The sequence below is a fragment of the Bos taurus genome, chromosome 29 (genome assembly GCF_002263795.3).
Source record: "Bos taurus isolate L1 Dominette 01449 registration number 42190680 breed Hereford chromosome 29, ARS-UCD2.0, whole genome shotgun sequence".
NCBI lineage: Eukaryota > Metazoa > Chordata > Mammalia > Artiodactyla > Bovidae > Bos > Bos taurus.
In genome coordinates, this window is record NC_037356.1 from 199,962 (window position 1) to 272,050 (window position 72,089).

General features: G+C 39.3%; 2 long non-coding RNA genes across 2 annotated transcripts; both read right to left on the reverse strand.

Annotated features, from left to right (window-relative positions):
• Nucleotides 1–5,495: 5,495 nt before the first annotated feature.
• On the reverse strand, nt 5,496–16,904 carry LOC101905316 (uncharacterized). Its single transcript, XR_001495387.3, has 4 exons — nt 11,345–16,904; nt 9,872–10,100; nt 6,886–6,931; nt 5,496–5,737 (listed from the first exon to the last, which is right to left on the reverse strand). It is a non-coding gene; the product is annotated as an uncharacterized lncRNA (long non-coding RNA).
• A 412-nt stretch (nt 16,905–17,316) lies between these two features.
• LOC132344235 (uncharacterized) lies at nt 17,317–23,969 on the reverse strand. The gene is made up of 3 exons (XR_009493412.1): nt 23,727–23,969; nt 21,870–22,050; nt 17,317–18,468 (listed from the first exon to the last, which is right to left on the reverse strand). It is a non-coding gene; the product is annotated as an uncharacterized lncRNA (long non-coding RNA).
• Nucleotides 23,970–72,089: the final 48,120 nt, after the last annotated feature.

Sequence of the window (72,089 nt, forward strand, 5' to 3'; positions counted from 1 at the left end):
ACCTTTTTTTCTGAAGTATGTTTCATAACTTCCATTCTTTTCTGTATAATCTTTTTCAGAAGACCAAGTACACACTCACATCCTGTGTGTTTATGTGCTGCTTGACTGGGCTGTCTCTTTGTTTGACTCACATTTTCATATTCCACAATATTACCACATGTCAGGAGAGGCAACCATTTTCCTGTCTGCTTCTCCTTTTGACCCACATTACTAAAATGAAGCAAAAGGAAGGGTAGCAGACAGACCACTGAATGCCTTAAGATGCTGGCCTTTCAGAATTACATCTCATGTTTTCCAAAGCATCAGAGCCCTGGCCAGTCATTTGGCACCTTCTGCAGGACACAAAGAGCCACAGGCTGGGAAAATCAGATCTGATTTAATGAATCTGATTTAATTCAAGGTGGCCACCACATCCCTAGAACCACTCTGAATAGACCGTTTCCTGCTGTCAAAATAACTGTACTAACGAAAGCAATCTACAGATGCGATGCAATTTGTATCAAATTAAATGGTGTTTCTCATAGAACTAGAACAAAACATTTTACAGTCTGTATGGAAATACAAAACACCCTGAAGAGCCAAAACAATCTTGAGAAAGAAGAGCAGGAGCTGATAGGATCAGGCTCCAGGACTTCAGATTATACCACAAGCTATAGTAATCAAAACACTGGTACTGCCACAAAAATCAAAATATATTGCATAGATCAATGGGATAGGATAGGAAGTCCAGAGAGAAACCCACACACCTGTGGTCAATTAATCTAGGGCAAAGGAAGCAGGACTATACAATGGAGAAAAGACAGCCTCCTCAATAAGCAGTGCTGAGAAAACTGGACAGCTACATGTATAAGAATGAAATCAGAACACTCCCTAACACCATCCACAAAAATAAACTCAAAATGGATTAAAGACCAAAATGTAAAGATAGACATTATAAAACTCTTAAATGAGAATATAGGCAGAACACTCTCTGCCACAAATAATAGCAATATCTTTTTTGACCCACCTCTTAAGAGTAACGAAAATAAAAACAAAAATAAGCACATGGGACCTAATTAAACTTACAAGCTTTTGTACAGCATGGGATATCATAAACAAGACAGAAAACAACCCAAAGATTGGGGGACAATATTTGCAAATGATGCAACGACAGGAGATTAATCTCCAAAATATTCAAGCTTTCCAGGAGTCATGTACACATGTGCGAGTTGGACCATAAAGAAGGCTGAGCACTGAAGAACTGATGCTTTCAAACTGTGGTGCTGGAGAAGACTCTTGAGAGTCCCTTGGACAGCAAGGAGAACAAACCTGTCAATCTTAAAAGAAATCAACCCTGAATATTTGTTAGAAAAACTGATGCTGAAGCTCCAATACCTCAGCCATCTGATGCAAAGAATCAACTGATTGTAAAAGACCCTGATGCTGTGAAAGACTGAGGACCGGAATGAAGTGGGTGACAGAGGATGAGATGATTAGACGGCATGTTCTATTCAATGGATGTGAGTTTAAGCAAACTCCGGGAGATGGTGAAGGACAGGGAAGCAAGTCATGTTGCAGTCGATGGGGTCACAAAGAGTTGGACACGACTGAGCAATGAAACAATAACACTCAGAGATTCACAAAGAAATGTGACTGTAAGGGGTGACTACAACCGGGGGTTGATATCAGTCAGTTCAGTTAAGTAGCTCAGTAGTGTCCGACTCTTTGTGACCATATGGACTGTGGCACACCAGGCTTCCCTGTCCATCACCAACTCCCGGAACTTTTTCAAACTCATGTCCATCAAGTCAGTGATGCCATCTAACCATCTCATCTCTGTAATCCCCTTTTTCTCCAGCCTTCAATCTTTCCCAGCATCAGGGTCTTTTCCAGTTAGTCAGTTCTTCAAATCAGATGGCCAAAGTACTGGAGTTTCAACTTCAGCATCAGTCCTTCCAATGAATATTCAGGACTGATTTCCTTTAGGATTGATTTGTTGGATCTCTTTGCAGTCCAAGGAACTCTCAAGAGTCCTCTCCAACACAACAGTTCAAAAGCATCACTACTTCGGTGCTCAGCTTTCTTTTTAGTCCAACTCTCACATTCATACATGACCACTGGAAAGACCATAGCTTTGACCAGACAGACTTTTGTCGGCTAAGTAATGCCTCTGCTTTCTAACATGCTGTCGAGGTTGGTCATATATTTTTCTTCCAAGGAGGAAGCATCTTTTAATTTCAAGGCTGCAGTCACCATCTGCAGGGATTTTGGAGCCCAGAAAAATAAAGTCTCTTACTTTTTCCATCGTTTCTCCATCTATTTGCAATGAAGATGCCATGATCTTAGGTCCATGCCATTTGCATGGACCAGATGCCATGATCTTAGGTTTCTGAATGTTGAGTTTTAAGCCAACTTTTTCACTCTCCTCTTTCACTTTCATTAAGAGGCTCTTTAGTTTTTCTTCACTTTCTGCCATAAGGGCAGTGTCATATGCATGTCTGAGATTATTGATATTTTCTCAGCAATCTTGATTCCAATTTGTGCTTCATCCAGCTCAGCATTTTGCATGATGTATTCTGCATATAAGTTAAATAAGCAGGGTGACAATATACAGCCTGGATGTACTCCTTTCCCGATTTGGAAACAGTATGTTGTTCCATGTCCAGTTATTGCTTCTTGAACAGCCCAGCATTTTGCATGATGTGCTCTGCATACAAGTTAAATAAGCAGGGTGATAATATAAAGCCTTGACATACCCCTTTCCTGATTTGGAACCAGTCTGTTGTTCCATGTCCAGTTATTGCTTCTTGACCTGCATACAGATTTCTTAGAGGCAGGTCAGGTGATCTCTTTAAGGATTTGCCAGAGTTTTTTTGTGATCCACACAGTCAAATGCTTTGGTGTAGTCAATAAAGCAGAAGTAGATGTTTTTCTGGAACTCTCTTGCTTTTTCAATGATCTACTGAATGTTGGCAATTTGATCTCTAGGTCCTATGCTTTTTCTAAATCCAGCTTGAACATTTGGAAGTTCAAGGTTCACATACTATTGAAACCTGGCTTAGAGAATTTTGAGCATTACTTTGGTAGCGTGTGAGATGAGTTCAATTGTGCGGTAATTCAAACATGTTTTGGCATTGCCTTTCTTTGGGATTGGAATGAAAACGGAACTTTTCCAGTCCTGTGGCCACTGCTGAGTTTTCCAAATTTGCTGACATGTTGAGGCAGCATTGTAATAGCATCATCTTTTAGGATTCAAAATAGCTCAACCGGAATTTCATCACCTCCACTAGCTTTGTTCATAGTGATGCTTCCTAAGGCCGTGACTTCACATTCCAGGATGTCTGGCTCTAGAGGAGTGGTCAAACCTTTGTAGTTATCTGGGTCATGAAGATCTTTTTTGAACGGTTCTTCTGTGTATTCTTGCCACCTCTTCTTAATATCTTCTGCTTCTGTTAGGTCCATACCATTTTCTGTCCTTTATTGTGCCCATCTTTGCATGAAATGTTTCCTTGGTATCTCTAATTTTTGTGAAGAGATCTCTAGTATTTCCTATTCTTTTGTTTTCCTCTATTTCTTTGTATTGATCACTGAGGAAGACTTTCTTATCTCTCCTTGCTATTCTCTGGACCTCGATATTGAGGAGGGTATATCTTTCCTTTTTTCCTTTGCCTTTAGCTTCTCTTCTTTTCTCAGCTATTTGTAAGCCCTCCTCAGACAACCATTGTGCCTTTTTTGCATTTCTTTTTCTTGGGGATGGTCTTGATCACTGCCTCCTGTACAATATCATGAACCTCCATCCATAGTTCTTCAGGCACTCTATTGGATCTAATCACTTAAATGTATTTGCCACTTCTACTGTATAATCATAAGGGATTTGATTTAGGTCATACCTGAATGGGTGCAAAGAATGTAATCAATCTGATTTCAGTATTGACCATCTGGTGATGTCCATGTATAGAGTCTTGTTTTGTGTAGGTGGAAGAGGGTGTTTGCTATGACCAGTGCATTCCCTTGGTAAAACTCTGTTAGCCTTTGCTTGCTTCATTTTGGACTCCAAGGCCAAATGTTCCTGTTACTCCAGGTATCTCGTGGCTTCCCACTTTTTCATTCCAGTCCCCTACAATAAAAAGGACATCTTTTTTTGGTGTTAGTTCCAGAAGGTCTTGTAGGTCTTCATAGAATGTTCAACATCAGCTTCTTCAGCATTAATGGAATTACTGGGTGTTGATATACTACTTAATAAATGATAGGGAGTAAGAGAAAAGGGCATCTTCTGAATAATAGGTGACTTGGGCGAGGTACTTATGGGAGAACAAATAACATTTAGGAAGGATAAATGGTACCTTAGGAGGATATATGGGAGTTAGGGGAGTTTTGTGATAATGTCTGTTTGTCCGGTGCTTTCTCAAAAAAAAAAAAAAAAAAGTCTTCCAAGACTTTTCCCAAAAAGCAAAGCAAAAATAGATAGATTGGTAGATGGGTAAAAATAAGGTGAAAAGTCTTAGGCAAATCTTATTTATCCAGAGGAACTTTCTCTAATTTTAACACTGCCTCGAAAAGTAAATCAAAAGTCAATTAAAAGGGAATCAAATACATTCCTTTCTATAGTTGAATGATGCACAGCTTCTTTATCCATTCATCTGTTGACGGACATCTAGGTTACTTCCATGTCCTAGCTACTGTAAGTAGTGCTGCAATCAACACTGGGGTACATGTGTCTTTTTGGAATTTGCTGTATGGTGCAGAGAACCCAAAGTTGGTGCTTTGTGACAACCTAAAGGGGTGGAATGGGGAGGGAGCTTCAAGAGGGAGGGGCCATACACATACCTATGGCCAATTCAAGTCAGTGTTTGGCAGAAACCATCACAATATGGTAAAGTAATTATCCTCTAATAAGAATAAAAATTATAAAAAGTTAATTCATTTAAAAGGCAAAAGCTCAGGCAAATCTTGTCTCTCCATGAGGAAAGGCCTATGAATCTGTGATTAAAGTTACACATAGTAAGTTTTATGCCAATATTACCAATTGTAACACATCAAAACATTGACAGAAGCCATAACAGCAGTATCTAAATCTTTAGGTAGTGATAAAAACTGGAAAATACAAAAATGCTATCAATCAGCACCACTAAATATCAATGGCAATTCTGCTTGTTTGGGTGCTGTTTAAATAGCTGGTATTAGAGCTCAGTCTGAGTTTGTAAAGGGCGTGGCTAAAATGGTAAAGAATCCACCTGCCATGCAGGTGACCTCAGTTTGATCCCAAGATCTGGAAGATCCCTTGGAGAAGGGAATGGCTCCACATTCCAGTATTCTTGCCTGGAGAATTCCATGGACAGAGGAACCTGGTGGGCTACAGTCCATGGGGTCACACAGAGTCAGAATCAATTGACTAACACTATCACTTAGAATATGGAAAATTCAACAGCGCTGATGTTTAAATCTACTAAAAAGTAACTTAGATGCAGAGAAACATCACTTAAAATGCTATATAAATTTTCATCATACACACATAATACAAAAATATTTTCCTTTAATAAAGATTTTCTCATCATGTTTAATGGGAAAGAATGAAATATCATGGAAACGGTCCAGTAGAGAAACTTTGCCTATTTATCTTTCTAAATCATGTATTTTTCCTTCCAAATCTGTATATCTTGTTCTTCTGTTTACAAAAGTAGGTCATCACACACATTTGACCCATCTGTAGATCCTCAAGAAGACACTCTAAAGGCATCAGATGCAAACTGAGCATCAACTGAAAGAAAAGGAAAGAATTATATTTTTTACCTAAAATACTTGGGTTAACTAAGATTAGTAAAACAAACAAACAAACAAAACCTGAGACCTTTCCTAGTGTTCTGAAAAATGAAATACATCTATAGAAGGCACAACATAAAATACTAATCAAGATTACAACTTTATAATCTGCGTATGGTCGCATGTGGGGCTGAGTATCAGAGCTCCTGGTTTTCTCATTCTTCATTCATGTACTCATGCAATTGAGTGAATTGATGAATACTCATGTATTCATGTAAAGGTTCTGTGACAAGCGCTGGAATTACAAGATGAAGATGACCCAGTCCATCCTGAAAAACGATATCCCTATGCTAGAAAAACAAACAAACACAATTTCCATACAGAGTTACAAATACTAAGATTTAAAAGACGGCGCAAGGAACACTCAGGAGGGGAAGCCAGCTTTGTGTCAGTACTGCCAGTTTTTTGGTGGAGGTGATATGTATGTAGCTACCTGAAGGACAGGAAAAAGTACAAGAGATGGAGGGGAGAAACATGTACAAAGACCGGAGGTGAGCAAGCAAATCTGTGGGATCCTACACAGTCTGGCTGGTTAGATGCAGAGCTAAGTGGCAGAGTAAGGTAATGAGATAAGGCCAACTACTTTGGCAGGACCCAAATTGATGTGGGTGTTTGGAGCATGAGGATAAAAGATAAACTTGTGACGTATCTAGTGACAGAGAAATTTTAAAGTCACCCACCAAGTGACAGCTACACAAATGTGACTGCTTGAGTCTGAGTTTCCTAGCCTTAACCACTACCAGACACTTGAGAAGTTGATGAAAGCCACGTTTTCTGAGAATAGTGTCAGGGTGTAGGAAGATAGCTCCACAAGGATAGAGCAAGTAGAAGAAGGATACAACTAGAAATAAACAGAAATACACAGACCTTCAGAGACTGTTTTCAAGCTATGGTACATGATGAATAAATGAAGAAGGATATTTTTCACTATGACTGCTCATGTTTTCACATTTTTCATTAGCTATGTATAAAAAATATTTAACATAGCATGTGTTATCCAAACAATGGTAATAGACGCCATTTATTGTTTACAGTGTATTTCAGAAATCAATGTCTAAATTTAATTCATACATTTTGGCAACATACCTTCTCTTAGTTCTCTAGCTATACTCCTGTCCAACTCCCGCTGCATCTGAAATAAGTCAAATATTTATCTTTAAGATAAACAAGCTATATGTTTATAACTTATGAAATGTGACTTTTAAATAATACTTTTAGAGACTAGACTTAACCTGAAGATTACTTCAGTAGAAAAAAATAATCATATAAAAAAAGAAAATGAATTCCTACTTATTCTGCTTATAGATAACAGAGAACGCACATATGGAATGCTATTTACATTAATTCGATAAAAAGTACAATAAAATACGTCTATCAAGTACACACAATTTCAGAGAATTAGGGAATGACCCATAATCCTCAGAATGACCCACAAGATGACTATCTTCTCCCCTAAAAGCTCCTGGCCTATATATGTACTTCTGAGACTTTATTTTGATTTCTAGGTGAGGATCCTGTTCAAATGGAGGAAGTAGTTTGAGTTGAATGTTAATAAGGAGAACACATCTGTGATTTTCTTTAAACTTTTCCATTTAACAAAAACACAGAAAGGTGAGAAAATTATATACAAGAAAACAATGTGCCAGCAAGATTTAATTCTGAAGATGTTTAGTGAGAAGGATTCTCTCATAAGTGTTAGTTTCCAAACTCCATCCCATAGAAGGGGAAGGTCCCACAGGGGTCACTGAATGGTTGAGGAACAGAGAAGTCACAGCTGCAGGAACTCTGGCCACTCTTTAGCTAAATGGTTCTATACTTGTCTCCATTTTATATAACATGGTTCCACGCATAAGATTTTTTTTTAGAAGAAAGGTTGTTTTATTTGAAGAAAAAAACTTTTGTAAGGTATGAGACTCATTGATTTACTCAAAGTTCCAAATTCTACAAAAGAAGTAACAAAGCCAATGCCATTCTTACTGAGTCCTGTGGCAGCTACTTCTGCAGGTTAAGAAAAAACAGATTTTTAATTATAACATGGACAAAATGAGTACATAAATCCTTCTTATATAATTAAAACCCACTTGTGGCATGACATGACTTTCTAACTAAATTATGTGCTTTAAATGCATAAATAAGAATAAACCAATAGCAAACACCTATTTGTAGCAGTTGATATAGTTAATTTAGAAATGATAAATATATTTTTAAAAACTAAACAGGGAACTTGAAGGAGAAAATCTTTATTTGAATCAAGCAGGCCTAAACTGAAGAGATTTGTCCTTAAAAGGATGTTCATTTCCTCCAGATAAAACCTGATTAACTAAAATCAGTCAGCATTGAATTATCCACATTTGGGGTTATTTAGAGCAAAATTTAAAACATGAAACAGATATCTCTTTACTGTCTAGCATACATCTATCCAAGCAGTCATCATTAGTTAGTTTATACAAAAAGTATGAGTGTAATCTCAATTATAATCTAAGTCTGGTCAAAAATTATAGTTGAATTTCATTTCCTCAGCCTGAAGTTTCAAGGCGAGGACTTATATTCCTACCCTCCATTTGAGAAGAGAGGAGATTTATCTAATGGATGAGTTTGGGACAAGGAACTAAGAAGTGCTTGCTTGGTTCCAAATCTCTTCTTTGAAAAGATGTTATGTGCCCACAGCACCATGAACTTTGGTCTGCAGTAAGCAGCCTGTGTCTAGGATGGGGGTCAAGCATTTGCTTCCTCCCCTTAGGCCTGCATGGGGAAGTATCTGAGTTGGGAAGAAGTTTTTAGAGGCCTGCTGTGACTGCACAGCTAAAGCACGTCCTCCAGTTTCATGGCTCTCAAGTACTAAGACCCAACATAGCCGCAGTGCTGTCGAAGAAACTTTAGGTTGCTCTTCTATGATGGCAAGATGTCAAATGAGAAAACAGGTTGAGACTGCATTTAACAAGGGCTACTTGTCTTTGCATCACCAACATCACAGAAACACTATCAAAATGATAAGCCCATGTGCACAGACTGAAATGGATATTTTAACCACAATGATTACACAATAAAAACTGATTACAATTTCAAGACTCTGCATCATTACTATCTTAGATACCATTCATCCAGATGATGTCAAGATAGAGATAAAGCGAGCTTCATTTATAATTTTTAAATGTTTGCATTAACTACAAATTTAGAAACATTCTATAACTGCTCAGCAAGACAGTTTTTAGAAATTTAAATCAAAATTCTATAAGTAAAATAGCAATTAAAGACATACTCTTGTACAAAAAAATAACAAAAAATGTTAATCTAAAACCAGAAATTAATCTTCTGATTTAGGATCACAAGTTTGTTTAATTCATAAAAAGGATTTATCTAGGATTCTTTCAAATAAAAACACATCTATATATGGTTACTGTTTAGATGCCAGTGATTCACTTATGCTTGCTGCTGTTAAGTCACTTCAGTCGTATCCAACTCTGTGCAACCCCATAGACAGCAGCCCATCAGGGTCCCCCATCCCTGGGATTCTCCAGGCACAAACACTAGAGTGGGTTGCCATTTCCTTCTCCAATGCATGAAAGTGAAAAGTGAAAGTGAAGTCACTCAGTCATGTCCAACTCTTCGCAACCCCATGGACTGCAACCTACCAGGCTCATCTGCCCATGGGATTTTCCTGGTAAGAGTATTCGAGTGGGTTGCCATTGTCACTTATGCTTAGGGGTAGATAAACTGTGGTGGGTACAATAAAGCTTGGAAATGATTATGAACCACTGCTAAAGTGAAATCAATTAGAAAGTAAGTCAAACATCTTAAAGTATACTTTCAGTTACTAGGCAATAAGATTTCATTTCTAAAGTAGAATTTCAATGCAGCTTTTCAAGAAATTTAAAAAGTATCTCTTCAAAACAAGAGATCTAGGACAAAAAAAAATATATCATTAAATGTCTCCTTGATTAGCACAGTTAATGACAGCTTTTACTTAGTTTGCATAAGTCAAATAAACAACTCAGAAGTTCACCAAATTAAAAACAAGGATCATTCATATCAGGAATCTGAAACCCAATGAACAAAAGATAATAAAACTAACCTCAGTCAAGAAAATCTCCATGTTGTTATTTGAAGGGCATGGAATTGAGGTAGAAAACCCTACGTTTGCTCTTGGAGTAAGATTTCCGTTGAGCACTAAAGGATTATTGAAATTTCCAACACAAGGGGGTTCCAGGACTGGCCTCGTGCTAAGAGATCTGAGTAAAGATGTGTTCTGCTCCGTCTTCACCTCAAGTTTGGTGCTGATCACTGCCAGCCTCTCATGAGTCCTGGGGAAGATGGAAAACACCAACTTTACTCATGTTTCCCTAAATTATCTGCATTTTTAAAGTTGCCATATAGTAAATGGAATTCTCAATAAACTGTTTGAGCACTGAAAACACAGAGCAGACCTCCTGTAAACAGTGATAGTTGTAACCTTATTCTAAAGAAGTACACATGTGTCTAGGGCTCCTCAAGTAACAAGTCACAGTTGGGAGAGGAGAGAAAGGGCATCAGAGAGAAAGGGAGGTGGCCTCACAGTGACACCTGCTGCTTTCTGGGATACACCTGCCTCCAGGAAACAGTTCAGGGATGAAGAAACACCCCATCCCACAAAGCCACTTTCAAGCATTTTCTTTCACCACCATTGTACACAAGTTTCACTCACGACCTCGGAGAAATTAAGCTTTTGGCTCTGAGGTATCACTTAGAGCCACAATATCAAGGGAGGATGAGAAAGTCAAAGGGTGAGACTGAAAAGAGCTAAAACGGCCCCAGGATCAATTACAAGTATCCTCTGCTTTTCCAAAGTTCACTTTATGTTACTTCACTTCTACGAAGGGCCTATGTCAGTACCTGTTTTTGATGATAGAGAAAAAAAAATCTGAAGACAATTTCTGGTCTCATTTAAAAAGCCAAAACTCTAAACAGTGATCAGTGTATGGTTTTACAGCAAGAGGCATCGCACTCCCCAAGCAGGGAGACTGGCCCCACTGAGCTCCTTCCCCGGAAGCCACTCCCCACATCTCAGCATCAAGTCCCCACAGCCCAAAACCTTGTCTGGGAGGACCTGTGCTTCACTTGTGCATATTCATTTTATGTATCGACTAGCAGAATGTGTCCTCGGGTACCTGTTTCTTTGCTTTATGCTGCTTTGGCTTTTGAAAGGCTGCCTAGGAGTGCTCTGCTTTCAGATAGTGGGGAAACCTGTACTAGGCACTGCAGGTGGGATCTGCCCTTTCCATTCTCCAGACCTCTCAGTCAGGTCTCTATATTACTTTTAGCCACTTTGTGATTTATCCTACCTTTAACCCATGTGTTAATTTCCCCCTATTTCATAAGTATGCCTTTACATAGTGTGGAAAAACTTGATACAGGACTACTAGTTTGTCTTAAGGCACCCCCTTAGCCATGACCATCTAGTTAGCTTTCACTTCCTACTAATCTCATGTACCCCACTCTATAAAAATTAGGCTTTAGAGACAAATTAATGAACTAAATTTAGTTTTTCTGATTCTTTGTTTTGACTTACTTGTCTAGTTTATCTTCCAATGACTTTCTAACTTCACATTCTACTAGGTTAAGTTGCTTATATTTTTCCAACTCTGCTTGATTAGAATCTTCTTGCAAACTTTTCATTTTGGAGAGTTCAGATTCCAAGTCTTTAATTCTGAGTTCCATCTGTTGAAATTCAGCTTGTGTCTAAGGCAAATTGAAAAAGATAACATTTTAAAAATAATCATTAACCTGGAAAATTATACTTGTTCCCTTTAGTTTTGAGACAGTGATTCAGAGAGTGATTTCAAAGATAAAAAAAAAAAAAAAAAAAGAGCAGAAGTTTAAAAGAATTATCATTAATGTGAAGTGAATTAAATCTGAATTATAAAATTAAAGTGGCATCACTGATATAGTAGTAATTATATAATCTGATAATTCAAAGAATAAGAGGATCAACTTAAAATTTCAAAAATTGAACAAGATGACTTAAGAATAATTCAAGAGGATGGTACCAGTTTTAAACCACAATATTTTCTTTTCTTCCTAATGATCTTCTTTTTTACCCATTGGTCTTATAAGTAAAAGGATTCTGATCTGCCTCTTGAGAAATTTGTATGCAGGTCAGGAAGAAACAGTTAGAACTGGACATGGACCAACAGACTGGTTCCAAATAGGAAAAGGAGTTCGTCAAGGCTGTATATTGTCACCCTGTTTATCTAACTTATATGCAGAGTACATCATGAGAAACACTGGGCTGGAAGAAACACAAGCTGGAATCAAGATTGCCGGAAGAAATATCAATAACCTCAGATATGCAGATGACACCACTCTTATGGCCGAAAGTGAAGAGGAACTAAAAAGCCTCTTGATGAAAGTGAAAGTGGAGAGTGAAAAGTTGGCTTAAAGCTCAACATTCAGAAAATGAAGGTCATGGCATTCGGTCCCATCAATTCATGGGAAATAGATGGGGAAACAGTGGAAACAGTGTCAGACTTTATTTTTCTGGGCTCCAAAATCACTACAGATGGTGACTGCAGCCATGAAATTAAAAGATGCTTACTCCTTGGAAGGAAAGTTATGACCAACCTAGATAGCATATTCAAAAGCAGAGACATTACTTTACCAACAAAGTTTCATCTAGTCAAGGCTATGGTTTTTCCTGTGGTCATGTATGGATGTGAGAGTTGGACTGTGAAGAAGGCTGAGCGCCAAAGAATTGATGCTTTTGAACTGTGGTGTTGGAGAAGACTCTTGAGAGTCCCTTGGACTGCAAGGACATCCAACCAGTCCATTCTGAAGGAGATCAGCCATGGGATTTCTTTGGAAGGAATGATGCTAAAGCTGAAACTCCAGTACTTTGGCCACCTCATGCGAAGAGTTGACTCATTGGAAAAGACTTTGATGTTGGGAGGGATTGGGGGCAAGACGAGAAGGGGATGACAGAGGATGAGATGGCTGGATGGCATCACTGACTCGATGGACGTGAGTCTCAGTGAACTCCGGGAGTTGGTGATGGACAGGGAGGCCTGGCGTGCTGTGATTCATGGGGTCGCAAAGAGTCGGAAATGACTGAGCAACTGATCTGATCTGATCTGAGTGAGAATCATTCTGAAAGATCAATTTAGTGATAACTGTGATGGAAACTGAAATATTTAAAGAGAAAACAAGTGCCTCCCTTCCTTCCAGAAATCTACAAAACTAACTGCTCTTAGGGAGGTAGATGAAACACATAAGCTGTATAGATCCAAAATGTAATGTTCAGTGAAAGTGAATTCAAGCATATGACAGATCAACAAATTAACCTGCAAAAATAGGTTGACTTCTTTTCATTTCTCTATGAGATTCTGTCTCACTCTTTCTTCAATCTCCTCTTGATATTGTTCTACTTGACTATGTTCTATCATATTCATTTCTATATGACTTCTGAGGTTCACTACTTCTTGCTCCAACTTCTTTTTCTTCTCTCTAGTTTTTTACATTTCTTTTGCATTAGTTTCATAGATAATAACTCCTGTTGAAAAACTTGATTTTTTGCATCCAGGTGCAGACATTTTGGAGATGCAGTTTCCAGCTCTGCTGGAAAATCATCAGTCTTCAAGAATAAAAAGATACTGTTTGCTAGTGAAGAAAGTGGACTAAGCACAGCCTAACTCAAACCCAGGATCAAATAAATGCAATGGTATCTGTATTGTATAATGTAGGAGCAGAGATTACTCAGAGAATCAAGAAAGAAGTTCAAACCATCAAGAGTCACAAAATATATTCTTCACTGCCATCTTTGTCACACAAAAATTGCACTTGATTTTACACTCTTTTATTGCTCTACGGAAATGTTTTTCTATCTTTCTTCATAAAATGACCAAAAGTCACCTCTTAGTAGAATGTCTCTTACTCCTCCCCCCATCTTAATTACCCAGGATTTTAAAGAAGTTTGAGGGATACTGTATTGAGTTATCTAGGGCTAAGTCAGTAAGTCCCTCCCAAAAGAAGACTGTGAGAATAAGACTCCAATTAATAACTCTTATAAATATGGATTCTAATCCCATAAGCCTTTTTCAGAAGTACAAAGACTTTTTGCTAATTTGAATTGCATTCCAAAGAGAATTATTTGCAAAGTTAAAGAAATCCCATTTCCTAACAGTTTACAGAGATGATCCGCACATTTTTTTCTGAACAGCAACAACAAAAAATGCCTCATTCTTGTAATCCTTTGTTACTGTCCATTTATGCAAGACAAGTGCTGTGCATATCAATAAATATTCCCTGTTACACCAGTGTATACTTAGCCAAGATTCCCCCTCATGGAAGAAATGTCGACAATGTAAAACTAGGGGCTAAACTCTTCCTCAGAGACTAGGTAACAAGTGCTGATGTGAAAAGGCTCAAAGAGCTGGACAGTCACGAAAGCTCCATGAAGGAGGAGAGACTGGGTGCCAGGTCTGAAATAATGAAGGACTACCCAAGAGGAAAAGAAACTGTAAAGACAGAAAGGACAGTCTGAGCAAGGGCCAAGAAAAGGTGAAAAAGTCAGCTAACTTTGAGGTAAGATCCAACCACAGGGAAATAAAAGCATGTGCACACAGAATCATGGAAATCAATGTTCACAACAGCATTATTAATAGTCCCAAAGCGGAAACAACCCAAAGCTCCATCAAGTGACGATGGATACATGGCTTAGCTTATTGTTGACAACCAACAAAAATGGAAGAACTGATACTTGTTATCACATGGATGAACTGTGAAAACATGACATCAAATGAGCAAAGCTAATCCCAAAGGAGCATGATTCCATTTATATAAAATACTGAGGACAGGCATGTATACAGAGACTGATATTAGACTGGGGGTTGCCTGGGTCTGAGGGAGATGGGAGGCCATGGGTGGTGGCTAAGGGATGCAGGGTTTCTTTTAGGGGGTGATGCAAATGCTCTAAAATTGACTGTAGTCACCGGTTACACCTCTCTAGACTAAGAGATACTGAACTACACATGCTGAGTGGGTGAATTCCATGATATGTCAATTATATCTCAGTAGCTTTAAAAAAAAATCCAATGGCAGGATCCAGATAATCTTCTTAATTCTCTAGTTTGGATGTACGTATTCTACACCATCTGAGTACCTCAATGCTTTTACAATATCCTTAAAATGAAAAGGAAAGAAGGCAATGCCTAAACTTCAACTAAACTTCAATGCCTAAACTTCATAAACATATACATATACAGAAATCTACAGCCATTCATAAAAGGAAAGATGAGAAATGATAATTTTCTGAACATTCCATTAAACTAATATTATCCTCTGATTTTACTCTGGCTAGGCTCATCATGGTAATACAGCTATCACTTATAAAATATTGTTTCAAAGGGAAAAAAAAAAGGCTCTCAACTTATGTGAATAATGAGGCACAATTCTCGACTTTCCTAAGGGTAAATAATATAAGAAAAATGTAATATAATGCAAATGGTAGGATGAAAGTCAGAGTTTAAGGAACGAGTGCATTATAAAGATAAGAAAATTGTAGTAAGTTACTTGTAACAAAAATACAGAAGAAAGCTGACCATGAAAATGAGTGTTCTAAAACACTTTATCCTACATATTAACTGTTAACACATTCAATTTCATACATACCTGACTTGTGAGTAGACGTAGTTGTAGTAGTTCACAATTGTTCTTCAAATCCTGTGCCTCAGCTTCTAACTTACCACCATAACATGACATGACTTTCAGTGAAGCCTCTGACATAGACTGCTTTTTTACACCATCATCCAGTTCTTGTTGAAGTTGTCTCACAACTGCCCCATAAGATGCTCTGTCACTGAGTTTATCAAATCACTTTACTATTATGTTATGTTAATAATAGATAACTCCAACATATGGACTTTGAAAACTATCACCGCAGACAGCAACTCACCTTATTTTTCCTCCTCACTGACTTTGGTTATAGACACAAAAGGGGCCACCCTCCAGCCTTCCTGATATTAAGTTACTCAGACAAAGCATGTGGCCCCACTGTCCATGCCCTGCCCCTCCCAATAAATCTGCAGAGCTTCACTACCTCACGTCCAGAAAGAAATGAGTGTGTAAGTGGGAAAAGTGATGGAAAATTCCACACTGTGGAAACAGTGTGGAAACATTTTCCTTTCCTTTTTTATTAGAAGCTTTGATTAACTCAGAGATTTTCACATATTCCAACCAGTGCTCAGATCTTTCCAATAGATTCTTACCTCAGCAGAAAAATGAGGCCATTCCCTTGTGGCTTATCTATTTTATATCTAGTAGTGTGTCTATCAGAGAAGGCAATGGCACCCCACTCCAGTACTCTTGCCTGGAAAATCCCTTGCCTGGACGGAGGAGCCTGGTAGGCTGCAGTCCAAGAGGTCGCAAAGAGTCGGATATGACTGAGCAACTTCACTTTCACTTTTCAATTTCATGCGTTGGAGAAGGAAATGGCAACCCACTCCAGTGTTCTTGCCTTGAGAATGCCAGGGACTGGGGAGCCTGGTGCGCTGCCATCTATGGGGTCTCACAGAGTCGGACACGACTGAAGTGACTTAGCAGCAGCAGCAGCAGCAGCGTGTCTATGTTAATCCCTAACTCCTAATTTATCCCTCCTCCCCACCTTTGCCTTTGGTTAACCGCTTTCCTCAATATTCTGTAGTCACCTACCTGGGAAAAGGAACTGAAAAATAATGGATATAGTGTACGAATAACTGGATCAACTTGATGTACACCTGAAACTAACACAAAATTGTAAATCAACCATATTCCAATATAAAAGAAAATTGCAATTTAAAAAATGAGGTTGCTCCCATGGCCTTCATGGGGCCTCGATAACCTGGCCTCTATCTGCCTCCAGACCGCAGCTCCTACAACCCTCTCCCTGACTCACTCCATTCCTGCTGCTCATGAATCCTGCCATCCTTCATTTTTAGAGGACAAGCTTGTATTCAAATCATAGTAATTGATACTTAAAATGGGAATTATGAGCAAATTGTTTGTAAAAAATGTTAAGTAAATCATAAATAGCAGTGGGAAGATTAAATCAAGAATAGTTTTGCTAAAGCTCACCACGTGAGTCACAAATTATGATTTAATGATAAGTAGATGCATTTGAAGAGTTGAGAGGCTTTAAGAATAAATGATTCAAGGCTAAAATGTTTCCCATATTAACTCAAATTGACATGAATAAAAATAAAATTGTACAAACAAATATAACAAAAAGCTATGACAAGCTACTGAAGCCAAAGTACGATATATAAAATACAGCCTCTGGGAAACCTGGAATTGACTATCAAGATAATCCAGGTAACTGAAGCTTCATTTTGAAATATTCATTTCAGGTTTGAGCATTTCATTTATCTGCTTTGTTATGATACTGAAATGTGGTAACATAAACATTAAAATTATTACCTTAATAAAGAGTAAATTACTAGTACCTGTCTAGGTTAACAATTTAGAACTAAATCTCTTAACATTTCATAAACGACATGATGTCCCTACTCAAAGTAAAGGATTTCTTTGGTCTAATTTTTATTTGCTGGATACAAGGCATGCTTTTAGGCTGGTTTAGATAGAGACCATAGTTTCACAGCCTGTGTATTTTTTCTATTCAACTAGATTCAACATTTAGCCAGAATCAAGAATCACTCTGAACTTTCTTTCAGGAAGTCTGAGAATTATTTCTCCTTCTGGATGCTCACTTCTCCTTCTGCTTTCTCATTTTTGTACCAATACATTCTCTCTTTTAAATGATTCCATTCCTTGATTAACTCCTTGTTTCTTTTCTCCAGCATCAGACATTGTTTCTCATATTCGGCCTGAAGTTTTCTCACGATCTGCTGAAACTGGTCTCGGATGCTAAAGACCGTCTTCTCTTTACTGTCGGCTCAGTTTCGTGCATTACCCAGTTGCTGCCAGAGCAACATGTTTTCACTCTGGAGTTGAGATAATATCTCCTCTAAGGATTCCTGCTTTCCAAGGTATGTATTCACTTTGCCTTGTTCATTCTGATACATGTGTTCAATTTCCTGCTTTTGAGACTCTGATTGGCTTAGATCTCCCTGGACATGTTCTAACATCAAAGTCTTTTCTCTAAGATTATCTCTCATGTGATACAGCTTGATTTTCAGCTTATTGAAGATACTTTCCACTGAAGATAGTTGCTGGGAAAGCATCTCGTTGTTATCTTTTAGATTAGCCACATCGTACTTCATTTTGTCCCGCAAGCATAACCACTCATCTCTTGCTCTCTGGAAGACAAGTTCCAGATCTCTTTTTGAGGTCTGACCTTGATCATAATCATATAAGGCAGCAGCCAGTCTAGAATGGTAGGATTTCACTTCCGTTTCCAGTCTTTGTTTACTTTCTTTTTCGTTCTCCAGCTTAGATTTTAGCATTGTATTCTCAGCTCTCAGAGCATTAAGCTGGCCTGTATAGTGGGATATAGTCTTTGTTAACATTTCCTCATTCAGTTTTATTGCCTTTTGAAGATAATCATTCTTTACTTTGAGAATTTCAATGACCTTAAAATAGTTTTCTTCCTTTTCCTGGTGCTGATTTTTCAGTGCATCTATCTCCAGTCTTAGCATGGCACTTTCCTCCTGCAGCATGTGCTTTTTTGTGCAACAGGTCTTTTGTTTCTTCACAACTATCATAAACCTAAGTGAAACAAAGGAGATGTTTAGCTAGTACAGTAAAGTGACATTCCATGATTTCTTCTGAAATGAAAGACTAACTTGTATGTTTATACAATGAAAAGACTGCCCCAAGTGTGTCTCCAACAGGAAAAAATAAGGTTCAATACAATCCTCAGACTTTATACAAGCAGAAATTCCCAAAGGTTCAAAAATTTAATGGAAGATAATGAATCCATGAAAGTCAAAAATAAATCCCAAGAGTATTTTCAAGAAGCTCAGAACTGGAAATGCTTCTCTGTAAACTAAAACAAACCCAGAAGTCTTAAAATAAAAGATTCATAGATCTGACTACACTTAAAAATTGCATCTGATGTGGAATATTTATATAATGGAAAACTAGTAAGCCATAAAAAAGAATGAAATAATGCTATTTACAGCAACAGGGATGGACCTAGACATTATCACCCTAAGTGATGTCAGACAAAGACAAGTACACCATAATACTTATATGTAGAATCTAAAATGAACTTATTCACAAAACAGAAAGGGACTCACAGACACAGAAAACAAACCTATGGTGACCACAGGGGAAAGAAGAGTAGGGAAGGGATAAATTAGGATGTTGGGATTAACATATACACACTAGTAGATATAAAATAACCAACAGAGATCTACTGTACAACATAAGGAACTACACTTAATATACTGCAAGAAGAATCTGAAACGGAATATGTGTGTACACATGAGCATGTGTGTGAGTGAGTGTGTATGTGAATTAGTCACTCAGTCATGTCTAACTCTTTGGGGCCCCATAGACTATAGCCTGCCAGGCTCCTCTGTCCATGGAATTTCCCAGGCAAGACTACTGGAATGGGCAGCCATTTCCTTCTCCATGCTGCTGCTGCTACTGCTGCTAAGTCGCTTCAGTGGTGCCCGACTCTGTGCGACCCCATAGACAGAAGCCCACCAGGCTCCCCCGTCCCTGGGATTCTCCAGGCAAGAACACTGGAGTGGGTTGCCATTTCCTTCTCCAATGCATGAAAGTGAAAAGTGAAAGTGAAGTCACTCGGTCGTGTCTGACTCTTAGTGACCCCATGGACTGCAGCCTACCAGGCTCCTCTGCCCATGGGATTTTCCAAGCAAGAGTACTGGAGTGGAGTGCCATTGCCTTCTCCACCTTCTCCAGGGGATCTTCCCAACGCAAGGACTGAACCCAGGTCTCCTGCATTGCAGGCATATTCTTTATAGTCTGAGACAGCAGGGAAGCCCCATTTATATAATATACACACACATATACATATATATCTGAATCACAGTGCTGTATACCTGAAACTACCAGAATATTGTTAATTAACTATACTTCAATAAACAACACCACTTGCTAGGTTTATAAACACTGCATTTGATACCTCCTATACATCTACTTCACAGTAAGAGTCTTAACTCTGTATAAATAGACTAAATTTTGTACAAAAAGTTTTTCCTTGAGAATATGCTGCCTTCTAACATTTTAATAGGCAATTACAAGAGTTACACCTATTGAAAACTGTACTAGGCACTTCTACAAACACTAATTAACTCACTAGCTGTAATGATTCTAGAAAGGAAAAAGTTAAAAATATGAGTAAGCTGCAGCCTTTTCTCCAGGTCTTTGGACTCTACTAGTCTTCTTACATCAAACCACATGTCTCTAGTACAAACATATCAATACAAAATAAGCTTCCTATTTCATTCATGGTACATACACTAATGGTAAATAAGCTAAAATTTAGAAAGCTCTTAGAAAACTATGAGATTATTTGCTGCTGCAATAACTTTCATTATCTCTCCATAATGTTTAAAATAGTAAGATGGGGAAAACACAATGAAAAACACTTAATAACTATCACTAAATATATATTATGCCATATCTATCACTGTTTTTAAAAGTTCATTGTACTGAAATAGAACATTCACAGAGCAGAGTGCTCATTTTCTCACGAGTAGAAGAATCACATCCAAAATGTGGTCTCTAAACTGCCTATAGTTTCCTCCTTACCATTAGGGGAAGTGATAAACTAACCTAATGATCAATCGAGGAAGTGAAATTATTACTAAAACCCAGAATATCTTTAATTGGTAGCAAGAGTTTTTTTTGTTTTGTTTTGTTTTCCCTTGGTGCGGGGGAGGCACTTTTATAACTTTATTCTAAATAAAGAACTTTTTAAAGTGTTCAAAAGTGTTTTTACAACTAATGTCGTAGTTTTTACAAAATGAAAACCAGTAAATGATGTGAAAAGGTCGTTGACAGGGTATTGGTTAAAGAAATGACAGTGGAGCCAAGAATGGACTCTGATTCAGACACTGAAGCTGATGAGGTGCATGGAGTGACTGACACGTTCACTCCAAAGCAGAGGGACTTGGTTGGGTAGCACAGTCGATGGTGGACCACACATGGTCTTCCTTGCCTAAACCACAATCAGGGTGCTGGCTCCTCTGAGATAGTCACAAAAGATTTGAGATCAATTCCTATGGAAAATATTAAAGGCCTCTCCTTGGATGCCTTCGTATGTCACAACCTGACTGCTCTAGACAAATGGATTTGAATTACAAATACTACTTTCCCGAGCTCTTCCCAAGAGCTTTTCATTGTGGCAGATCTGCTGCTAGGACCTCGGGGATGGGACCCAGTCCATATTTGAGAGGGACATCGGGTGTGCAAGCAAATTTCTCTGCTGTGAGATGCCACTCAAGAACTCTGCAGAAGGAAGGACAACCAACTTCAAGAGTGTCTGGTTTCTACCAACTGCTGGAAAAAAAATTCCTGCACCTCTCAAGGATGCCAGTTAACACCTGTCCTTGAGGACTCTGCTGTGAGGGAGAATGCAGCTGGGAAAGCTGGAGCCAGCTCTGAGCTGTTCATGGGCCAGGTGGACTGGAGGGCTGACGGGCACAGAGGGAGGGGGGTCCACGACCCTCAGCCACCTACCAGATTGAAGGCCAGAGGCAACTTGGTGTAAAATTATGCACGATGGTCCCTCCCAGCGCCCCTTCTCTTCTAGACCTATTCACTCATGAATGGTCTGTCAAGGCTAAAGGATTGGTTGCCTGAGGTGGGCTGAGAGCTTAACCTCCAGTTTCTACACCATTCTCAACCCTGTGGTTTCTCAGGATCTATTGTGTGAGCTACTGATGTGACCTCTTCCTCCCTCTGCTCGAAAAAGTGCACCCAGCATGTCAGGATCATACAATTCTTATTTCTGGCCTTGTTACTTTGGGAACTTTGAATTTCTTTTCTTTTGTTTTTAACAATTAACCTAAAATTTCCTATAACACTAAACAAAATGACACTAAATAAATGGTATTTTTTAAAAAGGGGATATTATAAATAATATTGATAAAATCATGTTAGAAATTTGAAATTTTTACCAAAGATTACTCTACCTTATTCAGATTATTTCTGTCAGTCTTCACTATCACTTCTACTGCTTGGAAAGTGAGTTCTAGGTGCTGTTTCACTTTAACTTCTTTACTATATTGGTCTTCTTTTCTTCTTAAATGCTCCCTCATTTTTTCATATAACATCTCGGCATTTCTTCTATTCTCTTCTTGCTTTAAAGTGAATCTGCAAAATTTAAAACTCTTCTTAGAAAATCATGAGATTATTCACTGCTGCAATAACTTTCATTCCGTCTTCACAATGTTTAAAGTAGTAAATGTGGGGGGAATACAATGAAAACACTTAAAAATGGTCACTGTTTTCAGACAAAGGGTTAAGAAAAAAACTGTATAAATTTTGTTTTCATTTTCTCTTGAGAAAAATGGCTACTTCGTGAATCTGCAGGTGGGAATGTAAAGTATATAAACTTTCCTAAGAATAGTTTATAAATATAGATTACAGACCATTTTTAAGTTCTCATACATTGAACAAATTATACGATATTATTAAGAAAATGCACATTTAAAATAATTAGAAAGGTAGAAATGAATTTATAGAAAAGGTGTTCCTTGCAGTATTAAATAGAATACAAAAAAGTGAAAAACAACTGAAAGTCAGTTGCAGTTCAGTTCAGATGAGTTGCTCAGTCATGTCCGACTCTTTGCGACCCCATGAATCGCAGCCCGCCAGGCCTCCCTGTCCATCACCAACTCCCGGAGTTCACCCAGACTCACGTCCATCAAGTAAGTGATGCCATCCAGCCATCTCATCCTTTGTCGTCCCCTTCTCCTCCTAATATGCCCCCTCCCAGCATCAGAGTCTTTTCAAATGAGTGAACTCTTGGCATGAGGTGGCCAAAGTACTGGAGTTTCAGCTTTAGCATCATTCCTTCCAAGGAAATCCCAGAGCTGATCTCCTTCAGCATGGACTGGTTGCATCTCCTTGCAATCCAAGGAACTCTCAAGAGTCTTCTCCAACACCACAGTTCAAAAGCATCAATTCTTCGGCACTCAGCCTTCTTCACAGTCCAACTCTCACATCCATACATGACCACAGGAAAAACCATCGTCTTGACTAGACAGATCTTTGTTGGCAAAATAATGTCTCTGCTTTTCAATATGCTATCTAGGTTGGTCAAAACTTTTCTTCCAAGGAGTAAGCGTCTTTTAATTTCATGGCTGCAGTCACCATCTGTAGAGATTTTGGAGCCCAGAAAAATAAAGTCTGACACTGTTTCCACTGTTTCCCCATCTATTTCCCATGAAGTGATGGGTCCAGATGCCATGATCTTCATTTTCTGAATGTTGAGCTTTAAGCCAACTTTTTCACTCTCCACTTTCACCTTCATCAAGAGGCTTTTTAGTTCCTCTTCACTTCCTGCTGTAAGGGTGGTGTCATCTGCATATCTGAGGTTATTGATATTTCTCCCAGCAATCTTGATTCCAGCTTGTGCTTCTTCCAGCCTGGCATTTCTCATGATGTACTCTGCATATAAGTTAAATAAGCAAGGTCACAATATACAACCTTGACATACTCCTTTTCCAATTTGGAACGAGTCTGTTGTTCCATGTCCAGTTCTAACTGTTGCTTTTGTAAACGTGTAATAAGGTTTCCATTATGGTGGGCTTCTGTATGCTCATGAAAATGATGATTTGGAAAATTATACATTAAGTTATTAGAAGCTTTCACTGTTAAGAACCTGCTATATTATTTCCAAGAATTTCACACTTCACAATACTAGTAACACTTTCTCCTCTGTAAAATCCTAGAGGATAAGTTAGTCCTTACAACACATCTATGTCTCTGCAGTATTAAAGTAAACAATAGTTCAAATATTTCTTTAAAAGCGAGGTGTACAGTACCTCAAGCTGCCGAGCTCTTGTTCCCACTCCACTTTCTGATGCTCTAACTGTGATTTCACTTCTTTGGTTTCTGACAGCTCTTTTTGTAGCCCACAAACCTCACTTTTCATTCTGTAAAATTCTCCTCTAAGTAGTTCACAGTGGCTTCTTTGGCTTCTTTGAAAATCTACTAATATTTCATGCAAAAGAATTGTATCCTGAACTTTCAACAAGCTAACAGAATCTGCATGATGAAGAAAACAAAGATAGAAACAAACAAACAAAAAATTATGTGAGGAATTTTTGAGTATAAAGGACTGTGCCTTTCACATTCACTCATCCATGCACTGAACAAGTATTAAGGGTCTATAATGTGGAAGATATTATTCTAAGCTCTGCAAATAAAACAGATGCCCTTGGGTCTTGTTTAGCTTGAAGTCTAGTAGGAGACAAGGACAAATAAAATAATTATGAACTCATATAGATACTCTAAGAAAAGAGAGTTCTATGATCACATAACAGAACTTGACATAGACTGGGTCCAGGAAAGATTTCCCTGGGGAAGAGATGTCACACTGAGAAATGAAAGATGAGCAGGAAGTAGTAAGTAGAGTAGGGAAAACAACCCTGTGGACAGTCTCCAGCTGCCATTACATTTTTAACCAAGACAGAGTGAACAGCTACTGATTTACCTTCCTGAGTGGAGTGAGCAAAAACAGTGCCGGCAAAATACATTAAACAATGATTTTCATGACAAAGGACTTCAGGGAATGAAAGACAATGATCCTGGAAACACATGAGGTTAGCCTAAGGAATGTCTGTGCTCACTGCCTTGAGAGAATTTCCAGGCCCCAACACGGGGAGAAGGAATGGAAGCTGAGTTAGCCAGACTCCATGATAGTAGGTGATGAAGCTGAAAGTCTGGTGAACCAAAGTGGGCAGAGATCACAGATCAGAACCGTGGAGAGGCGAGAGTGGAATAGAGAGAAAAAGGACCTTGGAGATCTGAGGAGGAGCCCCTTGGGTATTCAGCAGAGGAAGGAACAGAGCTCATCTGGGAGAAACCACCTGAGACCAGGAAGAAACCATCTGATCAGACTATAGGAACCTGTGACTGGTGCTCACTCAGTCCCAGGAATTCTATCTATTCTCATGAGCCAGGCTGGAAAATTTCTAGGTACCAGCAGAATGAACAGGGTAGTCAACAAGGTCTTGCCTCCAAGGCAGAAAATAATCAGCCCTAGCCCCAGAGCCCCTCTGGATGCACCTAACAAATCATGAGAAACAAGAGCACAGAAGGATCTCTGGGAAATTCTCAATATTTGGACATTAAATCACATGGGTCTAAATAACCCTTGGATCAAAGAGGTAATGAAAAGAGAAAGTACAAAGTATTTTGAACTGAAGGAAAATGAAAACGTTAAGACCAGCAGACTTTAGGGAACTGACAAGCTGATTCTAGAATTCATGTAGGAAGAAGAGTGACAACTAAAACCAGATGGAACCACACAATTGTGACCTTTAACCACGCAGCAAAGAGAGGCAATGGTTGGGCTTGAAGCAAGGGGGTAGAATGATGAGACCTGAATGTTTAAAAATAGGCAATAATTACAGTTGCTGTGCAGACCAAGGTTCTGCCAGGTGGAGTGGCAGGGAAAGAAGTCCTGGGATTATTTCAGTTACTCTAGGAGGAAAATGATGCTGACCTGACCGTGGGTGAAGGCACAGGAAAGAAGAAGAGTCAACAGAAGGTACAGTGAGTAAGAGTATCATAGGCCTGTGGCTCAGAGTATACACTCACTTTCATGTCCTTTTAATGCAAAACAAACTTCTGAGATGCACAGCACTGTAGCATATCCCTGGCTCTAGAGCTGTACTGAAAAGGTGTTCATATACACAGACAGGCTTTCCGTTAACATTTACACTGCAGTCCTACCTTTACACCCCACTTTGAGAGGTTCTACTTACAACATAGAATTCGTAAAGCACGTCACCATCCTCAGAAACAGTCTCAGACGACTGAGTTAAGTCATTCAGTTCGTTCACGTAATTAATTAGTTCTTTGACCTACACGTAAACAATACTGTTTCACAATGTCCTTAAAATATGTATAAATACACCAAGTGTACAGAGGTGATAAATCTCTGTAGCAAAACAAAAACTGACATTTCTTAAAAGAAGAGATTTTTATCAAAAGGATAACTTTATCAACAGTGTTTCTAAATGATGTGTTCAAAGTAAACTTCTCTACAACAAAGGAAGATTTTCTGTTTTACCATTATTCCTTTGACGAAGTATTTTCGACAAGGATACTATTTTTGAAAGTTCTTTTTTTTTTTTTTTTTTTTACTATAACTTCTTCTTTTCGTATGGCGTTTTCCTTGCAGGCCTAAAAGAACAAATGATTCTTTTCAGGCTAATATTAAATATTCAAAAATACAAACAATACCTTAACTTTTCTTTTGTATATAAACTCTTTGCTTTGGCAAGTAATTGTCTATAAAGGATGCAGAAATAAATAAGAGCAGCATTAAAGGACACAGAAAATATATCAGTAATATTAATAAAGTATTAAAGTTAGATCCAAGGAAAAGGGAAAACATAAAGTTACTTGTGTTGTGTGATAGGAAACAGTATACCAGTGTTTTTTTGCACCTGTTCTTTTCCATAAGAACTAACTTTTATGGCAATACGACCTATCTGGGTGGTTTTCCTTCAGTCCTTCTAAGAAAGAAATCCACTTGAATAACCAAGATATTAGCTTTTTGAGGACGTCCTATGCATTGGCTATGCATTATTAGAAACACCTGACATGTCCTAAAGGCATTTTCATCCCCACAGTCATTCTGGGAGATAGGTATAGGAAGAAATGGAGCACACAAAGGCTGAGGAACTTGCCCAAGCCCACTCAGCGTGTCACCAACAGACCCAGAATTCAAACCCAGGAAATCTGGCTTCAACACTGCTGTTCTAAAATATGCTGAGAAAGTAATATTGAAAAGAATTTTTAAGTAATGCGATAGCAAATGAATCTATAGTATTATTTCAGGTCTAGCTATAGCTATAAATAATAATTTCTGAATCTTAAAACATATTTCTCAAAAATTAAAAAGATTTCAGAGGTAGGCAAGCCTGCAAATCTACTGTCAATAAAGTTTTGTTTTCTGTAAAGAAATTCATCAATAGGCATTCATTCACACATTCTGCTGTTTCTTCATGCATCTGACATACATGTATTAAGCACACAATATGTGTTAATGACACGCTTAGTAAAGGAAGCAAGGGTTTTGTCATTTAGATCTCTATCATGCAAAAGAAATAATTTGTGAAAGACTGCTAATAATGTTTTTCTATTGAATATAAACAAAATCTTCCCCTTTTCCCTGGAATCTATAAACAACTATGCAGTTAATATGATGTGATGTTTCAGAGTACCTTACAAAACCATAGCTACTCATCATGTTGCTATCAACTAGAATCATCAAGGAATGACCATATCCCTATTCAGTATAGCCTACATGTTTGTAAATTCACAATTATGTAATTTTTGAAAATCTGTATATGATAGAATTAACTCAAGCAATCATCTGCATATTCCATTACATAGAAATATTACACTTTAGAACCAATGAACAAGCCCTTACCATAAAACTATACATGAACACAGTAGTATGTACAATTAGTTCACCGTAATAGTTTAAAGATAATGTCATACAATCAATAAGCTTTCTAGTGTTAGAAATGCAAACAAGACTAAACTAAATAAACACGCCATATGCTGGCTCATTTGCAATAGCATGCTGCTGCTACTGCTAAGTCATTTCAGTTGTGTCTGACTCTGTGTGACCCCATAGACAGCAGCCCACCAGGCTCCCCCATCCCTGGGATTCTCCAGGCAAGAACACTGGAGTGGGTTGCCATTTCCTTCTCCAATGCATGAAAGTGAAAAGTGAAAGTGAAGTCCCTCAGTAGTGTCTGACAAATAGTGACCCATGGACTGAAGCCTACCAGGCTCCTCCATTCATGGGATTTGCCAGGCAAGAGTAATGAAGTGGGTTGCCATTGCTTTCTCCCTCCAATAGCACACATACTCTAAAAGCTCCCTTCTTAACATAGAACAAATAACACTGCGAACTCCACATTCCTCTTCAGTTACCATCCAGTTCTTCATTGCCTGTCCCAATAATATTCCCTACTGAATGTTTATGTATATTCATTACAGTCCCGCTTCCAAGGGGACTATTTACTGAAATGACTTCCAGCCAAAGGCACTGGTCCTCACCTTAACCTTTCAGCAGTGTTCGTCCACTAGAGTTGAGCAATCTCTTGTCTTGCCCTGAGCACTGTATATTGCTGCTCTATTTCCAGAAGAAGAATTCAGTGCTAATATTTCTTCCCCTACAAACAAGGAATCTGGAGAATGTACCTGTCATCACCCTGATCCACTTCCCTTACAATGCTGTCATCATTCACGTGCAGCAGACCACCAGTCAGTGAATCGGTCTTTACAAATATTAGTGCAATCACACGTTCGTCCAGTGTCCACTTGTTATCGTTCTTTTTCTTTACTTCCTTCCTGTGCACACCAGGATCACTACTTTAAAAAGTCCACAAAAAAGCCAATATTTTCCAATAATTCAACCGATAAAGAATAAAAAACTACCAATTCTTAAAAAATTCCAACTCCTAGCCATCTTAAGTCATTGATTAATTCACAAGACAGTTATAGAGTACCAACCATATGCAAGAAAACAAATTCTTCCTTCAAACACAGATATGATTATGATACAATATGATATATAAAACGACATATGAAAGTGATAAGTGAAATAAGGAAGGATTTGCAGAAAAAGTGAAGAGAGGTCATGAGAAACAGAAAAGGGAGAAAAGTATTCTACTTGGAGATTCTAATGTGAGCACAAACATCAGGCACAGGGCATCTGGGTTGTTTCCGAGGAACCTGGAAGGAACAGCGCAAAATACATGGAAGAAAGTAAAGAGATGCATCTGAAAAGACACTGAGAAGAACCTCAAGGGCTACACTGCAAACCTGGAGTCCACTGGCTAAGTGCCATGACTCTTAGACACGAGAGTCATAAGTAGATTTACACTATATGTTTTGTTTTGCTTCTAAATAAAATAATGGTGAATTTAGGGACTTTCCTGGTAGTCCAGTGCTTAGGAGTCCACCTACCAATAAAGGGGGAAAGCGTTCCATTCCTGGTCAGGGAAGATCCCGCATGCCATGGTGCAACTAAACCGTGCTCCACAGCTACTGAAGCCAGCACCCTAGAGCCCACGCTCAGCATCAAGAGAAGCCACCACACTGAGAAGCCCAAGTGCTGTGGTGGCAAAGACCCAGTGCAGCCAAAAATAAATGAAAAAGAGAATTCATAGAAAAAAGCCACACTTAATTTAGGTGGTATTTTAAATGACATGAGGCACATATACCATGAAAGAAGAAACCAAGGAAATATTTGGCCAGGGGAGGAGAGCTCACTTTTAAACCACCCACATGATGCAGTGACAGCAGCATCATGGCTGAAAGACCGATGCCTCATCGGTTCTCCTGACACCATCAGCAATTTGGCCTCCCTCTATGGACATACTCAAAGTGCTCGGAGAGAAAAACCTGCCAGCCAAGACTACTCTTTACAGAAAAGTTGTCTTTCAGAAATGAAAGAGAAATAAAAACTGTCCCAGACAAAGCAAACCTGATGGAGTTAATCACCACTAGTCCCACCTCATGAGAAATGCTGAAAGAAGTCCTCAAACTGAAATGAAAGGATGTTCACTAGTGACAAAACAAATTTAAGTATGCAACACTGATTAAGGCAAATATGCAGTCAAATCCAGAATACTCTAATATGTAACATGGTGGTATGTTAAAAAAGGAACTCTAGTAATAAGGCTAAAGGACAAGAGTATTAAAAATAACTATATCTCTAGTAAAATATAAAATCTGTACATCACAAACATTAGCTCAAGTTAGAAATTATTTTATAGGAACATAACGAGGGATGTGCTGTTCAATATTGATATAGGATTACCTATCAGAAGCCCCATTCTGCATAGCAGGAACTCCTGGTTGCTGTTTCCTCCACTCTTTCTCTGGTGAAACAATCCACTCTCATCAGCAGCATCGCATATGTTCTCTGATACTTCCACTTTACTACTTTTGTGCTTCTTTTCTTCTTCAACGTTTAATGGAAGTTTGACACTAAGAATAATTGCTATGTGTTGATTACAAAGATCTTTGTTTTCAATTTTATTATTTGACTCAGTGCTCACCCTGAATTTAAGTGATAAAAATATTTTGTGTTTATTTAATTTTATCACTTACAAGTCACTGAAATTTTTGTAAAATCTGCTCCTTTCTGTTTGAGAAAAAGAAACAAAATTCCCCAAAATTTCAAAAATGGTTTTCTTAATAAGATGCAATTATTCATATTCAGTCTTCCCCATCTGACTGGCAGAGACAGAGAAATAAAAAGACAAAGACACAAAATCTGTCCTCTTTGGTCTTTACTACCTGGATTTTCCATTAAACAGCTGGATGTAGAGGATGTGACACCTTCGTGCCTCAGAAAGGAAACATTCTTCTCTCTGCACTAAAGCTATTCTTTCCCCTCTGCCTTTTACAATTCTTTTTTCACTTGGATCCAGGAGATAGCAAAAAAGTGACAGTGTTCACTAAATTAAATGAACCAGAGTTTACCAAAACACAAGGAGCAGAATGAAATTGAGGAGTTGTTAGTTAGTGTGGAATTCTGAAATATAAGAAATGCTTCCCAATTCCTCATTCAAAAACCATCAAACCTTACAGCGAGAGGGTATAGAAATAATTATCTAGTATTGCCCCACTATTTACCAAAAAAAGCAATAAAATTAAAAAAAAATGTTCAAGGTTTTGTTTAAGGCCCCTAAACTGGCACTCCCTAGCATTTTATGGGACCAAAAGAGATGATACAATTCTGGAATGTTGATTGTTATGTATAACCAAATGAATTCATTAGATTAATCAGATAAGTTAAAAGCGTGACTTTGGCACAGTAACTCAATGCCTTAGTAGGGGGTAGGGCTCATCTCTCTCTTTTTTTTTTTTTTTTACAAGTGAATACATAGAGTTTTTTGTTTGTTTCTTTCTTTCTTTCTTTTTTGTCTTTTGGTCTGTTGTTCAAACTCAGTCAAAGCACCTCTTACACAAAAGAGCAAACAAACAATTTTAAAAACCTATTACTGAAGAAAGAAAAATCTCATAGCATCTCAGAACTCAGTCTTCTCCTTTGTAGATAAATACTTAATTTTTTTTTTCTTTTTTGCTCGGGGTTTATACTACCTATGGGCTTCCTGTTGGCTCAAATATTAAAGAATCCCCCTTCAGTGTGGGAGACCTGGGTTCGATCCCTTGGTTACGAAGATCCTCTGGAGAAGGGAACAGCTAGCCACTCTGGTATTCTTTCTGGCCTGGGGAATTCCATGAGCAGAGGAACCTAGCAGGCTACAGTCCAAGGGTTCACTAAGAGTTGGACATGACTGAGCAGCTTTCACACACACAGACACACACACACAGTATCTATGTAACAAAATCACACATGTCAAAACTCTACATTTTAGTAAACAGCATAATGGAAAGTTCTGTCTCAAAAGAAACATCTGAGAGTGCTGATTAAAGCATATGTGGGAGTACATGTATTTGTTATTAAAAAGATCCTGAAGTGGCCATATTGGAAATCTAAGTGCCCAGCGATTGCGGAAAGCAGAAAATATCACACATATTCAACCACAATGAAGAGATTAGAGGGAACACATGTTCAAATCCCATCTCTCAGTCACTGATTTCTTCCCATTCTATGGAAATATAACTTATATTTAACCCAACAGATTTAAAGGGGGGGAAAAAAGATGCAAATCCTTAGCTGATTATTCTTCTTAAGCAATTTCCTTGGTGCTTATTCTGGCTCAGAAGCCCACATGATACATAGCTAAAAGAGTTTCCGAGTCCATATGAAGACCGACGGAGAAGAATTAGGTATGAGAATTGATTGAAGGACAAAAGCCATGGAAATAGTTTCCTGAATTCCTGTTATTGAGATAATAATTTGTTGGGGGCCAGAGTGAGGTACTCCACCCATGGCAAAGGTCATGAGGAAGGAGGCTCGACATACGCAAAGGCAGGATCGAGCCTCAGGAGTCCCCCTGGAAATCCTCGAGCGTCTACCCCCATAACCAGAGCCTGCCTACTTTACTACTTTGTGCTCTTACCTACACCTCTGACTTTACGGGGGGCTGTCCCCCACCACCTCTTTCGGAGAAGGAGTTAACCGAGAGCTCCAGTCAGTAAAAACTCTTGGGTGTGACAAGAGTGTTTTAACCTACAAACTCCTCTGAAGGTTCTCTAGCCTGCCTGACAGGCTCGTCCGGGCACATGTGATTGCTCACAGCCTCCCAACCGTGAGAGGCACGAGATGCTTTAAACCCTCTAAAAACAGGTTCTTTAGAGAAGTTAGAAAACTATAAGTATAGTGGGCTAATTAGAAATTGTGTTGGTGAAGGGTTTTTCATTTGTTGAGCCAATGTTCGTTGCTAAGTCTCCACATCCCCTGCCCTTACACACATTAATGAATATATAGAAGAAATAAGTATTAACCTTTGATATTAATCACGTTAGACCTTAGGCTAAGTAAATTCTTTCCTTAACTAAAACCCACTACACCCTCACCCTATAGGAATGTAACTTTATTTGGGTGGCGTCTGTTTTGAGAATAATCAGCCCTGGAGAAATAAGTGTCCTGATTGACTGACTGTTGTCACAAGGAGAGGGTCATAAATTGTCAGCAGGCCCCCCTGGCCAGAAGATGATGTAACACCCCTAAGACCTCTGTATACATTTGTATGAAGCACCTGACTTTGATAAAAGTCAGGACTGCTGACCTCGCGTGACTTTTGCATAACATCTCAGTGTATAAAAGTAGACCATGGAAAATAAAGAATTGGGATCAGTTTCTCGAAATACTGGTCTCCCCATGTCGCTCTCTCTCTCACTCTGGTTGAGTCTCCATCTGGAGCGCGGAACCCACCATGCTTACTAATTATGCCTGGGCTTCTAAGATCCGACTGGGGAGGCCTCAGTGTCTCCTCTCCTTCGGGAGAACGGAAGGACGCCTGCGGCCTACGTAAGTGGTGCAAACTTCTTGTCTTGAAGTTTTATTGGTCTCTCGCGTAAACCAAGCTACTCAGCCTCTTTTCTCCACTGAATTTTCCTACTGAGCTATCCTCATCCTATTACTCTTTTTATCTTTGATAAAATATTTAAATAAATAGGTCTCTGATGCCGTCCCCGCTTCGAATACCCTGGATCAGCCGGAATTACCTCTTTGGATAACCCCATTTTATTCATAAATGGAAAATCAAAATGGACGACATCATCAAGAAAGAGAAAAACCAAAGCAAGAGAAAATGAGAAACTCTTTTGTAAGTTAAATTTTCTCTTTTTCCAGAGCCAGCAACTCTACTTGAAACATGTCTATTTCATTCTTAAACCTCTGCATATTCTTGTCTAATTCTTCATTTACATACACTTCAGATGTGCTATGACTATTAGGTGGAGAAGAATTCCCATTTTCTAATTGGGGTTCCATGCTTTTATTGTCACTAGTGCTGCAATTATCTGCATGCAGTGGCTTCTGGAACCAGTCCTGTATTGCTTTATTTTTCAGATCAGTATTTTAACAACAGCAAGGGAAACGTGAATTTTTATTTGAATTCTATGTTTCATCTTACCATAGTAGACAAGCCACAGACTAGAATGACATGCCTGTCCCGTGTCCAATTTCCGATTAGTTAGCTCTTACCTCATATTTTGTGATATTTGCATATCAATCTCTTGGTCTTTCACTTCAAATATAACTACCGGCTCCCCTACATTTTTTATTTTCTGTATCATTATAAAAACTTTCCTCAATTTTCATAAACACATGTTCCATTTCTAGTTGATGATTTTCAAAGTCTACTTTATTTGCAGGGAAACAAAGCTTTGAAAATGACCCACAAGTCTATCCAAGGGACCCAGAGTTTACAGACCACGGAAAAGCATTTTTGAAAATGGGTTCTTTTTGTTCAGGAAATGCTTGGAATACTAGAGAGACAGATACTCCAAATGCAACTTTTTCCTCACAATCAGGTATATAATTTGTGAGATCAGGAGACATTTCCTTTTGGTTTGCTCCTTCTTTAGGGTTATCATGTAGTGGATCTTCCTCAGGAGAAATGGTAATTTGGTATTCCTCACAAAATTTCACTGAACTTCCGCTTTAACTCATTTGTGATGGGTGTTGACTTATCTTTCTATTCTAATTTGCCTTGTTTGATATACATTTTCTCATACATTACTATACCAGATATTGAAATTTACAGTTTTACACACCTGTGCATGGTTATTCTCATCTTCATCAAGTTTTTCTTGTTCTTCCTCTGTTATTATTTCCAAGTCTAGTTCTCTTGACAGATCTGCATGTTTAGTTAAAATTACTTAGAATATTTAGATAAAAGACATAATCCTCGTTTAAAACAGAGATCTAAAACATTGTATGAGATGAAAGATTAAATCAATCTTAATCTTCAGCTGAGTATTTACTTCTTTAAGAACTACTTCCAATGACCTGAAAACTTCAACAAACCATTTGGGAAATACCAGATGTCACCAGGTTACAGGCATACAAACGGCTCAAAGATTCAGTCACAGATTGATCCAAACATCAGTGAACAAATCAATCAGAAACCAAACAAAATACAGGACAGACATATAAAGTCACCATACATTCTCTTCTCTACTTCATAACAGGACCTTTTTAACAACATGCCAAGCATTAACTGCAACATTATTCATGGTTTACAAAATTCCTCTTACTTTTTAGCTTTTATCAGTTCCTTCATCTGAAATGCTTCCCTCTAGTCTTCTGACAAATTACTTTTCATCTTTTAAGGTTCAACCTGCTTTGTGAAGTTGTCTTTGATTACTGCCATCTTTCCACTGATAAAGAGGTATGCCTTTCCTTGCAGCTCCCTTAGTACTTTAAAGATTTTTCTAGTGTATCTTTCTAGATTTTCCCAGTGATAGATATAGATCTGAACTGTAAATTATTTCTTTACATGTCTATCCTCTTGGCTCCTAAACTGCAGAGGACAAGCTCTTAAAAGTCACCTCAGTATATATAGCAATTATTATTATTATTTATTTTTTTATTGAAGGATAACTGCTTTACAGAATTTTGTTGTTTTCTGTCAAACCTCAACATGAATCAGCCATAGGTACACATATATCATCCCTTTTGAAACTCCTTCTCATCTACCTCCCCATTCCACCCCTCTAGGTTGATATAGAGCCCCAGTGTCTCTTATTCAATAATTACTTCTCAGATTTCCACTCAGTACTAGACACTGAAGTTTCACAAAAAATGCAGAAAAAGGTGTCAGGGATGGCTTTTCTAGAGATAATGTCTGAGTGTAGACTTACACAGTTCAAGGGAACAGAGGGCAGAAAGGGAGAGCATTTCAGGCTGTAGTAAGATGGGGAGAGAAGCACACACACCACAGGGTAGATGTTTGTCCAAAGTGAAGGGATGGGACTGACGAAGGTCATGGCATCCAGTCCCATCACTTCGTGGCAAAGAGATGGGGAAACAATGAGAACAGAAACACACTTTATTTTATTGGGCTCCAAAATCAATGCAGATGGTTACTGCAGTCATGAAATTAAAGGACACCTGCCCCTTAGAAGAAAAGATATGACAAACAGCGTATTAAAAAGCAGAGACGTTACTTTGCCGACAAAGGCCTGCCTAGTCAAAGCAAAGGCTTTTCCAGTAGTCATGCATGTATGGATATGAGAGTTTGACCAAAAAAAAAAAAAGATTGAGCACCGAAGAACTGATGCTTTTCAACTGTGGTGTTCAGAAAGACTCATTACAGTCCCTTGGACTGCAAGGAGATCCAACCACTCAATCCTAAAAAAAATCAGTTCTGAACATTCACTGGAAAGACTGACGCTGGCGCTGAAGCTCCAGTACTTTGGCCACCGGATTCGAAGAGCTGACTCATTAGAAAAGACCCTGATGCTGGGAAAGGTTGAAGTCGGGAGGAGAAGGGAATGACAGAGGATGAGATGGTTGGATGGCATCACCAACTCCATGAACATGAGTTGAGCAAACACCGGGAGATGGTGAAGGACAGGGAAGCCTGGTGTGCTGCGGTCCATGGGGCCATGTAGAATTAGACACGACTGAGCGACTGAACAACAACAACAGGGACAAGTGATGAGGGCACCAGCAGCAGTTCAGAATTCTAGAGCAAAGGACTGAAAGGGCTAGAGATAGAGGGTCAGGCAGAAGTCCGATTATCAGAGATTTAAGAGGTCTAGACATTAATGTGACTCAGAGTGCCTCATGGTCACGTGTGCTTTTGAGATTGGTGACTCTAAACACCACGGGAGGGAGGAATCTGAAGGGCATGCGAATAACCAGAGGAAGGCAAATCTGAAGGCATTAATACTGGGAATAACAAGGTGATGCAGGCCTGAACTGAGGGAGTGTTTACAGAAATATTTAGGCTATAAAACTTTCAGGGTACAGTATAGAATAAATCTTTAAGAAAAAAATAAATGTACACATCCAGGGACCCTGAAGGATAAAATGACTGCTCATTATTTTATAAAATGTATTGACTGAGAGGAAAATGATCAACATGAACTGACTGAAGTGGCTTCTATCTATTTTGTAGTTTTCCTATCTCACATCGTCCACTGTTGAAGGGACTCGTGTAGGCACTTTTTTGAATTTGTATTTCTTGGACCTACCAAGCTCATGGAGAGACAAAAGCAAACGACTCAGTTGTATAGATTAAAAGAAAAACAGACAAACATGTTGAGTTTAGAGCCTATAGTCACTATTCTAGGAGATAACTGAGAATATTCTGTAAATGCAAAGTGAGGATACAAAAGAAAAAAGTACAGGAGTGAAAAAAGAAAAAGTGGATGATTTCTTACCATAGTGCCGGGGTCCAGCCCCGGTGGATCCAGGGAAATCCGAAGGAGAGACGGCTTTGGTGATCAGGATACAATAGCTTTAATTAAATATTAATTATAGATATAAAGAGTAATAGAATGAGGATAGCTCAGTAGGAAAATTCAGTGGAGAAAAGAGGCTGAATAACTTGGTTTACATGGTTCCAAAAAAAAAAAACTTGGTTTACATGGAAAGCTAGTAAAATTCCAGGGCAAGGAATTTACGTCACCTACATAGGCCGCAGGCGTCCTCCCGTTCTCCTGAAGGAGAGGAGACACTAAGGCCTCCCCGGTCAGATCTTAGAAGCCCAGGTATAATTAGTAGGCTTGACGAGCCTCCACGTTCCAGATAATTCAGCCAGAAGGTAAGAGAACAACATGGGGAGACCATGTTGTTCCGAGGAACTGATCCCATTTTTTATTTTTCCAGGGTCTGTTTTTATACACTGAGATGTTATACAAAAGTCACACGGGGTCAGCAGTCCTGATTTTTATTAAAGTCAGGTGCTTCATACAAATGTATACAGAGGTCTTAGGGGTGTTACATCATCTTCTGGCCAGGGGGTCTGCTGACAATTTATGACCCTCTCCTTGTGACAGCGGTCAGTCAACCAGAACACTTATTTCTCCAGGGGTGATTATTCTTAAAACAGATGCCATCTTCTGAAGGTACCAGATAAAGTTACATTCCTATAGGGTTAGGGTGTAGTGGGTTTTAATTAAGGAAATAATTTGTTTAGCCTAAGTTCTAATGTGATTAATATCAAAGGTTAATACTTATTTCTTCTATATATTCATTAATGTGTATAAGGGCAGGGGATGTGGAGACTTAGAAGCAAACATTGGCTCAACAAATGAAAAACCCTTCACCAATACAATTTCTAATCAGCCTACTATACTATACTAATAGTTTTCTAACTTCTCTAAAGAACCTGTTTTTAGAAGGTTTAAAGCGTCTCATGACTCTCACGGTTGGGAGGCTGTGAACAATCACATGTGGCTGGACAAGCCTGTCAGGCAGGCTAGAGAACCTTCAGGGGAGTTTGTAGATTGAAACACTCCTGTCATGCCCAGGAGTTATTATTAACTGGAGCTCTAAGTTAACTCTTTTTTAGAGAGAGGTGGTGGAGCTCTAAGTTAACTCTTTTTTAGAGAGAGGTGGTGGGGGACAGCCCCCGTTAAAGTCAGAGGTATAGGTGAGAGCACAAAGCAGTAAACTAGGCAGACTCTGGTTTTGGGGGTAGATGCTCGAGAATTTCCAGGGGGACTCCTGAGGCTCGATCCCACCTTTGCGTATGTCGAGCCTCCTTCCTCATGACCTTTGCCACGGACAGAGCTCCTCACGCTGGCTCCCAGCACCATAGTCTTGACTGTATGACTGATTAAGGGTGCTAAATTAATTAGTATTTATGGACAACACATTCTTATACGTGGTTACTCAATAGACTGGGCATCCTAGTAGAATCAGAATTGGGTTTCTATATACTGCTTTTAAGTGATACACCACTCCTTTATACCAACCTCCCTTGTGAACTCTTAATTCATTACAAATACTAACACAAATTGATATACTATGTGAACACAGCTGAGAAGGATGTACTATGTAGCAAATTTCCCATGACTCCCATTCCCACTGGGAAAGCCAATTCTAAAACATACGAAGTCACAGAAAACACAAGATATATTTTAGTATTTGGTATCAGAGTTGCTTTTACAATTATACTTCATATAATCATGACTCATACTTATGAATTGACAGCCATATAAAAATATTGCTACGAAGTCCCGTTTTGAGAAGGCAGTCTCTAGATGGCTACCTAGTCTCCCAACTAGTCCCAGAGTTTTAACATAATCCTGCTACCCACTCTCAGGTGTATGCTAAACACCAGCCTGAACGAACTTACGTTTTCCTAACTCTCTTTGTTATTTATTGTATTACTATGGTCAGAGGGAGAATGCAAACACCTTGCTAAGAGGTATTGATTGGCTGTAGGTTGCATAAAAGGAGTCCGCACAAGGTAGACTTTGCCACAGAATCTAATTTGGAACCCTCAGAAGGATGGTAAGGCCGTGCCCAGATGGCCCACAGCTGAGCGCTCTGGGCTCCTGCATTACCTTCTTTGCTTCCTCTGTTTCCTGGCAGCTTGGGCTTGCATAGTTGACAGAACGAGTAATTCCCTACTGGGAACACCACTACAGTCTTCATCTTCATTTTATCTATTACGTTTTTCTGTCCAAATTCTGTGGATGCTGGCTGATTTTTGGTCATTGAATGGGACACCAACACACACTGACCATCAACTTTCAAATGTCTGGGTCTTTGACAAGTCTCATTATTGAGGCTCAAGGCAGCAGAAGCCCAATTTGAAAAATGTGAAAACAAAGTCTCTATTTATTAGAATGTGAGAATACAACTCTGATTAACTTGTACAAAGTCTTTCTTCAGAGAATCAGTTCCATGACCTCCTCTCCCCTGAAACTTACTAGTCCTTCACAGCTTACAGTATCTCACACGTCACTGTCATTTATGAAGAGATGTAAACTAGTGTGTCTCATTTCTTCTACTTTTTAATTGCCTTGTATTACTGATTTTGATTCACTCAACTTCTATTACATATTCTGTATTCCATAAGAACTTTACAAATAATTGTTTTTTCAACATCAGTTCAGTTAAGTTCAGTCACTCAGTCGTGTCCAAATCTTTGCGACCCCGTGGACTGCAGCACGCCAGGCTTCACTGTCCATCAGAACTCCTGGAGTTTACTCAGACTCAAGTCCCATCGAGTTGGTGATGCCATCCAACCATCTCATCCTCTCTCTTCCCCTTCTCCTCCCGCCTTCAGTCTTTGCCAGCATCAGGGTCTTTTACAGTGAGTCAGTTCTTCACATCAGGTGCTCAAAGAATTGGAGTTTCGGTTTCAGCATCAGTCCTTTCAATGAATATTCAGGACTGAATTCCCTTCAGATGAAGTGGTTGGATATCTTTGCAGTCCAAGGGACTCTCAGGAGTCTTCTCCAACACTACAGTTCAAAAGCATCAATTCTTCTGTGTTCAGCTTTCTTTATAGTCCAACTCTCACATCCATACATGACTATTTTTCAACATACAAATATATTATTAAGGAAATGTATATCTACCTTATTTTACACTTAATTATGCCTTATAATACTGTGTGCTCTAGAGACCATGGTTTTACAAACACTTTTAATGAATGCTACTACTTTAATTAATGTTACAAACCTAGACAACATTAAAAAGCAAAGACATCACTTTGCTGACAAAGGTCTGTACAGCCAAGGCCATGGTTTCTTCAGTAGTCATGTATAGATGTGAGAGTTGGACCATAAAGAAGGCTGAGTGCCAAATAATTGATGCTTTCAAAGAGTGGTCTAGAGAAGACATCTGAGAGTCCCTTGGACAGCAAAGAGATCAAACCAGTCAATCCTAAGGGAAATCAATGCTGAATATTCACTGGAAGGACTGATGCTGAAACTAAAGCTCCAATACTTTGGGCACCTGATGTGAAGACCTGAATCACTGGAAAAGACCCTGATGCTGGGAAAGATTGAGGGCAGGAGGAGAAGGATACGGCAGAGGATGAGATGGTGGGATGGCATCGCTGATGCAATGGATATGAACTCAGGCAAACTCTGGGAGATGGTGAGGCACAGGGAGGCCTAGTGTGCTGCAGCCCATGGGCTCACAAAGAGTTGGACCCGACTTAGTGACTGAACACCACCACCAATGACAACTTCTTTCATTACAATGAGATGGTCTTTCCTCAGATTATCAATATCTTCATAACTGATTTTTTAAGCCCTGGATAGACATCATAAACTTATATGAGACATGATAGTCTTGTGGGTGACTAATTGTTTCCATGTGAAAATAGGATAAGTCTAGGACCACACCGGATCCAAAGAGCGCAGAGCACCATGGGGAAGAATGAACGCAACACAGAAATATTTGCTTTAAAAAAAAAAAAAGAAAAAAAGGAACTCTCAGATCTAAATTTCTTAAGATAAAGAAATAAGAAAGAAGTGTAAAATTGAAACTTTAAACCCCATGTCAACACAAAGGTCCCTCTATCATTTCACATCCAACCATGCCAATGGTTTAAAATGGTGGTTCGGTAGTGTGCCTTGAGAATCCCTGAAGTCCAGAGACCCACTGTACCAGGGGATCCAAGAGGTCAAAACTCTTTTCACAATAACTCTAAACGTTACTTCCATGCTCAATTATGTTCTGAGTGCACACACGAGTTCTCCAGAGACACGATATGTGATATCAGAACTCTAATGACTAATGGAATGAGCCATTATGATTGCGTGTGCCTGTATTTTTACCTTTCTTAGTTTTATTTTACAGGAGTCTCTGGCTAACATGATAGTTGGAGGTGGCCTGCTGCACTGTCAGGGTCACTGAGTGCAGCAGTGCATGCATAGGACCTGTTGAAGGAGGTGCCATTATCTTCATTACCTCCATCATAGTTTGGCCTCAGGTCAAACAACAGGGAGGGAACAAAGCTACACCCATTAACAGAAAACTGGATTAAAGATTTACTGAGCATGGCCCCACCCATCAGAACAGGATCCAGTTCCCCTCTCAGTCAGTCTTTCAGATGAGGAAGTTTCCATAAGCCTCTTATCCTTATCCATCAGAGGGCAAGCAGACTGAAAACTTCAGTCACAGAAAACTAACCAAAATGATCACATAGACCACGGATCAGATCAGATCAGATCAGTCGCTCAGTCATGTCTGACTCTTTGCAACCCCATGAATCGCAGCACGCCAGGCCTTCCTGTCCGTCACCAACTCCTGGAGTTCACTGAGACTCACGTCCATCGAGTCAGTGATACCATCCAGCCATCTCATCCTCCGTCGTCCCCTTCTCCTTCTGACCCAAATCCCTCCCAGCACCAGAGTCTTTTCAAATGAGTCAACTCTTTGCATGAGGTGGCCAAAGTACTGGAGTTTCAGCTTCAGCATCATTCCTTCCAAAGAAATCCCAGGGCTCATCTCCTTCAGAATGGACTGGTTGGATCTTCTTACAGCCCAAGGAACTCTCAAGAGTCTTCTCCAACACCACAGTTCAAAAGCATCAATTCTTTGGCTCTCAGCCTTCTTCACAGTCCAACTCTCACATCCATACATGACCACAGGAAAAACCATACCCTTGACTAGACGGACCTTTGTTGGCAAAGTAATGTCTCTGCTTCTGAATATGCTATCTAGGTTGGTCATAACTTTCCTTCCAAGGAGTAAGCGTTTTTTAATTTCATGGCTGCAGTCACCATCTGTAGTGATTTTGGACCCCAGAAAAATAAAGTCTGACACTGTTTCCACTGTTTCCCAATCGATTTCCCATGAAGTGATGGGACCGGACGCCATGATCTTCGTTTTCTGAATGTTGAGCTTTAAGCCAACTTTTTCACTCTCCAATTTCACTTTCATCAAGAAGCTTTTTAGTTCCTCTTCACTTTCTGTCATAAGGGTGATGTCATCTGCCTATCTGAGGTTATTGATATTTCTCCCGGGAATCTTGATTCCAGCTTGTGTTTGTTCCAGTCCAGCGTTTCTCATGATGTACTCTCCATATAAGTTAAATAAACAGGGTGACAATATACAGCCTTGAAGTACTCTTTTCCATGTCCAGTTCTAACTGTTGCTTTCTGACCTGCATACAGATTTCTCAAGAGGCAGGTCAGGTGGTCTGGTATTCCCATCTCTTTCAGAAGTTTCCACAGTTTATTGTGATCCACACAGTCAAAGGCTTTGGCATAGTCAATAAAGCAGAAATAGATGTTTTTCTGGAACTCTCTTGCTTTTTCCATGATCCAGCAGATGTTGGCAATTTGATCTCTGCTTCCTCTGCCTTTTCTAAAACCAGCTTCAACATCAGGAAGTTCATGGTTCACATATTGCTGAAGCCGGGCTTGGAGAATTTTGAGCATTACTTTACTAGCGTGTGAGATGAGTGCAATTGTGCGATAGTTTGAGCATTCTTTGGCATTGCCTTTCTTTGGGATTGGAATGAAAACTGCCCTTTTCCAGTCCTGTGGCCACTGCTTTGTTTTCCAAATTGACTGACATATTGAGTGCAGCACTTTCACAGCATCATCTTTCAGGATTTGGAATAGCTCAACCAGAATTCCATCACCTCCACTAGCTTTGTTCATAGTGATGCTTTCTAAGGCCCACTTGACTTCACATTCCAGGGTGTCTGGCTTTAGGTCAGTGATCACACCATCGTGATTATCTGGGTCGTGAAGATCTTTTTTGTACAGTTCTTCTGTATATTCTTGCCATCTCTCCTTAATATCTTCTGCTTCTGTTAGGTCCATACCATTTCTGTCCTTTATTGAGCCCATCTTTGCATGAAATATTCCTTTGGTATCTCTGATTTTCTTGAAGAGATCTCTAGTCTTTCCCATTGTGTTGTTTTCCTCTATTTCTTTGCATTGATTGCTGAAGAAGGCTTTCTTTTCTCTTCTTGCTATTCTTTAGAACTTTGCATTCAGATGTTTGTATCTTTCCTTTTCTCCTTTGTTTTTCACTTCTCTTCTTTACACAGCTACTTGTAAGGCCTCCCCAGACAGCCATTTTGCTTTTTTGCATTTCTTTTCCATGGGAATAGTCTGGATACCTGTCTCCTGTACAATGTCACAAACCTCAGTCCATAGTTCATCAGGCACTCTATCAGATCTAGGCCCTTAAATCTATTTCTCACTTCCACTGTATAATCATAAGGGATTTGATTTAGGTCATACCTGAATGGTCTAGTGGTTTTCCCTACTTTCTTCAATTTCAGTCTGAATTTGGCAATAAGGAGTTCATGATCTGAGCCACAGTCAGCTCCTGGTCTTGTTTTTGCTGACTATATAGAGCTTCTCCATTTTTGGCTGCAAAGAATATAATCAATCTGATTTCGGTGTTGACCGTCTGGTGATGTCCATGTATAGAGTTTTCTTTTGTGTTGTTGGAAGAGGGTGTTTGTTATGACCAGTGCATTTTCTTGGCAAAACTCTATTAGTCTTTGCCCTGCTTCATTCTGTATTCCAAGGCCAAATTTGCCTGTCACTCCAGGTGTTTCTTGACTTCCTACTTTTGCATTCCAGTCCCCTATAATGAAAAGGACATCTTTTTTGGGTATTAGTTCTAAAAGGTCTTGTAGGTCTTCACAGAACTGTTCAACGTCAGCTTCTTCAGTGTTACTGGTTGGGGCATAGACATGGATTACTGTGATATTGAATGGTTTGCCTTGGAAACGAACAGAGATCATTCTGTCATTTTTGAGATTGCATCCAAGTACTGCATTTCAGACTCTTTTGTTGACCATGATGGTCACTCTGTTTCTTCTGAGGGATTCCTGCCCGCAGTAGTAGATATAATGGTCATCTGAGTTAAATTCACCTATTCCAGTCCATTTCAGTTCGCTGATTCCTAGAATATCGACATTCACTCTTGCCATCTCTTGTTTGACTACTTCCAATTTGCCTTGATTCATGGACCTGACATTCTAGGTTCCTATGCAATATTGCTCTTTACAGCATCAGACCTTGCTTCTATCACCAGTCACATCCACAGCTGGGTATTCTTTTTGCTTTGGCTCCATCCCTTTATTCTTTCTGGAGTTATTTCTCCACTGATCTCCAGTAGCATATTGGGCACCTACTGACCTGGGGAGTTCCTCTTTCAGTATCCTATCATTTTGCCTTTTCATACTGTTCCTGGGGTTCTCAAGGCAAGAATACTGAAGTGATTTGCCATTCCCTTCTCTAGTGGACCACATTCTGTCAGATCTCTCCACCATTACCCTCCCGTCTTGGGTTGCCCCACGGGCATGGCTTAGTTTCACTGAGTTAGACAAGGCTGTGATCCTAGTGTGATTAGATTGACTAGTTTTCTGTAAGTATGGTTTCAGTATGTTTGCCCTCTGATGCCCTCTTGCAACACCTACCATCTTACTTGGGTTTCTCTTACCTTGGGCATGGGTATTTCTTCATGGCTGCTCCAGCAAAGTGCAGCCATTGCTCTTTACCTTGGACAAGGGGTCCTCTAGGCCCTCCTGCACCCACGCAGCCATGGCTCCTTGGACACACAGACTTGTCTAACTCAATGAAATTATGAGCGAGCCATGCTGTGAAGGGCCATCCAAGACAGACGGGTTATGCTGGAAAATTCTGACAAAACATGGTCCACTGGAGAACGGAATGACAAAACAGTTCAGTATTCTTGCCTTGAGAACCGCATAAAGAGTATGAAAAGGCAAAAAGTTAGGACACTGAAAGATGAACTCCCCATCAGCAGGTCAGTAGGTGTCCAGTATGCTACTATAGATCGGTGGAGAAATAAATCCAGAAAGAATGAAGAGATGGAGCCAAAGCAAAACAACACCTAGCTGTGAATGTGACTGTTGATGCAAGTCAAGTCCAAGGCTGTAAAGAGAAATACTGCATAGGAACCTGGAATGTTAGGTCCATGAATCAAGGCAAATTGGAAGCGGTCAAGCAGGAGATGGCAAGAGTGAACATCGACATTTCAGGAATCAGTGAACTAAAATGGGCTGGTTTGTGATTTAGGCCGTAAGTCGTGTCCGTCACTTCTGGCCCCATGGGCTATTTGTAGCTCACCAGACTCCTCTGGTGATAGGATTTTCCAAGCAAGAATGATGGAGTGGGTTGCCATTTCCTTCCGGACGAGATCTTCCTGACCCAGGCATCGAACTCAGGTCTTCTGCACGGCAGGTAGATTCTTTACCGACTGAGCTATGAGTTCAGTTCATTTCAGTTCAGTCGCTCAGTCATGTCCGACTTTTTGTGACCCCATGTATTGTAGCACACCAGGCCTCCCTGTCCATCATTAACTTCCGGAGTTCACTCAGACTCACGTCCATCGAATGAGTGATGCCATCTAGCCATCTCATCCCCTGTCGTCCCCTTCTCCTCCTGCCCCCAATCCCTCCCAGCATCAGAGTCTTTTCCAAAGAGTCAACTCTTCGCATGAGGTGGCCAAAGTACTGGAGTTTCAGCCTTAGCATCATTCCTTCCAAAGAAATCCCAGGCCTGATCTCCTTCAGAATGGACTGGTTGGATCTCCTTGCAGTCCAGGGGACTCTCATGAGTCTTCTCCAACACCACAGTTCAAAAATATCAATTCTTCGGAGCTCAGCTTTGTTCACAGTCCAACTCTCACATCCATACATGACCACAGGACAAAACATAGCCTTCACTTCATAGACCTTTGTTGGCAAAGTAATGTCTTCTGCCTTTACTAAAACCAGCTTGAACATCAGGAAGTTAACGGTTCACGTATTGCTAAAGCCTGGCTTGGAGACTTTTGAGCATTACTTTACTAGCATATGAGATGAGTGTAATTATGCGGTAGTTTGAGCATACTTTGGCATTACCTTTCTTTGGGGTTGGAATGAAAACTGACCTTTTCCAGTCCTGTGGCCACTGCTGAGTTTTCCAAATTTGCTGGCATATTGAGTGCAGCACTTTCACAGCATTATCTTTCAGGATTTGAAATAGCTCAACTGAAACTCCATCACTTCCACTAGCTTTGTTCGTTGTGATGCTTTCTAAGGCCCACTTGACTTCTCATTCCAGAATGTCTGGCTCTAGTTGAGTGATCACACCATCGTGATTATCTGGGTTGTGAAGATCTTTTTTGTACAGTTCTTCTGTGTATTCTTGCCATCTATTCTTAATATCTTCTGCTTCTGTTAGGTCCATACCATTTCTGTCCTTTATCGAGCCCATCTTTGCATGAAATGTTCCCTTGGTATCTCTAATTTTCTTGAAGAGATCTCTAGTCTTTCCCATTTTGTTGTTTTCCTCTATTTCTTTGCATTGATTGCTAAGGAAGGCTTTCTTATCTCTTCTTGCTATTCTTTGGAACTTTGCATTCAGATGCTTATATATTTCCTGTTCTGCTTTGCTTTTCACTTCTCTTCTTTTCACAGCTATTTGTAAGGCCTCCCCCAGACAGCCATTTTGCTTTTTTGCATTTCTTTTCCATGGGAATGGTCTTGATACCTGTCTCCTGTACAATGTCACGAACCTCAGTCCATAGCTCATCAGGCACTCTATCAGATCTAGGCCCTTAAATCTATTTCTCACTTCCACTGTATAATCATAAGGGATTTGATTTAGGTCATACCTGAATGGTCTAGTGGTTTTCCCTACTTTCTTCAATTTCAGTCTGAATTTGGCAATACGGAGTTCATGGTCTGAGCCACAGTCAGCTCCTGGTCTTGTTTTTGCTGACTATATAGAGCTTCTTCATCTTTGGCTGCAAAGAGTATAATCAATCTGATTTCGGTGTTGACCATCTGGTGATGTCCAAGTATAGAGTCTTCTCTTGTGTTGTTGAAAGAGGGTGTTTGTTATGACCAGTGCATTTTCTTGGCAAAACTCTATTAGTCTTTGCCCTGCTTCATTCTGTATTCCAAGGCCAAATTTGCCTGTCACTCCAGGTGTTTCTTGACTTCCTACTTTTGCATTCCAGTCCCGTATAATGAAAAGGACATCTTTTTTGGGTGTTAGTTCTAAAAGGTCTTGTAGGTCTTCATAGAACCGTTCAACGTCAGCTTCTTCAGTGTTACTTGTTGGAGCATAGACTTGGATTACTGTGATATTGAATGGTTTGCCTTGGAAACGAACAGAGATCATTCCATCATTTTTGAGATTGCATCCAAGTACTGCATTCCGGACTCTTTTGTTGACCATGATGGCCACTCTGTTTCTTTTGAGGGATTCCTGCCCGCAGTAGTAGATATAATGGTCATCTGAGTTAAATTCACCTATTCCAGTCCATTTGAGCTCGCTGATTCCTAGAATGTCGATGTTCACTCTTGCCATCTCTTGTTTGACCACTTCCAATTTGCCTTGATTCATGGACCTGACATTCCAGGTTCCTATGCAATATTGCTCTTTACAGCATCGGACCTTGCTTCTATCACCAGTCACATCCACAGCTGGGTATTCTTTTTGCTTTGGCTTCATCTCTTAATTATTTCTGGAGTTATTTCTCCACTGATCTCCAGTAGCCTATTGGGCACCTATTGACCTGGGTATTTCCTCTTTCAGTATCCTATCATTTGCTTTTTCATACTGTTCCTGGGGTTCTCAAGGCAAGAATATTGAAGTGGTTTGCCATTCCCTTCTCCAGTGGACCACATTCTGTCAGATCTGTCCACCTTGACCTGCCCATCTTTGTTGCCCCATGGACATGGCTTTGTTTCATTGAGTTAGACAAGGCTGTGGGCCTATTGTGATTAGAATACTAGTTTCTGTGAGTATGGTTTCAGTATGTCTGCCCTCTGATTCCCTCTTGCAACACCTACCATCTTATTTGGGTTTCTCTTACCTTGGGCATGGGTATTTCTTCAAGGCTGCTCCAGCAAAGCGCAGCCACTGCTCCTTACCTTGGATGAGGGGTATCTCCTCACTGCCACCCTTCCTAACCTTCAACATGGGATAGCTCCTCTAGGCCCTCCTGCACCTGTGCAGCCACCGCTCCTTGGACGTGAGGCCCCAAATGGACTGGATGGGTGAATATAATTCAGATGACCATTATGTCTACTACTGTGGGCAAAAATCCCTTAGAGCAAATGGTGTAGCCATCACAGTGAACAAGAGTCCCAAATGAAGTACTTGGAAGCAATCTCAAAAATGACAGAATGATCTCTATTCATTTCCAAGGCAAACCATTCAATATCACAATCATGGAAGTCTATGTTCTGACCAGTAATGCTGAACAAGCTGAAGTTGAATGGTTCTGTGATGACCTACACGACATTCTAGAACTAACACCGAAAAAAGATGTTCTTTTCAATATATGGGACTGGAATGTACAAGAAGGAATTCATGAGATACCTGGAGTAACAGGTAAATTTGGCCTTGGAGTACAAAATGAAGCAGGACAAAGGCTAACAGAGCTTTGCCAAGAGAATGTACTGGTCATAGCAAACACTCTCTTCCAACAACACGAAAGAAGACTCTACACACGGACATCACCAGATGGTCAATGTCGAAATCAGACTGATTCTATTCTTTGCAGCCAAAGATAGAGACACTCTATACAGTCAGAAAAAAACAAGACCGGGAGCTGACTGTGGCTCAGATCATGAACTCCTTATTGCCAAATACAGACTTAAATTGAAGAAAGTAGGGAAACCCACTAGACCATCAGGTATGACCTAAATCAAATCCCTTAGGGTTATACAGTGGACGTGACAAATAGCTTCAAGGGATTAGTTATGATAGACAGAGTGCCTGAAGAACTATGGACGGAGATTCGTGACATTGTACAGGAGGCACTGATCAAGAACATCCCAGAGAAAAAGAAATTCAAAGAGGCAAAATGGTTGTCTGACGATGCCTTACAAGTAGCTGAGAAGAGAAGAGAAGCTAAAGGCAAGGGAGAACAGGAAAGATATACCCATTTGAATGCAGAGTTCCAAAGAATAGCAAGGAGGGATAAGAAAGCCATTCTCCGTGGTCAATTCAAAGAAATAGAGGAAAATAATAGAATGGAAAAGACTAGAGATCTCCTCAAGAGAGTAAGAAATACCAAGGGACCATTTCATGCAAAAATGGGCACAATAAAGGAGAGAAATAGTATGGACCTAACAGATGCAGACGATATTAAGAAGAGGTGGTAAGAACACACACACAAAAACTATATAGAAAAGATCTTCAGGATCCAGAGAAGCACAATAGTGTGATCCTTTACTTAGAGCCAGACATCCTGGAATGCAAAGTCAAGTGGGCATTAGGAAGCATCACTACAAACAAAGGTAGTGGAGGTGATGGAATTGCAGTTGAGCTATTTCAAATCCTAACAGATGATGCTATGAAAGTGCTGCACTCAATATGCCAGCAAGTCTGGAAATCTCAACAGTGGCTACAAGACTGGAAATGGTCAGTTTTCATTCCAATCCCAACCAAAGGCAATGCCAAAGAATGCTCAAACTACCACACAATTGCACGCATCTCACACACTAGCAAAGTAATACTCAAAATTCTCCAGGCCAGGCCTCAACAGAACATGAAACGTGAACTTCCATACATTCAAGCTGGATTTAGAAAAGGCAGAGGAACCAGAGATCAAACTGACAACATCCACTGGATCATCTAAAAAGCAAGAGAGTTCCAGAAAAACATCTACTTCTGCTTTATTGACCACCCAAAGCTTTTAACTGTGTGGATCACAACAAACTGGAAAAATACTTAAAGAGATGGGAATACCAGACCACCTGACCTACTTCTTGAGAAATCTGTATGCAGGTCAAGAAGCAACACTTAGAAATGGACATGGAACAACAGACTGATTCCAAATAGGGAAAGGAGTATGTCAAGGCTGTATATTGTCACCCTGCTTATTTAACTTATACACAGAGTACATCATGCAAAATTCCGAGCTGGATGAAGCACAAGCTGAAATCAAGATATCCAGAAGAAATATCAATAACCACAGATATGCAGATGACACCACCCTTATAGCAGAAATTGAAGAAGAACTAAAGAGCCTTTGGATGAAAGTGAAAGAGGAGAGTGAAAAGGTTAGTTTAAAACTCAACATTCAAAAAAACTCAGATCATGGCATCTGGTCCCATCCCTCATGCAAATAGATGGGGAAAGAATGGAAACACTGACAGACTTTATGTGTGTGTGTGTGGGGGGGGGGGTGGTCCAAAAGCACTGCAGATGGTGACTGCACCCATGAAATTAAAAGACATTTGCTGCTTGGAGGAAAAGCTATGACCAACTTTGACAGCATATTAAAAAGCAGAGACATTACTTTGCCAACATCAGTCTGTCTCATCCAAGTTATGGCTTTTCCAGTAGTCATGTATGGATGTGAGAGTTGAACTGTACAGAAAGCTGCACACTGAAGAATTGATGTTTTTGAACAGTGGTGTTGGAGAAGACTCTTGAGAGTCCCTTGGACTGCAAGGATATCCAACCACTCTATCCGAAGGGAATTCCGTCCTGAATATTCATTGAAAGTACTGATGCTGAATCTGAAACTCCAGTACTTTGGACGTCTGATGTGAAGAACTGACTCACTGGAAAAGACCCTGCTGCAGGCAAAGACTGAAGGCGGGAGGAGAAGGGGAAAACAGAGGATGAGATGGTTGGATGGCATCACCAGCTCGATGGACTTGAGTCCGAGTAAACTCCAGGAGTTCTGATGGACAGTGAATCCTAGTGTGCTGCAGTCCATGGGGTCACAAAGAGTCAGACATGACTGAGCGACTGAACTCAACTGAACTCCCATATAGTAAACATCAATAGACATAAACAAAAGTTCCTTGGAATTCTCAATACTTTTTAGAAGTATAATAGGATCCTAAAGCCAACAACTTTCAGAATCACTGTTTCAAAGATTATGTCTATCCAATAGTCATTAAAGTATGATTACTTCCCCTACTTCTAATAATCAAAGACACCACAAACTCACACACACACACACACACACACACACAAACACAAGCACATAGAAACACACACACACAGAGCCTACTCATCAAAACATCTGATTGGCCTACATTCATCTGTGTAACAATACTATAATGAAACAATTATAAGCTGAAATACAACTGACATATTAGCAAATGAAGTTTTTCTCTAGGGAAAGTTTAGCCTTCAAACAAGCATTTTTGGACATTCGAAAAAACTTAGAGTCTAAAATTTAATCTCGGAGAGTTCCTGAGAAGTATAGAGATTCCAAACTGAGAACTTCACAGTGTCGAAGCATATACGGAAACACGTTGAATTGAAGCTTACAATTTAAAATTTTCTTGTTCTTATCCTTGTAAATATCTTTTGTTTCAAAACACAGGTATCAACATTAACATTTGCTTTATGTATATCCAATTCTTCAATTAAATTTTCAAAGAAAATATTAGAAGTATGAGGACTGAGCATTTCAAATAGTTCAGTGTCCCTCTTTCCAGAGTTAACTGTGTACTGCAAAATTTACCTGAACTGGATGTTTGTAAATCCTTCATTCTGACTTTTATTAGGAACAGACTCTTTCATTCTGACTGCTGGCTGAATGGGGTTTGGAAACAAGTTGATTACTAAATAATGTACAAAGGAGACGATCCCCAGTTCAGAATTCAAGATAAAATCATAAACGTTTTTACCTTCATGTTAGGATATTTCCTCAGATCAGATGAGATCAATCACTCAGTCGTGTCCGACTCTTTGCAACCCCATGAATCACAGCACGCCAGCCCTCCCTGTCCATCACCAACTTCTGGAGTTCACCCAGACTCACGTCCATCAAGTCCATGATGCCATCCACCCATCTCATCCTCTGTCATCCCCTTCTCCTCTTGCCCCCAATCCCTGCCAGCATCAGAGTCTTTTCCAATGAGTCAACTCTTCACATGACGTGGCCAAAGTACTGGAGTTTCAGCTTTAGCATCATTCCTTCCAAAGAAATCCCAGGGCTCATGTCCTTCAGAATGGACTGGTTGGATCTCCTTGCAGTCCAAGGAACTCTCAAGAGTCTTCTCCAACACCACAGTTCAAAAGCATCAATTCTTTGGCGCTCAGCCTTCTTTACAGTCCAACTCTCACATCCATACATGACCACAGGAAAAACCATAGCCTTGACAAGATGAACTTTTGTTGGCAAAGTAATGTCTCTGCTTCTGAATATGCTATCTAGGTTGGTCATAACTTTCCTTCCAAGGAGTAAGAGTTTTTTAATTTCATGGCTGCAGTCACCATCTGCAGTGATTTTGGAGCCCCCCAAAATAAAATGTGACACTGTTTCCACTATGTCCCCATCTATTTACCATGAAGTGATGGGACCGGATGCCATGATCTTCGTTTTCTGAATGTTGAGCTTTAAGCCAACTTTTTCACTCTCCACTTTCAATTTCATTATGAGGCTTTTTAGTTCCTCTTCACTTTCTGCCATAAGGGTGGTGTCACCTGCATATCTGAGGTTATTGATATTTCTTCTGGCAATCTTGATTACAGCTTGTGTTTCTTCCAGCCCAGCGTTTCTCATGATGTACTCTGCATATAAGTTAAATAAACAGGGTGACAATATACAGCCTTGATGTACTCCTTTTCCTATTTGGAACCAGTCTGTTGGTCCATGTCCCGTTCTAACCATTGCTTTCTGACCTGCATACAAATTTCTCAAGAGGCAGATCAGGTGGTCTGGTATTCCCATCTCTTTCAGAATTTTCCACAGTTTATTGTGATCCACACAGTCAAAGGCTTTGGCATAGTCAATAAAGCAGAAATAGATGTTTTTCTGGAACTCTCTTGGTTTTTCCATGATCCAGCAGATGTTGGCAATTTGATCTCTGGTTCCTCTGCCTTTACTAAAACCAGATTGAACACCAGGAAGTTTACGGTTCACATATTGTTGAAGCCTGGCTTGGAGAATTTTGAGCATTACTTTACTAGCGTGTGAGATGAGTGTAATTGTGTGGTAGTTTGAGCATTCTTTGGCATTGCCTTTCTTTGGGATTGAAATGAAAACTGCCCTTTTCCAGTCCTGTGGCCACTGCTGAGTTTTCCAAATTTGCTGGCATATTGAATGCAGCACTTTCACAGCATCATCTTTCAGAATTCGGAATAGCTCAACTGGAATTCTATCACCTCCACTAGCTTTGTTCATAGTGATGCTTTCTAAGGCTCACTTGACTTCGCATTCCAGGATGTCTGGCTGGTGCACTGGGACGACCCAGAGGGATGGTATGGGGAGGAGGAGGGAGGAGGGTTGAGGATGGGGAACTCACGTATACCTGTGGCAGATTCATTTAGATATATGGCAAAACCAATACAATATTGTAAAGTTAAAAAATAAAATTAAATTTAAAAAAAAAAAAGGAAAAAGGGACACAAAGTTAATTACATGTAAATATGAAAGTCAGCTGTACATTCATGCAGAGTTAGTACTGAGCAGAATCCTCACGCTCAGCCTTGGCACTGAATACATTCAGTTTAGTGTCTTGTTTTTAGGGGGATCTTAGGACACTGGTAAGAAAGACATAGGAATCCACTAAAAATAGTAAAAAGGAAATACTACATTTAATTGCCACAGAATTATTAGAAATTAAAAATCTTGCATGTTTCAAAATCAGTGTAGTATTTATTAAAAGTATTTCTAGCATTTAGGGAATGAACCCTATTAATCTGTTTGGCTTCAAAATTTAGTTTGGTTTGGTACATCATGCTAATGCTTCAAAGGATTTCTATGAAACAACTTTCAAAGAATCAGCTATCTTTCAAAAAAAAAAAGTCAATGCCTCCTTTTTCAAATTAATCTAATTTGAATAACAAATATCAGCACAACATATATCTTTGATGCCTAAGAGTTACTCAGAGGGGCTGTGGTTTCCCCCACTTCTAGCACCCCCTCCCACCTCCCGGATTCTCTGGAGCAATAATGGTCTTATCTCTTTTCAGGGCAAATACACTGAAGTCATCTAGAAGGAGTTCTCTCAAGTGTGCTCATCAACTCCAAACTCACCTCTCTAAGGCCTTCCTTTCCTCCCTTTGTCCTTTCACTAAATTCTCTCCTATCCAAAGGGTAGTAATCTCTGGATCTGTGGACTTAAATCTTCCCGCTTGACATCCTTTCTATGGATCATCCCTACCTGTGGTCTTCTTTACAGACTGGGGCCTGGTGGACTGGAGTCGACCAAAAGAAAGCAAAAGAGAGAGGCTAATATTCCCTGGGTTACGTGGGAAACCAAAAAAGCCCTAGAATAGGCTTGTACCGCTCACTAAGGCACAGGGTGTCCTCTCAAGGAGGTCCTGGAACCCCGGGCAGGAAAGTGAGCTCGGCAGGCCTCCATGCTCCAAAGAACTAGCCAGAGAAACAAAGAAGGACATGGGAGACCCAAGTCTCTAGTGGAACAAGGGTGAATTATTCATGTTTGTGTGAGTTTATATATTGTTATACAAGGAAGCTTTAGGCAAAAAAATAAAGTTAAGAAAAGAACAAAAGCCAGATGTATAACAATGGTCACCAAGGGAATAGCAAGGAATAACAATCTCCACAAGGCCAGAAGACAATCCATATCTGAGTAAGAGGGTCGTGACTAAACACTTCTACTGTAGGGTAAAAGTTACTGAAAGAAACCCATGTATGCATTCCATCCCATGACCTCAGTCCTGGGAACAGCGTGCTGCTTCACTTGTTCCTGTATACCAGGAACTGATAAGGAACAGAGGGTTCATGAGAAACAGAAAACAACATACAGGAGTCCTAAAGTTAAACATTCCCTGACACCTACTATTTCTTTCTCCCTCTCTGCTTAGCAATGGTATCTTACACCTATAACTGCTACTTCAACTATTTGCTTCCCTCTGGCTATAAACACGCTCAGAAAGAAACACAAAATAATGCTTTTCCTTGATCCTGTTATGTCCTGCACTATCCAAAGCTCTTCTTCCAGATTTCTCTATATGTAAGGCTACACCCTTGCTACTCAGAGAGCTTGTTAGAAACACAGAATCTCAGACCTCCTGTTCAGCATGTGCACTTCACACATGGTCCCCAAGTGACTAATTAAAATTTGAGAAACTCTGGTCTACACGGAGTCTGCTTCTACATGACTTCAACTTAATTCATTCTCCGGAAATCTCAGCCTCCGTTTCCTTACATGAACACGTCCCCCCAAACTGAAATGGCACTAGAAGTTGGAAACCTTCTAGTGGACTCTCTATGAAGCTGTGGGTTCCTTGGTCTCCCCATGACGCCCCTGCTCTCTCCTTTCCAGCTCTCTTGTTTTGTCCCATGTGACATCATGCTGGAAAGCAGCAACATTTCGTATGACACCAATTTGCACACATTACAGCTGAGCACCTATGCCCACGCTCCCCCAGAGGATGACACACTGCTCTGCACGCCCAGGGACTGCAGTTCTGAACGTCTTCCTAATAACAAGTAAACAAGAAGAGGCGAGAACTTTGCTGTTTTTCTCTGACAAGTTTTGTTGCCAGAAGCTCACTTCAAATTCACCGTCCATCTCAAGTACTCTCCCTTTATCTAAAGACCTTCATTACTAATTGCCCCCTTTCCCCACACATCTGTGCTTCCTTTTCTTCATTTCCTCCCTGTACCCTCTACCTCTCTCATCCTTCATTCCCTCTTGTCTCTTATTTTTTGACTTTCCTTAGGTCATAAAGTATCTTGAAACAGAACTAATAATTTGTTTTTGGCCATGTGTCACATGGAATCTTAATTCCCTGGGCAGGGATCGAAACTGTACCACCTGCATTGGGGAGTCTTAACCGGACAAAGTCTTAAACAGTGGACTGTGAAGTAAGTCTAAGAACTAATAATTTAGCTCCTTAAACTGGATTATCAATGTAATCTGTGGTAGACACCTGATAAGATACATAATTGCCCTCCTTTTCTCATCTTTTTTCTCATTACCCATCTGACAGGTGATTTTCTTTGCCTATTAAAATGTATCAGCATTCCCATTTTCAGTCAACGTTCTATCAAATGATTTTTCTGTAAAATGCAGTTCTTCTGCTTGTCCATTTAATGTCTTTTTTCCTCTTTGACCAGCAGTCAGGTAAATGATCCACATACTTCTGTGGAAGGCTCTCAGAGATACTCTGCTAGAATGGATGATAACAATGAGTTGCATGAAGTTTTCCTAATTACTTTTGAAGAAATACCCTACTTTTAACCTGGTTAAGACAAGTTTTGCCAAGATCTCACAGTTGCTATATGACAGGACCAAGAAGCTGAATTCAAACACGGTGGTGCATCACCAAGCAGTGACTGCCAAATCTAAGAGATCAGGCTCTTCTTATCTCCTTCCATAGCTGCCACCTTCAAACAGGGCACCGTTACTTTATGTTACTTCAAGTATGGCTGCCATAAAGGTACTCTGCACGTGCTACTTAAGCTATGCAAAAAGCTAACTGCTGTTATTATAGCCCCACATATGTATTACTATTTCCCATGCTTTGGCTTCTCTTGAAATGTTCCTTGCATATCAGCTTGACAATCCAAATGTAGCAATACTTTCAAGCCTCAAGCACTATCTTGTCAACATCGATTTGGTAAAAAACCACAGTAGAAATAAAAATCAAAACTACAATGAGATACCACCTTATACCAGGCAGAATGGCCATCATCCAAAGTCTGTTACCTCTGCTGCTGCTTAGTCACTTCAGTCATGTCCGAGTCTGTGCCATCCTAAGACTGAAGCCTTCCAGGCTCCCCTGTCCATTGGATTCTCCAGGCAAGAATACTGGAGTGGGTTGTCATGCCCTCCTTCCCGACTCAGGGATCAAACCCAGGTCTCCCACTGAAGGCAGATTCTTTACCGCTCAGCCACAATGAGATACCACCTCACACCAGTCAGAATGGCCATCAACAAAAAGTCTACAAACAATGAATGCTGGAGAGGGTATGGGGGGAAAGGGAACCCTCTTGCACTGCTGGTGGCAAGGTAAATTGATACAACCACTATGGAAGACGGTATGCAGGTTCCTTAAGAAACTAGGAACCATATGCCCCAGCAGTCCCACTCCTAGGAGTATACCCTGAGGAAACCAAAATGGAAAGAGACACATGAACCCTGATGTTCACTGCAGTGCTGTTTATGATAGCTAGAACATGGAAGTAACTTAGATGGCCATCAACAGATGAATGGATGAAGATGTGGTGCTACATATATACAAGCGAACATTACTCAGCTGTAGAAAGGAATGCATTTGAGTCAGTTCTATTGAGGTGGATGAACCTAGAGCCTAATATACATAGTGAAGTAAGTCAGAAAGAGAAATATAAATATCTGATACTAACGCATGTGTACGGAGTGTAGAAAGATGGTACTGACGAATTTATTTGCAGGGCAGCAATGGAGAATCAGACAGAGAGAACAGACTTAGAGACACGGGTGAAGGGGAAGAGGGGAGAGGGTGACATGGATGGAAAGAGTAACATGGAAACTTACAGTTCCATATGTAAAATAGATAGCCATTGGGAATTTGCCCTATCACTCAGGGAACTCAAAAAGGGGCTCTTCAACAATTTAGAAGGGCAGGATGGAGAGGGAGATTGGAAGGGGGTTTGGGAGGGAGGGGACATGGGTGTACCTAAGACTGATTCTTGTTGATGTCTGACAGAAAACAGCAAAATTTTGGAAAGCAATTATCCTTCATTTAAGAATAAATGAATTTTTTACAACCCTATTTGAACATTCAGAGGGTTTACTGCCTCTTCCCTGTAAACAGCAAACTAATGACTATAACTTCTTATCTATGTCTTCTGGAATGACAGGTAAAGATTAAAGGATTTCAGTCCCAGGAACTCTGTACAGCTCTGCCCGTTCCTGCAGCAACTGATGAGGAAGAGAGAATCCTTGAGAAATGGCACACAAAAGAAAAGAATAACATATTGGATTCCTTAAAGCTGAATGTCCCCAGACATTACTCCTTTAATTTTCACTTTTATAAGCTACTTTCATGTTGCAAGAAAAAAGACCCTATTTTTAAAGCAAACTCCATGTATATATTTCATAATTTTTGTGACTTTGTTTTGTTTTTCTAATATTGTATTTTTCAGAGTCTAACCTCTACTCTAGATGTTTAATCTTTGCTTTTTGGTATTTGTTATCAATTTTGTACCTTTAAGAACCCAATCTTCAGTACCCATTTTTACTTGGGAGTGTGATTACTGGCTTGATAGCTCTCTCCCCTTTTTGCCTCTGCTTTGTCTCCACCAGGTTGCCTCTATCTCCTCCCTCCCCTTTCTTTTCTCCACCCAACTCTGTGAATATTTTTGTGTGTTCTGGACTGTGGAGAATACTTAGGGACCTGATTAGTGCTGTCTCTCTCCTTTTCATTCACCTTTTTCTCATCCTGGCCACCTCTGTCTCCTTCTTTCCACTTCTCTTCTCTTTGTAACTCTGTGAACCTCTCCAAGGGGTCCAGACTGTGGAGAGCACATAAGGAATTGATTATTGGCTAGCTTTCTCTCGCTCCTTTTGATTCCCCCTCTCCTACTTCTGGTCACCTCTATCTCCCTTCTCCCTCTTGTCTTCTCCATGTAACTCTGTGAACCTCTCCAGGTGTTCCTCACTGTGGAGGAGCTTTTCATCATTAACCTAGATGTTTTATCATTGGTGCTGTATAGATGGAGAAGTCTTGAGGCTACTGTAAGAATAAGACTGAAAACCAGAGGCAGGAGGCTTAAGTCCAAAACCTGAGAACACCAGAGAACTCCTGACTCCTGGGAACATTAATCGATAAGAGCTCATCCAAAGGCCTCCATACCTACATGGAAACCAAGCACCACCCAAGAGCCAACAAGTTTCAGAGAAAGACAAGCCATGCAAATTCTCCAGAAACGCAGGAACATAGCCCTAAACTTCAATATACAGGCTGCCCAAAGTCACACCAAACCCATAGGCATCCCAAAACTCACTACTGGACACTTCATTGCACTCCAGACAGAAGAAATCCAGCTCTACCCACCAGAACACCAACACAAGCTTCCCTAACCAGGAAATCTTGACAAGACAACCGTCCAACCCCACCCACAGTGAGGAACTTCCACAATAAAGAGGAACCACAAACTGCCAGAATACTGAAAGGCCACCCCAAACACAGCAATCTAAACAAGATGAAAAAGCAGAGAAATACTCAGCAAATAAAGTAATATGATAAATGCCCATGGAACCAAACAAAAGAGGAGGAGATAGGGAGGCTACCTGAAAAAGAATTAAGAATAGTGATAGTAAAAATGATCCAAAATCTTGAAAACATAATGGAGTTACAAATAAATAGCCTGGAGAAAAGGATTGAGACAATGCAAGACATGTTTAACAAGGACCTAGAAGAAATAAAAAAGAGTCAATCAATAATGAATAATGCAATAAATGAGATCAAAAACACTCTGGAGGGAAGCAACAGTCGAATAGCAGAGGCAGAAGATAGGATAAGTGAGGTAGAACATAGAATGGTAGAAATAAATGAAGCAGAGAGGAAAAAAGAAAAAAGAATTAAAAGAAATGAGGACAACCTCAGAGACCTCTGGGACAATGCTAAACGCACCAACATTCGAGTCAGAGGAGTCCCAGAAGAAGAAAACAAAAAGAAAGGCCATTAGAAAATACTTGAGGTGATAATAGTTGAAAACTTCCCTAAAACGGGGAGGAAAATAGTCATCCAAGTCCAAGAAACCCAGAGAGTCCTAAACAGGATAAACCCAAGGCAAAATACCCCAAAACACATATTAATCAAATTAACAAAGATCAAACACAAAGAACAAATATTAAAAGCAGCAAGGGAAAAACAACAATTAACACACAAGGGGATTCCCATAAGGATAACAGCTGATCTTTCGATAGAAACTCTTCAGGCCAGAAGGGAATGGCAGGACATACTTAAAGTGATGAAAGAGAAAAACCTACAACCCAGATTACTGTGCCCAGCAAGGAGCTCATTCAAATATAAAGGAGAAATCAAAAGCTTTACAGATAAGCAAAAGCTGAGAGAATTCAGCACCACCAAACCAGTTCTTCAACAAATGCTAAAGGATCTTCTCTAGACAAGAAACACAAAAATGGTGTATAAACTCGAACCCAAAATAACAAAGTAAATGGCAACAGGATCATACTTATCAATAATTAACTTAAATGTAAGTGGGTTGAATGCCCCAACCAAAAGACAAAGACTGGCTAAATGGATACAAAAACTAGACCCCTATATATATTGTATACAAAAGACCACTTCAAAACAGGGGACACATACAGACTGAAAGTGAAGGGCTGGAAAAAGTTATTTGAAGCAAATGGAGACCAAAAGAAAGGAGGAGTATCAATACTCATATCAGAAAAAATAGACTTTAAAATAAAGGCTGTGAAAAAGAGACAAAGAAGGAAACTACATAATGACCAATGGATCAATCCAAGAAGAAGATATAACATTTATAAATATATATGCACCAACATAGGAGCACCACAATATATAAGGCAAATGCTAACAAGTATGAAAGGGGAAATTAAAAATAACACAATAATAGTGGGAGACTTTAATACCCCATTTACACCTATGGAGAGATCAACTAAACAAAATTAACAAGGAAACACAAACTTTAAATGATACAAGGGACCAGTTAGACCTAAATGATATCTATAGGACATTTCACCTCAAAACAATGAATTTCACCTTTTTCTCAAGTGCACATGGAATCTTCTCCAGGATAGATTGCATCCTGGGTCATAAATCTAGCCTTGGTAAATTCAAAAAAATTGAAATCATTCCAAACCTCTTTTCTGACCACAATGCAGTAAGATTAGATGTCAATTACAGGAGAGAAACTATTAAAAATTCCAATATATGTAGGCTGAACAACACGCTTCTGAATAACCAACAAATCACAGAAGAAATCAAAAAAGAAATCAAAATATGCATAGAAATGAAGGAAAATGAAAACAAAACAACCCAAAACCTAGGAACATTGTAAAACCACTGTTAAGGGCAAGGCTCATAACAATACAGGCTTACTTCAAGAAACAAGAAAAAAGTCAAATAAACAACCTAAATCTACACCAAAAGCAACTAGAAAAGGAAGAAATGAAGAACCCCAGGGTTAGTAGAAGGAAAGAAAGCTTAAAAATTAGGGCAGATATAAATGCAAAAGAAACAAAAGAGACCATAATAAACAAAGCTAAAAGCTGTTTATTTGAGAAGATAAATAAAATTGACAAACCATTAGCCAGACTCATCAAGAAACAAAGGGAGAAAAATCCAATCAACAAACTTAGAAATGAAAATGGAGAAATCACAACAGACAGAACAGAAATACAAAGGATCATAAGAGACTACTATCAGCAATTATATGCCAATAAAATGGACAACTTGGAAGAAATGGACAAATTCTTAGAAAAGTATAACTTTCAAAAACTGAACCAGGAAGAAATAGAAAAGCTTAACAGACCCATCACAAGCATGGAAACAGAAACTATAATCAGAAATCTTCCAGCAAGCCAAAGCACAGGTCCAGACGGCTTCACAGCTGAATTCTACCAAAAATTTAGAGAAGAGCTAACATCTATCCTACTGAAACTCTTACAGAAAATTGCAGAGGAAAGTAAACTTCCAAACTCATTCTATGAGGCCACCATCACCCTAATACTAAAACCAGACAAAGATGCCACAAAAAAAGAAAACTACAGGCCAATATCACTGATGAACATAGATGTAAGAATCATTAACAAAATTCTAGCAAACAGAATCCAACAACATATTAAAAAGATCATAATCATGACAAGTGGGCTTTATCCCAGGGATGCAAGGATTTTTCAATATCCGCAAATCAATCAATGAAATACACCACATTAACAAATTGAAAGATAAAAACCATATGAGTATCTCAATAGATGCGGAGAAAGCCTTTGAAAAAATTCAACATCCATTTATGGTAAAAATTTTCCAGAAAGCAGGAACAGAAGGAACATACCTCAACATAATAAAAGCTTTGTATGACAAACTCACAGCAAACATTATCCTCAGTGGTGTAAAATTGAAAGCATTTCCCCTCAAATCAGGAAAGATACAAGGGTACTCACTCTCACCCCTCTCACCACAAGGGTGCCCACTCTATTCAACACAGTTTTGGAAGTTTTGGCCACAACAATCAGAGCAGAAAAAGAAATAAAAGGAATCCAGATTGGAAAAGAAGAAGTAAAACTTTCACTGTTTGCAGATGACATGATCTTCTACATAGAAAACCCCAAAAACTACACCAGAAAATTACTAAAGCTAATCAATGAATAAATTAAAGTTGCAGGATATAAAATTAACACAGAGAAATCCTTTGCATTCCTATACACGAACAATGAGAAAAAAGAAAGAAAAATTAAGGAAACAATTCCATTCACCATTGCAACGTAAAGAATAAAATACTTAGAATATGCCTACCTAAAGAAATAAAAGCCATATATATATATATATATATATATATATATATATATATAAAACACTGTTGAAAGAAATCAAAGAGGACACAAATAGATGGAGAAATATACCATGTTCATGGATTGGAAAAATCAATATTGTGAAAATGAGTATACTACCCAAAGCAATCTATAGATTCAGTGTAATCGCTATCAAGCTACAGACAGTATTTTTCAGAGAACTAGAACAAATATCACAATTTGTATGAAAATACAAAAAAAACTTTGAATAGCCAAAGCAATCATGTGAAAGAAGAATGGAACTGGAGGCATCAACCTGCCTGACTTCAGACTATACTATAAAGCTACAGTCATCAAGGCAGTATGGTACTGGCAAAAAGACAGAAATATAGATCAATGGAACAAAATAGAAAGCCCAGAGATAAATCCGTGCACCTATGGACACCTTATCGATGACAAAGGAGGCAAGAATATACAATGGACAAAAGACAGTCTCTTTAACAAGTGGTGCTGGGAAAACCGGTCAACCACTTGTAAAAGAATGAAAGAAGAACACTTTCTAACACCATATACAAAAATAAACTCAAAACGGATCACAGATCTAAACATAAGACCAGAAACTATAAAACTCCTAGAGGAAAACATAGGTAAAACACTTTCCTACATAAAGCACAGCAGGGTCCTCTGTGACCCACCTCCCAGAGTAATGGAAATAAAAGCAAAAATAAACAAATGGGACCTAATTAAACTTAAAGGCTTTTGCACAATGAAGGAAACTATAAAGATGGTGAAGAGAGAGCCTTCAGAATGGGAGAAAATAATAGCAAATGAAGCAACTGACAAAGAATGAATCTCAAAAATATACAAGCAGCTCCTGCACCTCATTCCAGAAAAAATAATGACCCAACCAAAAAATGGGCCAAAGAACTAAACAGACATTTTTCCAAAGAAGACATACAGATGGCTAACAAACACATGAAAAGATGCTCAACATTACTCATTATCAGGAAAATGCAAATCAAAACCACCATGAGGTACCATCTCACGCCGGTCAGAATGGCTGCTATCCAAAAGTCAACAAACAATAAATGCTGGAGAGAGTGTGGAGAAAAGGGAACCCTCTTACATTGTTGGTGGGAATGAAAACTAGTACAGCCACTATGGAGAACAGTGTGGAGATTCCTTAAAAAACTGGAAATAGAACTGCCATACGACCCAGCAATCCCACTGCTGGGCATACACACTGAGGAAACCAGAATTGGAAGAGACACGTGTGCCCCAATGTTCATCGCAGCACTGTTTATAATAGCCAGGACATGGAAGCAACCTAGATATCCATCAGCAGACGAATGGATAAGAAAGCAGTGGTACATATACACAATGGAATATTACACAGCCATTAAAAAGAATATGTTTAAATCAGTTCTAATGAGGTGGATGAAACTGGAGCCTATTATACAGAGTGAAAGAAAACTACCAATACAATATACTAATGCATATATATGGAATTTAGAAAGATGGTAATGATAACCCTATATGCAAGAAAGCAAAAGAGACACAGATATAAAGAACAGTATTTTGGACTCTATGGGAGAAGGCAAGGGCAGGATGACTTGAGAGAATAGCATTAAAACATGTCTATTATCATATGTGAAACAGATCGCCAGTCCAGGTTCGATGCATGAGACAGGGTGCTCAGGGCTGGTGCACTGGGATGACCCAAAGGGATGGATGGGGAGGGAGGTGGGAGGAGAGTTCAGGATGGGGAACACATGTACATCCATGGCTGATCATGTCCATGTATGGCAAAACCACTATAATATTGTAAAGTAACAAGCCTCCAATTAAAATTAAAAATAAATAAATAAAAATAACGTGGAATGTACATGTTGCTAGAGATATTTTTAAAAGAAAAAATATCTTCCACAGATAATTTTAAAAACTCTGGCGGGAGTTTTTCTTTCCTTATGATTTAATAATAACAAATAGTCTATATAAATGGCAACCCACTCCAGTGTTCTTGCCTGGAGAATCCCAGGGAGGGGGGAGCCTGGTGGGCTGCCGTCTATGGGGTCGCACAGAGTCAGACACAACTGAAGTGACTTAGCAGCAGCAGCAGCAGTCTATATAAGAAAAAAGCATAAATCATGATTTCATTCACTTAATGTATGTAATTACCCATTATCTGCTGACATTCAGAAAAAAGAAATCAGAATCTCTCCAGAGGAAAAAATATACTTCTACATTTCTTCCTTCAGACTGTTGCAGCTGAAAATTTTCTCATTTAATGAAGAGAGATTAAGAATCTCATTTATAAAATTATAAATTATAATTTTAGTAAAAAGAATAGATAAAATGCTTATGTATTTCCTCTTTATTTTCAGAAAGATCTAAAACACCCACCAGGGTTATAGCAAACAGTAAGATAAATTAAATAAGTACATTAAGTATTTAGCGTCAGACACGACTGAGCGACTGAACTGACGAAGTTAGAAACCACAAGAAACAGAAGGGCCAGAAATTCTTAATTCATAATACATAATTCATAATCTGAGCGCCTAAAACAGGGCTCATCTTGAATTATCTCTAAACGAAAGTTATGCTAGGTTAAATAGAAGACATTGCTTCATTAATTTCAAAGTGAGAATTTTTTTAAAAAGAGAAATCACTTCAAATTCAAATGAACTTCCAGAGGGAACTATATTCAATACGCACACACACACACACACACACACAAGTATAAACAAATCACATTGCTGTACACCTGAAACTTACACAGTATTTTAAACTGACTACACTTCAATTCAACAACAACAAAAAAGAACCACCACCAACCTTGAAAACAACCACCACAAATAATAAGGAACACATTTTTTTTTAGTTCTTCATAAAAATCAGCTATATGTCATTCAAAAGAGTATGAGCATTGTTTTTATTTTTACAACCTCACTTGCTCTTCTTAAGTTGAATTTGAAATAATTTCTCACATATTTATAATATAGAGTTCCTGGTCTGACTGACCCCACTATTTCTGTTGTGTTTGTGTAATATCTGTCTCATCTTCACCCTCATTCTATCTTATATTTATCTTGTCCTTCTTAAAGGAATTCTTCCCCTTCATCCTCCTCCCCATTTTCATATTCATATAGTTGTTTTTCCTCAGTGCTTTGTAATTCTTTTCTTTCATAATGGCATACTTAGTATGCCAATATTTATAAATCTGAATCATGCACATGTATGGCTGTTATTATCACACCATTTCATATCGTGACTTTGAGGGCTTCTATTTCTGTCGTTTAACTTATATGCAGAGTACATCATGAGAAACGCTGGACTGGAAGAAACTCAAGCTGGAATCAAGATTGCCGGGAGAAATAACAATAACCTCAGATATGCAGATGACACCACCCTTATGGCAGAAAGTGAAGAGGAACTAAAAAGCCTCTCAATGAAAGTGAAAGAGGAGAGTGAAAAAGTTGGCTTAAAGCTTAACATTCATAAAATGAAGATCATGGCATCCGGTCCCATCACTTCATGGGAAATAGATGGGGAAACAGTGGAAACAGTGTCAGACTTTATTTTTTGGTCTCCAAAATCACTGCAGATGGTGACTGCAGCCATGAAATTAAAAGACGCTTACTCCTTGGAAGGAAAGTTATGACCAAACTAGGTAGCATATTCAAAAGCAGAGACATTACTTTGCTAACAAAGGTTCATCTAGTCAAGGCTATGGTTTTTCCTGTGGTCATGTATGGATGTGAGAGTTGGACTGTGAAGAAGGCTGAGAGCCGAAGAATTGATGCTTTTGAACTGTGGTGTTGGAGAAGACACTTGAGAGTCCCTTGGACTGCAAGGAGATCCAACCAATCCATTCTGAAAGAGATCAGCCCTGGGATTTCTTTGGAAGGACTGATGCTAAAGCTGAAACTCCAGTACTTTGGCCACCTCATGCGAAGAGTTGACTCATTGGAAAAGACTCTGATGCTGGGAGGGATTGGGGGCAGAAGGAGAAGGGGACAACAGAGGATGAGATGGCTGGATGGCATCACTGACTCAATGGAAGTAAGTCTGGGTGAACTCCGGGAGTTGGTGATGGACAGGGAGGGCTGGCGTGCTGCGATTCATGGGGTTGCAAAGAGTCAGACATGACTGAGCGCCTGAACTGAACTGAACTGATTTCTGTGGTGGGATACTTTTTGTCACCATAAGGTTCAGGGGACTGGTATGTGAACAAATACAGTGAAAGAAGAGTTACAAACAGAACAAACTTACCTTTGTACGACCAAGGCCTGCTATAGACTTGAGAAGTTTTGAAACAGGCTCAGGCGATGGGAAGGCAGGATGACAGATGCCCTCAAACCAGGGTGATGGTTTGGGAAATGTTTCAACCACATCTTCAACGTTACTATCAGAATTATTGTCCTGAGAGAAAGTTGTACTCTCTGGTCTCAAAATGCCACATTTTGCTTCTACTACAGTGAAAACAGGAGAGAGTACATGAGAACATGTGTCATTTCAAATCAAGAAATAACACCAGGAGGACAGTCTTCAAATAACTTACTGTTTCTCTTGGATTGCTGAGAAGCCTTCATTAGCTTCATTAACTTTGATTTCAGGACATGCTAGAGAAGAAAATAAGAGCTTGAAGAATATAACAAGTATCAACCTGAATAAAAGCATTGTAACATCTCCCATTCCTCTATGATCTAACACAAAGAGCACAGGCTCTGAAGTCATTCAGATGTGGATTCAAATCCCAGTTCTGTCACTGACTGACCTGCTCATGGGGAAAGGATTATGACAGATGACATCAGAAGCCCCAGATCTTCCTCTCCTTACCCCTAATTGACTGATATACAAATACTAGGACACCGACTAGATTAATTTCTCTACCAAAATGTTCAAGAGTAATAATTTATCCCCAGTAGTTTAGAGCACTGTTGAAAAACTAAGACATTTAAATTAATTGTGATATTTTGAAATTTGCTTCCATGATTAATATATACATGGCTTATCACTTGTAAAGGGAAATATGAAAGTTTAGGTTTTAATAGAACCTTATTTAGATGGACTAGAACTGCAAACATGATAAGCTACTTCTGTTTTTCAAACATCTAGAGACCAATGAAACAGGGAAAACACGAGGTTAAACCCATAGGGCAATGATCATGAATGAAAGCCAAATTCTAAATAGAAAGCCATAAGCAAACATGTTCACAATAGAGACAGAGAGAGATGGACTTAAAGAACAGACACTGAAGAAATGTGTTCTGCAAGGAAAAATTAGGTTAATAGTAGATATTTGATATTTGGCAAAAATAATACAATTATGTAAAGTTTTAAAATAAAATAAAATTTAAAAAAAAATTTTAAGGTAGAAGAGGAAGAAAGGAAAAAGTGAAACATTCCTAATCAAGAATAAACTTTATGGAAATAAAAAGTGTAATAAGGTATGTGGAGAAACACATATATTTAGACTTTATATACAATAGATCAGTAACATATCAGTATTCTTAAGGATATATTATGAGCAAAGCCTCCGTTTCATGTGATTTTATTAATATATTTTTATGCATCTACACTGTTCTTGAAATTTTATGAAAATATCAACATTAGTTCAGCTCAGTTCAGTTGCTCACTTGTGTGTGACTCTCTGTGATCCCATGGACTGCAACAACCAGGCTTCCCTGTTCATCACCAATTCCCAGAGGTTTTACAAACTCTTGTCCATTGAGTCAGGGATGCCATCGAACCATCTCATCCTCTGTCATCCCCTTCTCCTCCAGCCTTCAAACTTTCCCAGAACTTGTATTTTCCAATGAGTTGGTTCTTTGCATCAGATGACCAAATTATTGGAGTTTCAGCTTCAGCATCTGTCCTTTCAATGAATATTCAGGACTGATTTCCTTTAGAATGGACTAATTGGATCTCCTTACAATCCAAGGGACTCTGAAGAGTCTTCTCCAATACCACAGTTCAAAAGAAGCAATTATTCAGCGCTCAGCCTGCTTTATAGTCCAACTCTCACATGCATACATGACTACTATAAATACCATAGCTTAGACTAGACAGAACTATGCTGGCAAAGTAATGTCCCTGCTTTTCAATCTTCTGTCTAGGTTGGGCATAGCTTTTCATCCAAGGAGCAAGCGTCTTTTAATTTCATGGCTGCAGTCACCATCTGCAGTGATTTTGAAGCCCCCAAAAAGAAGTCTGTCATAGTTTCCATTGTTTCCCCATCTACGTGCTATGAAGTGATGGGACCAGATGCCATGATCTTAATTTTCTGAATGTTTTGTTGTAAGTCAACTTTTTCACTCTCCTCTTTCACTTTCATCAAGAGGTTCTTTAGTTCTTCAATTTCTGCCATCATGGTGGTGTCATCTGCGTATCTGAGGTTATTGATATTTCTTCTGCATATCTTGATTCCAGCTTGTGCTTCATCCAGCCTGGCATTTCGCATGATGTATTCTGCATATAAGTTAAATAAGCAGGGTGACAATTTATATCCTTGATGTACTCCTTTTCTGATTTGGAACCAGTCAATTGTTCCATATTCATTTCTAACTGTTGTTTCTTTTCCTGTATACAGATTTCTCCAGAGGAAGGTCAGATGGTCTGGTATTCCCATCCCTGGTTCCTCTGCCTTTTCTAAATCCAGCTTGAACATCTGAAGTTCATGGCTCACATACTCTTGAAGCCTGGCTTGGAAAATTTTGAGCATTACTTTGCTAGCATGTGAGATGTGTGCCATTATGTGTTAGTTTGAACATTCTTTGGCATTGCCTTTCTTTGGGATTGGAAGGAAAACTGACCTTTTTCAGTCCTGTGGCCACTGATGAGTTTTACAGATTTGCTGGCATATTGAGTGCAACACTTTCACAGCATCATATTTGAGGATTCGAAATAGCTCAACTGCAAGTCCGTCACCTCCACTAGCTTTCTTCATAGTGATGCTTTTTAAGGCCTACTTGACTTCACATTACAGGATGTTTGGCTCTAGGTGAGTGATCACACCATCCTGGTTATCTGGGTCATAAAGATCTTTTTTGTAGAGTTCTGTGTATTCTTGCCACCTCATCTTAATATCTTCTGCTTCTCTTAGGTCCATACCATTTCGTCCTTTATGGTGTCCATCTTTGCATGAAATGTTCCCATGGTATCTCTAATTGTCTTCAAGAGATCTCTAGCCTTTCCCACTCTATTGTTTCCTCTATTTCTTTGCATTCATCACTGAGAACAGCTTTCTTATCTCTCTTTGCTATTCTTTGGAACTCTGCATTCAAATGGGTATATCTTTCCATTTCTCCTTTGCCTTTTGTTTATCTTCTTTCATCAGCTATTTGGAAGGCCTCTTCAGACAACCATTTCGCCTTTTTGCTTTTCTTTTTCTTGGGGATGGTCTTGATAACTGCCTCTTGTACAATGTCATGAATCTCCATCCATAGTTCTTCAGGCACTCTGTTTATCAGATCTAATCCCTTGAATCTATTTGTCATCTCCACTGTCTAATCATAAGAGTAAATACTACATGAAACTAATTTCAGAGCAGTAAAAATAATTTCACAACAGAACACTTTACCTGGTTTTAAAATCTAAGACTTCATAGTTTGATGTAGGCCCTAAATCAACGCCAGGTTTGTTGGGAAACCTTTAAAGCAAAAACATACAATAAAAATCAGCGGGCTCATGTCCTTGAACAAAAGAAAAAAAAGTGAAATTTTGTCTATGTATTAAATGAACTTTCTTGACATGAATAAAATTTGGCCTGTTTTAAAACAGCATTTTTTTTTTTAATTTTTTTAAAGATTTCTTGATGTGGACCACTTTTAAAGTCTTTACTGAATTAGTTCCAATGCTGCTTCTATTTTATGTTTTGGCTGTCTGACCCTGGGTCATGTGAGATCTTAGCTTCTCTGACCGAGTATCAAACCCACACTGCCTACATTGGAAGATGTCTTACTAACCATCTTAACCACTGCACCCCCAGGGAAGTCTCCAAAAAAGTTTTTCGTTACCTATTTTTGCATCCATCTCTCCCAACCTATGAAATATCTAGTTAACACTCATTCTTAGTTTCCATAACAGAGAGTGACAGCCAATGTATTGGCAGAGCCTAAAAATAAATTGTTTTCACTAAAAGTTCTAATAGCTGAAGTGAAAATCCAATTGATGGATTGAAATAATTCTTGTTTGCCCAAACCAGAATAAACCTAATGACTTAAAGTGGAAGAATAGGCTTTTCCTTCTCCATTGTCTGTTCAAGGTTCAGAGATGAATCTGAGTCCGTCCAAAATGGCAGTCTTGGTCCGTCAGCAGGGATACCACTTACTGAGATGGTACCACTTCTCTCCTTTACTCTAAGGGAGTACCGGAGTTTCCCCACAATGTCGAAACTTAAAATGTACACAAGTCAAAGAACTAATTTATATCTTTAACTTATATGCTACATAGGTACTTCTCAGTCTCTGCTGAGGGCCATGGGAGTGGACACGGGAGCCAAGAAGGCCAATTGTCAAATCACAGATCAGCTCATTTTAACCAGGATCAATTCACTAACCTCCTGAAACCACAGTTGCCTAATTAAGTAAAAGTAGGACACAGCTACTTTACAAAGCTGCTGTGATGACTCTATGAGGTCACAAATGTTAAGCACGTAATGCAGTGTCTAACCCAGAGTAGAACACTCAACAACCATTAGTTTCTCTTCTCCATGTTCCCTTAGTTAAACATATAATTTAAAACATCCATAAAATCCTACCTCCTTGAAGAGTCCCCTTCAGAACTCTCATCCACTATTAAAGAAAAAAGCAAGATACATTTAAATCAATGGAAGAAAAATACAGACTATTAAAACCTCAATACTGAGGCTTTGTTTAAAAGTATTCCTTTCAAACCACAACTGGAGGCCACACTAGAGGAAGGGAACAGTGGTTTTACTATACTCATAGGCCACTAATGCCTAAGAACCACTCCTCCCCTTTATAGTTATCAAATGCAAAACAAAACAACAAAGAAAAGAACTGCTGCTTACAATGACCATAATCCTAACCAAACTCCAGGAGACTGACAGAAAATGATACTATACCATTAATGCAATCAGTACTATAAGCTGACAATAGCATGCACAGTATTAACAGCACAGTATTTCTGGATTTCTATTGCCTGGAGCACTGAACAGAGACTATAGGTGTCTTGCTGGGACATGACAACTTCTCTGGCTCTTCAGTTCACAGTGAAAATGCCCTATCACAGGGAAGCTTGGTCAAAGGCACTGAACCTCAGAGCAAGGTAAAACATTGGAAGCAAAAGTCTTCTCTTCCTGGCCCTCTTTCCAAAGGCAAGAGAAGTATGAGAGATGTAGTGATTCCAGGCTTAGAAAGGATA